A 72,089-nucleotide genomic window follows, 5' to 3' on the forward strand; every position below is an offset into this window, starting at 1 on the left:
GTATTTCGTGTTTAAGAGCACAGCTTTTGGGACCAATAAAGGTGGTTTATAGCTGTGTGATGTTAGTTAAGCAACTTAACCTCTCCAAGCTTCAATTACTCAACCTTAAAATAGAGGTAGTAATTTTGCCATCAAGTAGTTCTTGTCAACACTAATCAAGTAAATGTATAGAAAACACTTATCACAAGATCCGGAACATAAGATTCTGTGTGATCTGTTGCCCTTTTGTATATGTTATAACTGTAAATTGGAGTTGTTTTCACTTTCAAAAATACCAAAAGTTATTCACATAAAAGGCAGGCTAATTATACCATCTTAGAATTCAGTTCTGATCAACAAACATTTATTGGACATCTAGTCTATGGTAGACCCTGAATTAGGTGTTAATGGTACACAGATGAGTAACATGACTTTTATCCGCAAAAAGATTGTGGTCTCAAAGGAGAGATAACCTCACACCCAAATACTTCTAATCTAATAAGGAGATTGTTAAGAGTGGTGGCACAAAGTTTCCCATCCCTGTTTCTTATCAGAGGTCTCAAGCTGTGTTTCAGAATCATCTAAGGACTTTGTTAAAAATGGAGCAGAATTTTACCTGCATTTTAGCCACTGATGCAGGAGTCTCCATCTTTAACAGGTGATTCTTGTTTACACTAAAGCTTGGCACCCACCATTTTACGGGACTACCGAGGAAAACATTCTTAGCTCAACCCTGTGACACCTCAGCTGAGTCTTAAGGATGGATTATACAGTTGCTAGATGAAAAGAGGTGGAGAAAGCTTTCAGGGCCCAGGTCTCAGAATGAGCAAAGGTGTGGCTGCAGACAGAAATGGTGTGGTGTGTACGCAAGGTGGGGCATTCAGGACCACTAGAGCTCCCAGTGCCGTGGGGCTGTGTGGGAGAGTGTTGTCGTCAAAGACGAGTGAAGTGAAAGATTCTTGGCAAATTACCTCTTTATATTCTTCACCTTTTCCTCATGGTTTTGCCTTGTCTCACCATCTATTGATACCATCTATCAAATCATGCCTAGATCAGAGCTTCTCCTGAATCACTGAGGAGCAGTAGAATAATAGAGTTGAAGAGATGCAAGAGATTTGAAAATATCCTGAATTTACCCTTTTGCTTCCAGATGGACTGAATTTGAGAGGTGAAAGAGAATAGCATTTGATGCTCATTCTTTATCTCTTGGTTCATAATAACCTAGCATGCCTGTCAAAGCCTAGTAGCAGGTGCTAGCAGACCAAGAATTCCACTGGTGATACTATCAGGTGAGTTAGCATTCTGTAGGTTCTTACAGCTTAGCCCATGAGGTGTGGCAGGCCTGCACCTTTTCACTCCTACTGAGATTTCTCATAAACTGGATGCCTCAGAGATAGAGTATGTTATGCCTTCTCTTGTTTGGATTGCTTCATTCTCCCATGCTCCACCTTCTCTAGTCTACAGAATTCTCTTCTCGGTGACAACCTGGTTTCTTCCTAAGAACTAAAATCTATGAGCAGAGGGGCTGTTAGAAGTTGTAGTTTTATCATGAGCAATGGAGCCCAACCCAAAAGCAACGGCCAGACTTAATTCTGTCTTGTCTCTTCTAACGATACCACTCCCATTTGTCTTTGATCCTCAGGGAAGCATGTTTGCCTTGGGCACAGCACTTGACTAGTAACCTGTGGAGGCATTAATTGAAGTGATTCCTATCTCAAGTTTTGATGAAGAGACTAATAATCTCCCAGCTTGGTGAGAAATGCTGTGCTTCACGTAGTGAGGTCAACAATCATTGAATTCCACTGGACGTTTCTGAATAGGAAGAACAGCAGTTAAAGATCTTTACCTTCTTTGCTTAGCTACCCCATCTAAACTGGACTCTCATGCTTAGAATACCAGCACCAAGTGCTGAGCCATCAATTAACTCTTGCTAACGTCTTTCAAATTCTCTGGGGATATCTTATTTGCTTCTGTTAAAAATTTAAAAATGAACAAGATCGGCAGAAGTCAAAGAAATATAAAGTTTACCCTTACTGATAACTCTCAAATTATGCTACTTTTATTTTTTGTAGTAATATTATATTGTAATTGAGTGATTCCAGCAGATGCATGAGTCACGAGTTTTGCTCCGTTTTTATCATATATAATTTTGATTGACAACAAATTTGTTCTTTCCAAGCCCCTATAACAAGTTATTTCTATAAAGGCTTTTTACATTAATTAGAACTCATGTTACAAATAACAGAAATCTAATCCAAAATACCTTAAACATAAAAAAAGTGTTCATTAGATTACGTAACTAAAAAGTCTAGTGGCAAATTGAGGTATCGTTTAGTTTAGGGGTTCAATGGGTTTCATCCAGAATTTCTTTCTCTGCCTTGCTTCCCAGCTTTGTGAGGTGTGAGTGCGTGTGTGTGTGAGCTGGGGGTATATGGGTCTAGGGTAGACGTATGTTTGTCAAACTCTCAGCTGTCTTTTCATTACTAACGGCTTCAGCACGTTGAATGAGAATAAATTTCCTGTACGACTTGGCTTAAGAGGGAGAATACAATTTCTGGCAAAGAGAAGAAGGGCATAGAAATTTGAAACAGAATGTGTTTAGGAAGCTTCAAATAGCTTGGTGTGGCTGGAATGCAGGGTTTCTGTGGGGGAGTAACAAGACGGCTGGGCAGATGCCGTGTAAGGCTGGGCTCTGCAAATCTTGATAAAGGTCTAGAGATATTTTTATGTCAGCAACAGAGAGTCATAAAGGGTCTCTAAGCAGTGAAATATCATAAAGTTTGAACTTTAGTAAGATTATTCTGGTATTAATATGGAAAGTGGATTTGACAAAGTTAAAACAGGAAGCCAGGATTGCTTGTGGTGAAATAATGACAGACGATGAGGATCTGAACTAAGAGAGATATAATGAAAGTATAGAGAAGAGGAAAAATGTTAAATATCTTTGACAAGTTGAACATTTAAGGTTTAGTTATCAATTAGAAGTTAAAGGTGAAGGAGTAGAAGAAGTTAAGGGAGAGAGAACAGGAATAAAATGACTTGTAGGCTTCCAACTTGGATGAATGGTAGTACATACAGAGACAGGAAAAATAGAATGAGGAGCGGATTTTTCTGGAGTTGAGGTGGGTTAAGGGACACGTAGCCCGACAGACCAGCAAGCACTCTCATGCAGAACCAGGTCCCTGGGCGCTTTCTCTCAGCATCCTGCAGAGAGACAGGCTTGGGGCCTGGGAACGGTTGAATACTCTACGGGACTGGGCTCCAGTGGAGGGATCCTGCCCTCACGAGGCCTTCCTTTTTTATTTGTGCAAACCTGAGAGCAACTTTATGGGAAGAATAAGCATTTTGGGGGCAGAGGTGAAGCGGTCAGAGCCTACGTGCTAGCTGTTAAGAGAGCTGGAAAATATCAGGTTCGCAGGGCCTAGACTTTAAAGGCCTGAGTCTCATGGGAATTTCAGGTCAAATGAAGGCCCTGGGGGTAGAGGAAGCCCACAGTTCCAGATGGCTTTTTGTTAGGTTACCCAAGATGCACTCCTGAGATCCTCCTTTAGATAGTTCTTCTTGTCTCCACAGATGTTTTCAGTAGTCACTTGTAAATATGGTCCTGCAGTACTGAAGCAAGTATATTTTTGAAAGTTATCAGCATATATGTTGATAGTTAAAGTTTTGGATGAGGATGGTATTGCTCAAGGAGAATAGATCATGTTGGCAAAGAAGAGAGACAAGGAAAGAAATGCGGGAAAGCCCAACATTTGAGGGGGAGGGGGGGAAGAAGAGAGCTCATGAGAGGGATGAAGAGGGACTGGGGAGGAGCAGGCACGGGATAGACAAAAACTAGAAGAGAGGGATATCCTGAATGTTAAATAAGACTTAGTGTGAAGATGCTGCTGAGACATCAATGAGTTAAGGAGTAGAGATTTTTCGGTGACCCATATATGCCCCATTTTAAAAGAAGTTCACGTTATCATGTTTCTAATTTTGAATGAGTCCATATGTACATTTTTTTTTTTTCTGGTGCTGTTTCTTTTTCTTGACAGCGTATTATTAAATGGATGATGTCTGTTGTATCTATGGCATCTTAGAATTGAGGAAATTCATTAATTAGGAAGTTCTTAGAGATCTTAGCAAGGATAGCTTTGAAACACCAGCAAGTATTGTAGTAGGTACCCAGAGACACCTGGGAAGTGTTCCATAACCCTACCTCCTCCTACCAAGAGCTTGAAAAGGCAGGATATAAGATGAAGAAAATTACCTTTAAGAGTTAAATTAATGACTCAACAGGTTAAAATAGGTAAATACCAAGTCATGTGATTCAAGACAATCAGAAGGTAGCTTGTTCATCAAAGGAAGTAGATAAAGCAGAGTGGCAGAGATAAATACTGGTCGTACCCATTTAAACACCTCCCTCCCGAGGGATCTGGGAATCTTGACCCACAAGCTTGGAGTAGTACAGCCTCACTGACATGGCCATTCTTGTTTGTGAAGATTAATTCACTAGGCCATTTTGGTGGGATGAACTTAAAATAGCCAAGCTTACGAAGCTTCAAATTATAATTTGGCTAGATTATCAAGCTTCAAATTATAATATGGCTTTCCTAGGTACATATTCCATATGTTGAGTAGAGTGATACAGTGAAAGATATATTTCTTATGTAGATTAATGCTATCATATTCTTTCTTGCTTTTGATTTGCTAGTAAAATTAGGTCTCTGAGTCTGAGAGGATGGAGATCAGAAGAAAGTCATCATGCCCAGACTGGGAGCTCCCATGGGAGACAGATAATTGGCCTCCTGTAGAACTTCTCTATCTTGCTGCTTATCTTGGAAACTCTGCCACTATAACTTAAAGGAAAAAGGTGATAGGTTTTAATATAGGGACCAAACATCAAAAAACAACAAAACAAAACAACACCCAAAATTTCGCTATGAAAGCCCAACATGATGAGTGATTAATTCCAGTTTAAGGACTTTTATTTGCTAAAGGAGGTGGTCTTTCTATGAGCTGGACTTTAAATAATAGAAAATATTATTTCAAACAAAGATAGGATACAAAGTACACTTCAGGCAGAAGAAATTGTGCACATAAAGGATGGAAATCAGGAAAGAATAATCAATGTCATTACAAAGCGAGTCACTAAGCAAATCATTACCCAAATCTAAGAAAAAATGAGTAATTCAAAGTTTACCCTAAAAAATGTCAGGACTGGATCCCCTTAAGATGCAAATTTTCCTCATAGAAAATGCTGATCCATTTTTGAGCAGGACACAGTACTCTAAGGTCAAACTAAAATCTGCAAACACAAGTTACCTCCATCCATTTAAGATATTTCATAACATCAGCTCTGTTTTGATTTAAATTTAAATTGTAGGTCGATAGTTAATGGCCAATATAGTAAATCAGATATTTCAGTTTCACAAAGAGGTTCTTGGAAAGATGAATGTTGAATTTCACATAGAAAGCGTGCAGCATACTTAGAGTTGGATAATTAGAAAAGTCTAGGGCCCCCATACAATTTCTGTAACTAAGACTTCATTTACTAAGTAATATTTTATAATTCTTAGAGAAAATAACTAGTGTTAAATCAAGCTCAACCACGTTCTGGGGGGTGAAGAATGACAAAAGAGGGATAGGAAAACATTTTACCAGTTTCCTGTTACAGAACTATACAGTATAAAACCTAATTTTATTTAGCACTCCTCAAAGTGGCAATCAATGGTTTCCTCACTACTAGAAGGTAAAATAAATAAGCCACACCTGTGTGAAAAACCGCAATCTGATTATGTTACTACTTTCAAGTTCATGGAAAAAGAAAGGTTTTTAAAAATACTTTTTTAGTTTTATTAACTTTGCTTTAAATTACCAGTTACTAAAACACACTTAGCCAATCATTGCTGAGGAACTCTAAACAATAGTCAGGCATTTTGCAGTACATATTAATGTAAATCTCTGCCCACTTGGGTATATATTAGAGCATTGATCTCAATAACTCTTTAGAATTTGTTTTGTTTTGTGGCTGTGTTGGCAGTAGATCTTGGCTCTCAAAGATGCAATATGGAGTGATTTTGATTCTGTGTGCTGACACGAAGGAAATGACAGGTTAATATTCTTCATTCTTTTTCACCTGGTAAATGAATACTATCTTTTCTTTGTGATATGCCAATGTCTTTCGGTGAGAGTCTAAGCAGTATCCCCAGACCAGGACGTAAGAGAGACCTGATAAATGTGAGAGAAAGAGAGAGAGAAAGGCGGGTGGGGGGAGAGAGAGAGAGGGAGAGAGAGGGAGAGAGACAGAGAGAGAGATTAAGATTTGCTGAGGTGTGTATCCAAGGAAGATTTTTTAAGCTTTATCTCAATGATAAAACTTGAATTGTTTGGACTCCTTACTGATGGCAAAGATGGCTTTCTTTTAAATCATAGGCGTAAAATAAACCTGACGGTTTGAAATGTGAGTCTCACCTACTACTGCATAGTGCATTTGGGGCGATTTTTCATTAGCATAAAAAGAGACAAGGCATCTTCCCAGCCAAGAGGCATGCATAATTATACATTGGCAGGGCTAATATAACAGGAAAGGTCCTGGAAAAGCAATACTCCACAAGTCAGTGACAGGTTTACTGAGCCACAGAAATTACCTGTGTTTTCATTTCTCCTTATGGGTGATTAATTTGGATGCCCTGTTTGAAGTGTCATAATCCTGCTTAAGCATATTTGAAACATGACTGGCTGCTACACTCATCTCTTTGTAACGGAGGCAAATTCTCTTTTTTCAAACCAAGCCCCTACTACCAGCAGATGTTGTTTGTAGGATGGGTTACTAGGGAGAGAGTATTTTCTTACCATGGGGCTAATAAAATTAAGTTTAGTATAAGCCCTCAGAAAGGTTCCATGAAAAGTTGTTTTATTGTTAATTTTTGGAGAGTGGAACTTCCTTATGTAGAGCTTATGGAGTTATTCAGAGAGCCAGAAAATTGATGGTGATTCCTGTGTGTCAAACATCGTGCCAGCAGATGGCATATGAAATGGGACTGACGTTCAATAGGAACATATGGAGATGAAAAAATAAATGGGTATAAACCAGAGATTGGAATTTTTTAAAGAATGTTCGATTCACTTCACTTATATATTTTTGTCTCTTCTTTTTCAGTTGATATCCCCTGTGTTCTAGAAAGTAGTAATGATATAGAAAGTATTCCCAATTCCTGAAATGTGAGCAAAAGTCAGAAGACAAAGGGAGAGAGAGAGAGAATGCTGTAACCATTAACTTCCAAACCTTCACTCAGAGTGTAAATGGAGAAACGAAAGCTCAGTCTAGTTCTATTGGATGCTGTATGGCATTCAACAGGGTAAGTAGCTAAGTCAACAGTGTGGGTAATTATCACATCTTGTTTGTCATCTCTGAGTGTCCACAGCTCAGCCTCTTAAGTGTCCTGGAAGTGTCCAATCTCCAAATGACTGTTTATGACAATGAGATACATTTTAAGAATAATGTCCCCCATTAAGAGGAATTATTTTAAAGGTGACTCACTTTTGTTGACCCTTCCTTTCAAGTTGCCTCCTTTCCACATAACACCAGGAAGAGGACGCTCCACCATCCTGGTGGCTGGTCTACAAGGATCTAAATGTTTTGTTTTCTTTAAGGCAATGTGTGTCTTAGACCAAATTGTAAAGTAGGTAAATTTGTGGAAGTTTTGGAAATTGTAGAAGGCCAGGAAAGGAGAAATTTCTAAGCCCTTCAAATCATAACAAATTGCATATATATTAAAGCTACAAAAACAAGAGAACTTTATTTGAATATTTGAACTGCAGGCTTTTGAAAAGTCTCAATTTTGTTAATCTTCCAAGTTGCATGAAAGGCTATTATAAGGATTTTTATTTAACATAGTACTGTGATTCTCTAGCTGAAGGACAGAATCAAAACATAATTACCCAAATGTGTTTTATAGTCATCGTTGAATCTCATCTAATTTCCACAATTATTAGTCTTAAATTCTAATACCAGTTGATACGGTCTTAGGGAATCCAAGCTGGTTTTAATGTTCATTCAAGCAAGATAGAATTATGCAAACATTCTATTGGGAAAAAAATGCCCATAATGCGTTATAAAACCAAATTGTGAGTTCTGATTGTCATGATTTTGGGTTTAATGTGCGATGCTCCTCCTCGGTGTTAGCAGATATTTTAAAATTTCATAGAAAATGAAATGTGCATGTGTAGTTCACATGAAAATGAAAGCAATGTGTGAGCTTCTGAAATTATAGTGAAGATGATTAACAACAAATTCAAGATTAGAGAGCTTCCACAAAAAATACCACTGCAAGGGCTTATCTGTCTTATAAAGATCCCTCATGTAGAGAATAAAGCCAATTAAGCATGTGCTACAGGTTGGATTGTGCCCCTCCATCATTTCATATGTTGAAATCCTAACCCCTACTTCTTCAGAAGGTGATTTATTTGGAAATAGGGTCATTCTAGGTAGAATTAGTTAAGGTAGGATGAAGTCATACCACAGTAGTGTGAGCCCCTAATCCAATTGACTTGTGTCCTTATAACAAGAGGAAATTTGGAGCCAGACATGCTCACAGGAAGAGCAGCATGTGAGGTGAAGGCAGAGATGGGGGTGATGAAGCAGAAGCTAAGCAATGTCAAAAGTTTCCAGCAAACCACCAGAAGCTGAGAGAAAGGCATGGAACAGATTATCCCTCACAGCTCTCAGAGAAACCAGCCCTGCCAGCATCGTGATTTTGGATTTCTAGCCTCCAGAACTGTGAGACAATAAATTTCTGTTGTTTAAAACACCCAGTTGGTAGTACTTTATTATAGAAGCCCTAGCAAATTAATATAGCATGCCTTTGAAATTAAAGACTAACACCTACATTTTCTAAGAAGAGTGAGACAGTTTTCCTCGTCTTCTCTGTGTCAGTTTGGCTATCCCTTTATCAGGAGTCCCCAAGTGTGCCATGAAGAGTCACATGGCTTCTCCAAAAAATTCCATGAAATCCAGCTGCTTTCAAAGATATGAGTGTCTTGTCAATTGGCACTAACTAGAAAATGCAGTTAGAGAAAGAGTTTTGCCAACAGCTTCCAGTTTCCTAGAACTAGTGGCTTCTGGCCACAACACTGAACTTGAACTTGGATGATTTTTTATAGCACCACCTTTCTCTCTCAGATATTTGAATTCAGAATCTTAAACATGACAATAATTCTGTAAGTATGGGACATGAAGAAGAGGTAATGTAATAAGAAATAAATATCAGGCTGGCCTAAAGTATCTTCTTTCTAACTCTGAATTCCAGAAGGCAGTGAGGCAATTTTTTGCATTATTTTAATGGAAAAGGATGTGATCTTCACATTTTATATATAGCAAATTACTCATACAACTAAAATACAGAAGTATAATGCCAATGAAAAGAAAAAAGTCTCGAAAAATTATTAATGCTTGTGACAGATTGTATTTTCCAACAACACCTGCCGCAATATGGCCCCTTGAGTATAGATGAGTTTTTGACTTGCTCATAACTATTGAAATGCAGTGAAAATGATGCTGTGTGAATTCTGAGGCTAGGTCATGAAAGGTGATGCAGCTTCTGCTGGGTTAAGTGGGAGGTTGGCCCTGGAACTCTGAGACACTCTGTAACAAGTTTGACTTATCTGAGGCATCAGTGCTGTGAGGAAGCCCAAGCCACATGGAAAGGCAACATGGAGGAGTTCCAGCTCAGAGTGTGAGCTGAGAGTTCCAGACTGGGCTGACAGTCAGCATGAACTGCCAGGCATGCCTTTAGATGATTTCAGCCCTCAGTCTTTGAGTTGTCCCAGCTGAGATCCAGAAATTTTGGAACAGAGAGAAGTCATCTGTACTACGACATTTTAAATCTTGACCCATAAAATTAGCGAGCAAAATAAAATGGTTATTTTATGACACTAAGCTTTGTGGTAGTTTGTTAGGTAGCAACAGCAAGCGGAAGAGTAGCTTGGTGAACGTTTCCTCTTGTGCAGAAGACCCAAACCTCTGAAACGCTTCTTCCTCTTCAAGCCACAGTTTTGCTGGTAAGTGACATATTATTAAAGAACTATTTATTAACTTTAGAAAAAAAGCCACATTTCTGATCTTTTTCTTCCTTCAGCTAAGAGGGGTTTCTACAATTCATCCCTGTTTAGATCTCTCTCAAATACCGAACTTTTATGACCCAAATCTTCATAAATATAATGATGTCCTTCTCTTAAGCATTACTTCTTACATTTTTATAAACATTTTATGTATTACTTATTTACTATTTTGGCATAAATATTTTTATTTTCTAAATAATATAGCAAAGTTAGACAACCTGCAAGACAACTATTATTAATATTATTAAGATATCTTGTGAAATTCTCTTAAAGTTTTCCTAATATATTAGTACTTTAGGATTTTAGGTCTCTGTCTTCACATTGATGTAAGTTGGTTTAACGAATTGGCTTTGTCATCATTAATGTCTAGGAATGTCAGATCATTTTTACTAAAAATGAGTTTGGTTGGTATTTCACGTAGATCGTGAAATGTGGTGTTCACTGTTGGCTCGTGAGTTTTTTCCCGTATTACTTCAGATGTAAGGCCCCAATATTACGTAGATTCCTTCCTTAGTGCTTGAGGCACAAGAGCGCATACCCAACATTTAGGGGGCATTAAGAAGAAATTAGAAGAAGATGTTTGTTTTAAAGACCTGAATTTTCTCAGTGTATACAAATATAGTAATTAAATAAAATTCGTTTTATTTGCTGCAACCAATTTTCCTGTCTATAGGGGCGTACCTCTTTTATCTTAGAAGTCATTCTCACCGTCCAGACTTACATTCTGGGAAGGCCGCTGCAGGCAATGGTGACTCTTAGGGTAATACTTTATTGCTTTTTTACAGATGACTTCAGACTTTTATTTCAGTCTCTTTACAGAGTACAGGATGCTAGAACAATTACAGTGTTTTTACAGCAGTAGGACTTCTTGAGGAAAAGTCTTATCTGTCTTGTGTCAACAGATATTTTTTTCCCATAATAGGAAAAGTGATTAGATCAGGAAGAAATCTCACTTTCTAGGGGCCAACACCTGAGTTTGATTAAAGTTGTCTGTGAAGACGTTTGGTTTATCAGTAATCTGAGGACTAGTAGAGATGGTCCCATTAAGTAGATAAATCAGCAGAAAGTGTTTGCACAGTGGTGAGTTGTTTCCTCCGTGCCTTAAAGCCATTCTGACCTTGCATGTAGGGCAGAGCTGGCTAAAAGTTAGCTAGATTTTAATCTCCAGGATGTAGATTATGGTGCATTTCATTTGGGTCAGTTGGCAGGGTCTCTCACACTTAACTACTGTTTGTAATAATCTGGTTTACTGTCATCTAAGGCTTTGTGACTCATGGTGTGGTTCACAGACTAGCAGCTTCAGTGTCACATGAGAGCTTGTTGTAAATGCAGAATCAGGCCTGTCCCAAGCCTACTGAATCAGAGCCTGCATTTGGGAAGGATCCTATGTGCACACTAAAGTTTGAGATACTCTGCTCTCAGATAAGACGTCCTTGGAACTGGGCGGACGCAGTGTTGTACATTGAAAGTCCATGTGTCCACTCCTATGTATGGATGGATGGAGAGGGAATCTCATTACGGCTTTTTCTGTTCTGGGTAGTACCATATAACCATGAATGGGTGCTCAATCTGTAAAAGCATCAGAATGATAGTCTTACATGTCTAAATATTTAGCAACCATGCCCTTTGTTCCATTTGTTTGAAAAAGTTTAGTGCTTGAAGAGACATACCCCAGCAAAGAAATGAGTGTGAAGATATCAACCTTGAGAAAGGTGAAATTATGTCATGGAAGGACTGAGTGACTCGCAGGCCAGCTCTTGGAAGAACAACATTTTGCGCCCAGTGTGGGCTGTGAAGCCAGACCGGACTGCAGTCCCTTTTTTAGCTGCTCCCTGTGTCTTTTCACACAGCTGGCTCCATTTTACTCTTTAGGCTTCAGATTGACTTCAGATTGACTTCAGATTGACTTCAGATTGTTTCCATTCTGAAACATAACCTTCGTGTGGAGCAGGAAATTATCTTTTGTTTTCCATTGTTGTAAGCCCTGAGTCCAGTGTCTGACGAATAGTCTATCAAGATGCACTTGTCGAAGAAACAAACTGCATCTGGCTTCCTCGCTTACTTGCTATATAATCTTGGGTAGTTCATGTAACCACTCTGAGCATCAGTTTCCCATCAGTAAGTTAGGTGCATACCCACTTCACTAGGTTATTGGGAGGACTAAAGGAGATACTATATGTAAGCCCTTAGCATGCTCCCTGGGATATCATAAACACTCAATTAATTTTAGTTTAAATCTAAGTACTCAATGTGGTTATGGAACCAAGTGAAAAATAATTCTTGACTTAGGAATGTATAACATAAAAATAAAACAGTTTAGTTTATATACTTAGCACTATCTTGCTAAGTATATACAGGTGTTGGTGTAGGAACAAAATGAAAAATTGCAAATAATCAGAAGTGCAGAAGCTCTATCAGATTGCAGTTTCTCCGTTGTATACTCTTGTTCTCTGGGGTTTTATGAACTTGTTTTTTGTTTGTTTGCTTTGTTTTGTAACGTAGGAGAGGGAACTGCCCAAGGACAGCCTTGTTGGTATAAAAATGGAAACTGGCAGGCTTGCTTTGCTAGGGCTGCTGGATGCTCCTCTCCGCAAATCCTGAAAATTGCTTTATTCCGTTTGGAGCCAGGGTGGGTGTGCTGAACATGCACCCTAGCCTGAGGCCCAGTGCCTGAAGGCCCCCTAGCATCTCACTGGTCCACTTACCAGCTGTTTCTTCTCCTGATAGGATTACATTATCCTATATAATATCTGCTTACTGATGCTTTCACTGAATATTAGATATCTCCTAAAATTCCTGATTTTCGAATTTTTTTCTCAGTTTGTCTTTAAGTAGAGAGCAAATAAAAAATTCAGATGTAATTTGATCTATATAATTTTTTTGTTTATTTTCTTTGCTTGAGGAAGATTAGCCCTAAGCTAACTTCTGTTGTCAATCTTCCTCTTTTTGCTGAGGAAAATTGTTGCTGAGCTAACATTTGTGCTCATCTTCCTCGATTTTATATGTGAGATGAGGCCATAGCATGGCTTGATGAGCAGTGTGTGGGTCCGTGCCTGGGATCCAAACCCTTGAACCTCCAGCCACTGAAGCAGAGCACATGACCTTAACCATTACACCACCGGGCTGGCCCCTATTCTGGTTTTTAAACCCATCTAAACCACTAAATTCCATTAAAAAGCTAATATATTTAAGACACATCTCCCGAGTGACTATTTTCCTTCAGAAGAAATTAGTCACCAGACTGATTCTATGCTTTCTACTACACAAGAGATGCAGGACTGTATGCCCACCAGTACGTTCTTCTCTCTTCCATTACAATCAGTAAGAAAAAATGTCTTCCTTATGCCTTTTAATCAGGGTTAAGGATGGAGATAATGGTAGGAGAACCAATGGGGGTGGAAAATGTATGTGGATAGATTTCTTGGGACTTAGAAAACTTAAAGAAACTTTAAATGAAAACTACTGACCATACTATTTTATACTTAAGCATCAGACTTTACTTTGGTTTAGCATAAGTTTCTTGCCATCTTTCAATGGTAAAACATAAAGCAAGAATTATATTTGTTGAACTTTATCAGCGTTTCATTTGAATAATCCATTTGAATAACTATCTTTAGGCAAAAGTGTGAAACTCCAAGTGGATCAGGAATAGCTGATTTTCTTTATCTCCATGAAAAATTTGCATATTAAAATGGCATATGTAAGATAGAGATACTAAGAGAGAACATTTTCCAGCTCAAAAGTCATTTTACCTCTAAAGTCTTAATATTTTTTTCTACTTAGAATAGAGTCCACTTAGTTTACCAAAAATGAGAACAAAGTAGTAGATATTCCTAAAATATGTCAATACTTTTGGTAAAGTCATAATTGAGATAGTGTAATTTTAGTGTGTTATTTGTTAGGGATGGACCCATAGATATATGAAAAAGATGACATTTTAAATCAGTAGGAAAAAAGATAATGTTATCAACATGGAAAACCTAAAATTATAATTTGACCTCACTCCATATGCAAAAATAATTTCCATGCAAACTAAGGAACCTATGTGAAATGCAAAACCTTTTACATTTTTGCAAAAATACAGGAGAAGGGTAGGAGACAATTTCATGAAAAAAATATAGAAAAATGCTGTTAGATTTGAGTGCATTAAGGTTTAAAATTTTCTTGCCTCAAAAAAGATAAGAGATAGGGTGGAAGAAAATAGTTGCAATTTGTGTAGCCAACATGTAACATCTAGAATGTACTGAGAACATGAAATTAGAAAACAAGTAAAATCATCAGTTAACCTAAGAGAAATATGAATGGACAATAAACTTATAAAGAGCTGCTTAGGGGCCAGCCTCGTGGCCGAGTGGTTAAGTTCACGAGCTCTGCTTTGGCAGCCCGGGGTTCGCCGGTTCAGATCCTGAGGTGCAGACCTATGCACCGTTTATCAAGCCATGCTGTGGCAGCATCCCACATGGAAGAACTAGAATGATGTACAACTAGGATATACAGCTATGTACTGGGGCTTTGGGGATTAAAAAAGAAAAAAAGAAAAGAGAGGAAGATTGGCAACAGATGTTAGCTCAGGGCCAACCTTCCTCACCAAAAAAAGCATACTTTAGGAAAAATAAAAAAAGAGCTGCTTAACCTAACTAGTAATTAGAGAAATGTTAATTTAAAAAAAATGGGATCACATTTTATACCTGTCAGATGGGCAAAAATAAAGCTACAATGCCAAGTATTGGTAACAGGGTAGAGAAATGCAAATTCACACGATTCTGGTGAGAAGAATTAGTCCAACCCAGTTTAGAAGGCAATCTAGCATTATGTAGAGAAGCTGAGGATTTATGATGAATTTTGTCTCAGCAATTCTTTTTGTAAGCTCATCCTCTGCAGAAATTCTTGCACACACGTGGGAAAACATCCACGAATGCTTTTTGCAGCATTGCTTTTAAGAAAGAAAAACTGGGTACACCTCTGTCTCTATAAATGGGAAATGGATAAACAAAGGGTGACAGAGGTATACAATGGAATATTATACAGCAATTAAAATGAATGCACTAAAATGAAGTATATCAACATAAATACATATCAAATACATGTCATTAAGTATTCACATATTCTTTAAAAACACACAAAAAAGTCTTAAGTTCCCTGTCTATGTACCCAACATGCCTTGGACTGGACGTCATCTTTGTGAGTATTTATCATTCACTTACAAGAAGGGTAGCAAAGTTGAGAATTCAGGTCTGAGCATTTGTGTCTTCCTCTTACTCTGTCCCACCTACGAGCCTGACATTCTGCGTTGAGACTGTGGGTTTCTTCCTGCTCCCTTTGAGAAAGGAAGCCATGTTCTTTTGGAGGCTAGCCTCCCCTCGGCAAAGAGCGGAGCCTGGTCTTTCACTGTATACTCCCTGTAAAAATCTGACACGATCATTGACAGGAAAAGCTATTCAGCACATTGTGAAGCTGTGGAAGTAGAACAAGCTCAAAATCGTGTAGTAATCAATTAAAATGTGAGCCAACTGAAGAGTTTCAGAAGGTCCAAAGAAATGATAAATTCCCCACTGCTTTCCACACAGAGTATTCAGTTAATTGATTGGACATTTCTTCAAAAATTATATATTGAAACCAATATGTGGTTTTTCCTACATGTTGGAACTGTGAATGAGGACTTTCACTTTTCCTTAAATGTGGAAAAATAATACCTGTGTAGTATTTATGTTCATTTCCCTGGTGTAAAGTTAAATTTTGCAATTGATATTTTTAATATCTTTATGACAGCTTAGAGTATACAATTATTTGTAAATTGTTTTCTATGAAAATATATTTTACAAATAACAAAGTATATATATATTATGAATGTATAGAAACAAATTAAAAGCACTCAGTTTCATTAAATCAGGGAAATGAATGTTAAAATCACAATATGATACCTCTACAAACCCCCCCAAAGGAATAAAAAGCAAAGTACTGACAATACCAAGGACTGATGGAGGTGTGAAGCAGCTGATGCTCTCATCCATTTATCTGGTAAGAGTCTAAAGATAGCTCAACCACTTTGGAAAACTGTTGGACAGTATCTAAATTTTCAACACAGGCATACCCTGTGACTCAGTAATTAAACTCTTAGGATTGCACAGTTAGAGAAATGTGTGTGCATCAAAGTGGCGTCATTCCTAATAGCCCCAAAGTACAAATGACCCATATGTCTTTCGCCAGCCACTAGATAAGTTGGGTGTAGTCACACGGTGAAGCGCTATCCAGCAATGACAAGGAGCAGGTTCCTACTACATAAAACGTCATGGAAAAGTCTCACAACATAGTGTTGAACAAAAGAAACCAATGCAAAAGAATAGATACTGTGTAATTCCCTTTATATGGAATTTACCAGGCAAACCTAATTTACGGTTTTAAAAATTTACTTTAAAAATTTTCCATGGTATTAGTTCTGTAATCTGCAAAAATAATTCTAAAGTTTATCTGGATGAATAAACAAGCAAGGAAGCTAAGAAAAATTTTAATATTAATACTGACAAGCATTATCTTGCTCTATCTGGTTGTAAAATATGTTAGAAATTACAATAATTGAAACAACTTTGAACTGGTTCAAAGGGGAGTTCAAGGGAAAGGGAAAATTTCCTGCAAAAGATGCTAACCACCATAAAATTTATGAGAAATAATTTAATAATTATCAAGTACTCTCTTCAAATGAAATATGAATGACTATATGAATTATTGTTATTAAAACATTACTGAAGTGTATATATTTACTAAGGAACACTTGAGGAATTATTGTGAATTAAAACACATCCATGTAGGTCAAGAAATGGCACTGCAGAAGCTCTCCTCATACTCCTCCCAATCTTCACCCCCTCCCTTCTTCCCCAAACTATTATCCTGCCTTCTGACATCCTGGATTAGTTCTGTCTGCTTTTGAATTGTGTATAATTGGATTAATGCTGCATGTATTCTTTTATATCTGCCTCTTTTGCTCAATATACAAAGTATTTTTTAAATAATATCAAGAAAAATGATAAATCATTTGCAAATTAATTGAGTTTTTTACCTTATAATGGACACTAACATTAAAAGCCAGAAGAAAACATAACTGGAACTTTAAGTGAGGGAAGGTATTTATAACATAAAATCAATGGAGGAAACCACAAAGGAACACGTTGCTAGATCTGAGTTAAACAAAATTAAATCTATATCAAAAGTGCTATAAAAATTAAAAGGTAGGGGCCGGCCCTGTGGCCGAGTGGTTAAGTTCGAGGGCTCCACTTTGGTGGCCCAAAGTTTCGCTGGTTCAGATCTTGGGCACGGACACGGCACCGCTCATCAAGCCATGCTGAGGCGGCATCCCACATGCCACAACTAGAAGGACCCACCACTAAAAATACACAACTATGTACTTTGGGGAGTTTTTGGGAGAAAAAGGAAAAATAAAATCTTAAAAAAAATTAAAAGGTAAATTAAGTGGGAAAAATATGTGCAACAATATGACAGAAAAGCATTAACATGTACTTTAGATAAGAGAAACTCTTATGGATCAATAAGAAAAATATTACCCCAACAGAAAATTGAACCAAGATACAAATAGACAAATCACAGATATAGATTAGCATAAACAGATAATTTTATGTATCTAATCAGCAAAAATATATCAATTTATAGAAATCTATTTTAAGATAATGATCTGAATTTTACCAAATATTTATATATAAAGATATTTTATAAAGTTTAAAACAATCTAAATGTTTAATGGTAAGGTGAATTATCTTGTAGATAATAAAACATTCTCACTTTGGAATATTATATAGTCTTTAAAATTATGCTTTTAATGAATATTTGATGATAAAGAAAAAGTCTTGAGTGTATAATGTTAATTATAAAACGTTTTTAAATATGCCTTGTGAATGTGTTCATGTGTCTATATGTTTACATGAAGAAATTTGGGGGGCTGGCCCGGTGGCACAGTGGTTAAGTGTTCACATTCTGCTTCAGTGGCTCAGGGTCCGCCGGTTTGGATCCCGGGTGTGGACACGGCACTGCTTGACAAGCCATGCTGTGGTAGGCATCCTATATGTAAAATAGAGGAAGATGGGCACGGATGTTAGCTCAGGGCCGGTCTTCCTCAGCAAAAGGAGGAGAATTGGCAGAAGATGTTAGGTCAGGGCTAATCTTCCTTAAAAAATAAAAATAAATAAAAAAATTAAAAAACAAAGAAATTTGGACAAAATTTCTTCAGCCTCATGGCTCTGATGGCCTCAGGGTGGTTGGTGAGATTACGGTGACTTTCAGTTTCTTCTATTAATTTTCCAGATTTTCCAAATTTTCTACCTTGGACTCTTTTAATCCTTTCATTCAAGCAGCGAATATTTATGCACCAGGAACTGTATGGTTAGAAGAAAAAGGGTAGAGAAAAGGATCCTATCTAGGAATCACAGAGTGGCAAAGGAAGGGAAAAGATCAAGTGGCGATCCTCCAGGTGTCCTGGCCAGTGGAGGACTTCCTGCTGTGGCTTCGTCTCGCCGTTGCGTCTCCTGTGTTCCCCTGCACAAGCTCAGCTTTGCCTGAGCTCTCTTTGTTCTGGATGTTATGCCCACATGTGTCACAGAATCTAATTTTTGTCACAAAAGTTGTGACACAAACACAAAATTAATCGACATATTTTGTGCAAATACAAAAATGAGTGCTCCCTGAAGAGGGAATAATTCTCACCTATTTCATAGTAGAATCAATTTTGATCCCTGTAGTGTTTTCATTGTCTGATAGAACTAGACTATTTTTAGGAAACATTAAAATAAAATTTTATCTTAAAGCAAAAAGCCCTGCTTGCTGTCTAAAGGAGGAGCTAACTGTTGCATGTGTTCAGCTTCCACCGGTACACACTTCCACCCATCGAGTTTGGGTAACCGTGCGGCAGGCTTCCTCCGAAAGCAGTCGTTAGCCTACTGTCAAGCTGTCACGCACTTTTTGGTACCATCTGTCTCCTCTGGCACATATGACTGCTGTGCAGTCTGGGGCAGAGCAATTTACTCCTTTACCGAAAGGTCCAAAGCGCATTTAAAATGTAATTTACTCTATCATTATTTTTTCAAGGTGTTCCTGAGAACACTGGGCCTGGTGTAGATTTGGGCATGAGTTTGACCAGAATCCAGCTCATTTGTTCTTCAAACAGAAAGTACAAGTACCTTCTACAATGTAATCTAGAAACAATAAAATGATAGCTGAGCCACCTAGGCATAAACATCACTGGTTCATTCTCACATATTCTTAGTCAGGCATTTATTGTTTTTTTAAGTCAATAGCATAACCATTAGTAAACAAATACACCCCTTATTATATGCACACCTTCTTTTAAAGCAAATTCTCCATGCTTTCCAACTCTTCTAATGCCTGCTCCTTAGGCATTTGCCTCCAGGACCTGATATTAGAATACTGAAACATTTTCACGGACTACTAAATAGTTTTAGAATAAACTAGGCCGTGGCCCCAGGGAGGAAATGGCTCAGCTTCAGGGATGCATAACCACCCATATATTTGGTAAGCGCCGATTATTCTGCTGCAGAGACTCAACAGGCTGGTCCCTATAGCCACTCGCTTTCCCCTTTCAGTCCTTTCCTACCTAGAACCTTGAGGCTGTGTGTCCTTTGGCTCATGCTGCTGGCCAGCTCTTCCTGTTCTCAGCTGTGTTATCTAAGTTTTCTCTGATACTCACTTTGCCACTAAAATGCTTCATAAAAATTTGTAGTGAAATAGCCTGCCAGGCCCCATTCTTGTCTATGTACCAATCTAGCAAATATTAAAATCTTGCAAAAATCTTCATGCTAAATTAAATAAGCAAAGACAGAGCTCAAGATGAGAAATATAATAATTACTTTACTAGACTTGGGCTTCTCCTTGGTATTACCTGAATAAAAAAATACTGAAATTTTCTCAATTTTCCTCGTTTACATTTTTTCTGCACCATTTTAAATAAGGTATGGCTTAAAAATTATTCTTGTAACTACTTATGGTGACAGATGTTAACTGGACTTATTGTGGTGATCATTTCACAATATGTACAAATATTGAATCATGATGTTGTAGACTGTAAACTAATATAATGTTATATGTCAATTATACTTCAATAAAAAAAATAAGGTATGTCTAATCTCTGGGAACAAACCCTTTGCATAAATGATCAAATTTCATGCACTTCTTCTGTTACCAAAAGTGCATGTGTGGCAAGTCAAATATTACATAATATGCTACCCTCTCCTGGCCTTAGGTATATAGCGAGGAGTCAGACTTCATGAACAGAAAAATTCCTTCTAAGTCTGGACTATCTAGATCTCTGCCATTGATAAGTGGTACATGGGGCCAGCCATAAAAGGCAGATAATATATCCCCTACTCCTCTAAGTTAGCCACACTCCCTTCTATGCTAGCATTGGGATATACACATGCTTCACAACATTTAACACATTTTGTTATAACTATCTATTTTCACATTATTCTTCCCTTCTAGTCTGTGCATTCTTTGACAGAATACTTAACATTACTCGTCTCTATATACCCCACACCATGACAATTTCTGCACCTCACTAGGTACTAGTGGTTTTTAGATGAACATATAATCCACCACAATCTAGAACAAAAGTCCATAAATTATGGCCTGTTGGCCAAATCCTGCTCACTGCCTGCTTTTGTAAATAAAGTTTTATTGGAACACGGCGCACTCACTCATTTATATACCGTCTGAGGCTGCTTTCCTGCTACAACAACATGGAATAGATGTGACAGAGATCTTATGCTTCATAAAGCTTAAAATATTTACCATCCGTCTCTTTTCAGAAAAGTTGGCTGGTGCCTGGTCTAGAGCATGAGAAATGAATTATTTTCTAAGAAACAGCCCAGAAGCCCCAGCACCCCAAAGTTAACCCAGGTCCTTCTACTTTGTTCTTCCTCAGTCTCCTGAATATACTTTTCTTCTAAAATGTGTGACCATGTATTTGTAACCTATCTTTCCCACTAGACTCTGGGGATATAGTAAGCTTTCCAGGGGCCCTTCCTGATGTAGGTCAGTGGTCTCTCAAACTTTTTACCCACTTACCCCTTAGGAGAATTTTGGAAATCCTAGCATATATTTAAGTTGAGATCTAAAATGTTTCATTAGAAATTTAGATTGTTGCAAAGGATATAATTTTCTGCGGATGTAATTATTCACACTTTAAAATAAAACTGTTACATCTGAGAGAATGTATACAGCAAAGTGTTTGACACCCACTACCATCTAAAGAGATTTTGGCTTCCAGTTAGGATGGAGAAAGGCACGAGAGAACATCACTTCTACTCAAGCAATGAGAACAAGCCAGAGAGTCTACAAAATCATGGTTTCTGGAGTCCATTAGAGAGCTGAGGTTGCAAGGCCACTCGGTGAGCTGAGATCCAAAAGTGACAAGGCCCCTCTGAGGAGAGGCAGGACAGAAACGAGCTGGTTGACATTTGTCACAGCAGTGAGAAGAACAGGTGGCTGCCACAGAAATGAGTAAGAGTGGAGCTTAGTGAAGACTTTTAGTGGCGAGCGTGAGTTTGGTATGCTTCCACAGGTGGAGTCTGCACCCATCTGCCACCTGTCCTCGGACGTCTACCTAGAGTTTACAAGAAACGTGAAGACATGAGTTAGGATCAACTGCAAAGGGGCACAAGGAAACTTTGGAGCGAAGGGCTTATTCTATATCTCCTATAGCTGGTTACACAATTGGTAAAATTACCAAAATTCATCAAAATGAACCACTTAGAAGAAGTGGATTCAATGTGTAAATTATGCCTCAATAAAGCTGAAAGAACATAATTTGGGGCACAACAAGTGGCAGAATTGTATTAGCAATATGATACTCTTTGTGTAACTTTTAAAACAAGAAAAAATACTAAATATTATGGACAATTACTTGCATAGAAATGATAAGCACCAAATTCAGGATGGGGTCACTTTGGTGGAGACAAGGGCGAGACTGAGATAAGAAGACAGACACAGGCTTTACCTGAATGTATTATGTCTCGTTTCTTTTTCAAAAATCTGAAGCAAATGTGGCTAAAGGTTAAGATTTTTACATAGCTGGGTGATGACCATACAGGTGTTTGTAATATTACTTTCTGTAATTAATGAAAGTAATCTGGAGTTAAATTCACAGAGAACAAAAAATTTAAATAATAGTATTGAAATTGTTTAAGGCACAAAGAGGGAAGTGATAGATGAAGGTGGAGGAGGGGCAGGCAGAAGAGGATGTTCAAAGTGTTGATTTTTTTTCGTCTTTGCAGCTCAAATAAAGTTCTCCCAACAGCACAATTATGTCTCCTCATTCCCTTCTGAGCCAGTGCACTTTGTCCTTCTTTTGTTAGGAAAAACAGATCCCTACCCATCAGTGAAGCTTTCCTTTGTGAATCTGAAGGGTTTCCAGTGGCCAGATCTACCAGCTTGATTCTATCTTTGAGGACAGGCATTTGCTAATACTTCAGCAATAAAAATGTATAACCTCGACGAGCAACCAAAGGAGAGAGTGATTACATTTGGACACTTGTTCCCCAGGTTCCCAAAATCTGTGTTCTTCACCATCATGTGGGTAGTACAGATAGTTACTCAGCAAGCTTCTTCCTAAAGTCCCCACTCTATTAAATAAAATTTCCTTCCTGGGCACCATCGCCTCCTACACTTTTGGTCGTTTCCACTCCCTTTGTAGTGTGTAGATTGATCTGGAGGAAGATGGCAGTCAGTATGCAGAGAAACTTCTGGTACTTCCTCCTCCTCCTCCCTTCTTCCTCCCTTTTTCTTGCTCCTCTTCCTTTTCCCTGTTCTTCTTAACAAGGATGGCAGTTAAAATCTTGGCAATGTCTGATGTCCATGATCTTTTCTTATTTTTTAGTACATTTTTCCTGACAATGTTACTGCTAAGAACTCAGAAATACAAGAATTTGCATTTTTAAATTTTCTGTAAATAAATTTAAATCTATCTTTGAGCCCATGTCTCACTTTTCCAGTAGAAATTAAATTTCACCCTTTATTAGGGTGCCTTCTCCTCCCATGGGCATGAACCACAGGACTGGGATGTCCCTATGGGCATTGCTCATCGGTTCACACTTGCTGAGACCACCTTTGTTCCAGCATGAATGGTCCTTTCAGCATCAGAAGCTCTGTTGCAATAATGCTTAAAGCATGGGAACCTGGGGGCTGAGTTTCCATCCCCCTAGGGGCACCAAGCAGTCATCCCCTTGAGATTTTGAAATCTTGTTGCCTCCTCTAGATACTGCCTCTGATAGCAATTAATTCTTCCGTCTTCCACTACATTGAGACATCTTAATAATTGTAAGCCATCTCTCCCTTTCCTTCATTTTGTCCACAACGGTTGCCCTCAAAGGCCCTCCTCTCTCTCCCTCCCTCCCTCTCTCTCTCCCTCTCTCTCTCCCTCTCTCTCTCCCTCTCTCTCTCTCTTTCTCTGTCTCTCTCTCTCTGTCTCTGTCTCTGTCTCTCTCTCTCTCTCGGTGGGGGGTGGCAGGGCATCATCTATTCAGTGAGCTTTATCACTTAGAAAGACCAGAAAGAGCTCTTCACTTCAAGCATCAACTATTTTCTACCTTGTAAAAACCTCAAGGTAAGTAAGTATACTGACCTCGCCACCTGCTTGAAATGGGGAAAGAAAAAGAAAAGTACATAGGGGAACAAATAGAGTGAATTGATATTCTAATACATTATCCTGAAACACAAACTATAGAAATGATTTCTGAAGGTAGCCACTGTGCATTTTTTAATAACTCGCCCCCGGGTTGCATTTATAAAATTTGTTAGCCTGCCTTAGACAAGTACTTTTAGAATCAGACTCTCCTATGTTAAACTTCTCAGCTCTGTCACATTCTAGTTCTGGATCCCTGAGGCGGGCACTGTGATGTGCCTTCTAGATCCCCCTTCAGTGAAGGACATGTTGCCTCAAATTGGGAGTGCTTTTTGCGGACAACCTTCGGCTGTCAGGCCCTCAGGGATTGCCTCAGCTGCAAAAGACTGCCTCACCCAAGGTCATGCCTTTTCCCAGGGTGGTCCACATTCAGTGACTGACGGATGTGGGATGTAAGTGCCTGGCCATATTCGCCCAACTGGGGATGACTGAAAGGCGTTCTAGCTTCAGTTTCCCCTGGTTGGTTGAGGCTGTCCTTGAGACTGGTCACAGATCTACTTCTTCCTCTCTCTCTGCCCACTACTGCTCCCCTCCTCTCCCTTTGACCAGTTTTGATCGCAAGGGCATTCCTCAATAAGCATCCTGCTTGTAAAACTCCATCTCAAGTCTGCTTCTCGACCTGAAACATTTTTGAAACTCAACTTCTTCATTTGTATCACAGTATTATTGTAAAGATTAAATGAAATAGTGCAAGTCTTACTATACTGCCCGACATATTATAAGTTCAATAATTGGTGGAACCTAGTATTATTGTTGCTCAAAAATCACTTCGCTAAAGGCTGTTCTCAACCATTCATCTTCCTATGTTTCTAGTGAAATCTAGTTAAATCAGAGTCTACAAATGGAGGGCATCTTTGCACTCAAAGGTGAAAAGAAAGTCTACAAAACCAGCTCAGCAATGTCTCTCTTTCCCTGCTATGGCGGTTGAATTTCTTTGTTGACCGTATGTTGCAATATTTCTGCAAACAATGACTAGAATTGTGTTTTTTTTTAAACTAAAGTAGGGAATTCTGAGTGTGACTCGACATGAAAATGTTTTCATTTTGGTACCAAGATATCTTTAGAAAAAATACTATGCATTCCTTAATTTTATCAAAATAGAGATATATACAGATATTTATGGAAAGATGGATGACTGAGAGTAGAAATTCCAATATCTGAATGTGGTTTTTGTTTAGCCACCCTCCCTGAAAGATCCTTGGCCCATTGTAATGCCCTGTATTTGACCGTTTTAGATTAGCTCCCTTCCTTCTCCATGACAAGATGAGAATATAGCTATAGCTTATTGTTCTCAAATTTAGTGTGCATGACAATCCACTTGAAAACTTATTGAAAATGTCAGTTCTAAGGTGCCTCTCGTAGTTTCTGACTCAGCACATCTGAGTGGGAGCTCAGGAATGAGCGTTTTTTAACAAGTGCCCAGGTCATTTTGATGCTAGCTGTGAGAAACACTTGCATGGCAAATGGCTAGGTTAATCTCCATTCAATCCGGAGAATAAAGAAAAGGGAATAGGATATAAAATGTACTAAGTCTAATTTGCCACACCTAGGATTTCCATTAGCATCCTGTAGAACCCACAAGAGACACTTTGAAAGGGCTCAAACAAGCATCTCTCTTACAGACTAAACTTATCATGACACTCTTATTATTAGGTGATCATTTATGTTGTGAAGTATGGCTTGATCTAGAACACAACACTTACTTGCTGGTTTTTTTCTTTCTTACCTCAGTGTCCACTCTTTCTCAGTCTTGGTTGGGTTTTCCCAGCCTCTGTTGGAGTGTCCCAGACTCAAACCTTGGTCTCCTCATTCCCTAGGTCATTCATTCTCATGACTTTAAACACCATCTATTGAATAATAATTTCTAAATTTGCATTTCCAATTTCATTCCCCTGAGCTTCAGATTCACGTAACTGTCTACTGGGTATCTCCACTTGAATGCAGAATAGGCATTTCAAATTTAATTTGCCCAAAATTGAAAACTTAATTTATAGTCTCCCCAACTCCTCATCCCCTTGACTCAGTATCTTAGCAAATGGTAACTCAATTCATCTATTGTCTCAGGACTTTGAAGTCATTTTTAACTTGCATTTTTATCTCCCTCAGAGTCCATATTAAATGGATCAGCAAATCTGTTAGCTCTACGTTCAAAATATATTTGAAATTCAAGACTGGATTTCAGTAGACTGTCCTATCCCCAATGCCTAATTTTCGTCACTTTCATTACTATTACCCTGAGCAAAGGCACCGCAATTAACTCTTTGGATTCCTTATTGGGACTTCCCTGCAATATATTCTCAACAGAGCGCCAGGATGATCCCATTAGAACATGTCAGGTTATATTAAGCCCCTCCAAATGTTTCCAGCTCACTTGAAATGGAGTAAAATCCGTGTACTTTTCATGTGTCTTGGTCTGCTTGGGCTGCCATAACAAAATATCATAGACTTGGTGACTGAATCAACAGAAACATATTTTCTCATAGTTCTCGAAACTGGAAGTCTGAATTCAGGGTACCAGAATTGTTGGTTTCTGATGAGAGTTCTCTTCCTGGCTTGCAGATGGCCACCCATCTCATTGTGTGCTCACATGGCAGAGAGAAAGAGCAAGCTCTCTGGTGTCTCTTCTTAGAAGGGCACTAATCTTATCAGACTCGGGCCCTGCTCTCATGACCCTAATTTCCTCCCAAATGCCTCACTCCTAGTACCCTCACACTGGGGGAGAAACAAGCATTCCATCCATAACTCCATGACACACAAGACCCTCCACAGTCTGGACCTTGACCTTATTTCCTACCTCTCTTTTCTCATTTATTCAGATCTAACTGTCTCTGTATCTTTGCTCTTCATTGAACCCACCCAGGTGTGATCCTGCCTTGGGGTCTTTGCACTGGCTGTTCCCTTTCTCCTCACATAGTCAAATGGTTCATTCCCTTAGTTATTCAAGTATTTGCTTGACTGTCAGTTTATCAGATAACTTCTCTTGGCCAAAGTGTACCAGGAACACACCTCTAGTCAATATTGGTTTTCTTGGCTCATTGCAAGGAGAGAGGCAGGACACCATGGGAAGCCATGTGGTGTACCAGTAAGGGGATATCAGAAGGAGCTTGTCATAGTGCTCAAGTTTGTTCTAGGTAACTTTGGGGAGGGTTCAGTGAAGCATGGATTTGCTTTGAGGCTGTCAAAAAGTGGGACAATTCCATAGCTGAGTATCTTAATTTTTAACTCGGAGGAATGGAGTGAGACTAAAGCTATAATCGGTTAAGAGTCAGCAAGAATCAGCTATTACTCATGTTAGCTGGATAAGGGGATGTCTGGTTATTTTTGTGACTCGCACAGTGTTCTTGTTTTTGTCTGTTCTCAGACATGATTACTATTTGGACTCGTTTTGGTTTTGCTCTAATATAGTTACAAGAATGGTCTTGTCTGATTTTAGTTTTCTGCAAAATTGTTTGTGTTCGACAGGAAGACATCTTGGCCTCTTCCGAGCTGACAGCAGACAGGCGCTTCTTTTTTTCGTACTCAATCTAAAATACAGCCTCTCCTTGTTTCTCTCCTCTTATACTGCTCTATTTTTATTGGTTATTTTTCCTCCTAGTATATGTCACTCACCACCTTCATACAACAAAGACGTTGTTTATTTGTCCGTTCTCTATACTCTCCCACACATAACTTCACGAGAGTCGGTGTTTGGATTCACTTGTTTCATCCTCAGTACCTTTGTATTCTCCTGGAATATAAGAGATGCTCAGTACTTGCTGAACAAATTTGTTCAATAGATGCTGGTTTTCCCAAACACACTTAAAAACAAATCAAGTTATAAAAGAGCCAAAAGATGAACAAATATCTTCTTCATAGTGTATGAAGTTAAGTACAATTAAGATGTAAAGACACAACTAGCAGATGGCTACCAGGTGACATAGAGTAATGATTGTTATATTACTATAAATCACGATGTGACTTTTATAACAATCTTCAAGTATGTGACTAATCTTTTACACAAAGTATAACTGGCTTTTCTGTTTCTCCAAGAAAAATTGAGATTGTCAGATATACAAGAAATTCCTCAATTGGGCAGGCTGCTAACGGTGGACTAGGTACATACATGTGAATACTAATTTGATAATATACCTTCGTATATTTTTGGCGCATCTGTACAGTGAAGTTTTCTTTGAATAATTTTCATAAGTAGGTGAAAGGAGAGAAACTTACTTTTATGAATTACACACATAACCTCTTTAAGGCCACTGCTCACAGTACTTTGCTAATATGTTGCTTATCCCTGAAATTACGTGTGTGTGTGTGTGTGTGTGTGCACGTGCATGTGTCTGTGCGAATATTCACCCACCACGTGTGTGTATGTGTTCCTCACTCAGCACTCAAAGAGCTGATTACCAGCGCAGCAAACAGAACTGAAAACCGTCCTGCAAACGCTCCCAGCCAGTGAGTGCCCAAGGCACTGTCTGGAAAGCGTCTGGGTCAGGGTGCCCTCAGTTATGAAATTAGCATCCGTTAAAACTCCTGCAGCCAGAGCTTCCTAAAATATTTCCTCTTTATTTCTCTCTATTTTTTGAGGTCTCATTATTATTTCCCTGTTAGGGAAACAGATCATTCTGACCTATTGTAGAAATTGAAAACACAAGATGTTGGCATTTGAGGAAATGAAAAATTAAAGCTTCTGTATTTCTAAGGTCTATGTCTCTATGATTAGAGTCATTAGAAGAAGCAATCTATCAGGTTAGCCAAGTCCAAGAATAATTATAATATGTATGAGCCATCATTTATTGATACTGTGTGCCAGCTAATGCACTAAATCCTTTACATTTATTGTCTCCTTTAATTCTTACAACACTAAGATCTATAGTTCCTGTTCTAGAGACAAAATACCGGAGGGTCAGAGATATCAAATTTCACCTTATAACTGGCAAAGTAGGCATATAAACTGTGGCAGACAGAGCAAGAACTCCACAGAGAAGTCCATGTGCTAACCCCTGGAACCTATGCATATGTTTCTTCACATGGCAAAGGGGATTTAGCAGGTAAGAGTAAAGTGTTTGAGAGGGAAGGTTATCTTGAGTCCCAATGTAATCACAAAGGTTCTTATAAAAGGGAGGCAGGAGTATGAGAGTCAGAGAACAGATGTGACTACAGAAACAGAGGTTAGAGTGATGAGCTTTGAAAACGAAGGAAGGATCCATGAGCCAAAGAACACGAGTAGCCTCTAGAAGCTGGAGAAGACAAGGAACAGATTTTCCTCTAGAGCCTCCAGCAAGAATGCAGCCCTACTGACCCCTGGATTTCAGTTTCATAGACTCCTTTCAGACTTTTGACATCTAGAACTATAATAGAATAAGTTTGTGTTGTCTCAAGCCACTAAGTTTGTGGTAATTTGTTATAGCAGCAATGGGAAACTAGTACATAAACCAAGGTCCGTTTAACCCCTCTTCTATATTGCCGTGTGATAAGACTTATATTTTAACTGACTCACCAACTGGCTGGTAATATCAAGCAAATTAGGCTTAGGGAAAGCAATAATCTCCTAATTAATGTAAGTCATATTGTCTTTGCATATTTGGAAATTACTTCATGAAACACGATCTCTGTTCCACCACACATGTTAAGGAAGTGTGTTCTTTCAATGAGTTGCTCCAGATGAAGTGATTTGTAAGCTGTGTTCAAAATAGACCATTAATTTACTTAAGGATGAATAGTAAGCAACTGTAATACTGTATTCACTCAACTGTTTGTACTTATTGTATAACTGCGTAATCTGCTAGTTTTAACATGCATATTGATTTGGCCACTCAAGTTAATCCCTTTGTGTGTATGTTTTGAAAAGTATGAAGGTGAAAACCCAGCTATGGTTAATGCATCATCAAAATAGGGTTACAAACCAGGGTGATCATTATAACTGTCTTTATCAGCAATCCTCCTTTAGCAGTTATCTCATTATGGGATTAACGTCTTCTGCCAAATGCCAGTCCCTCTGGTCAGGTTATCTGAGGTACATCTTCCACCTTAAAGGAAAGAATCACAGTGTGGTAGTTTCTCTTCCAGTTCAAAAGGTGAAGTTAGAGAGAGATGGAAACTTTCTGAGGAAAGGTAATAAATGCCCCCATGCTGGCAATGTATCCTTTCATTTATCAAATATCTACTGAGTATCTACCAAGTGGCGTAGGAGCGGAGATTACACTGCGGTGAGGGCTACACAAAGAGGGGTTTACTTTCAAGTGTGCGAGATAAAAAAATAGCACAAACATTTCAAAACCTAAGGATCAGAAGAAGTTCTATGAAGAAATGGTAGTAGAACTGAAAGTGAATGTGTTCATGAGTCCACCATCTGTTTTCAACACCCAGAACAGAAGAAAAAGCGGTGAAATAACTATCGCAGTTAACCCATTTTGTTATGAATAGATAATTATGGGAAATTTAGATTTTATGTAGAGCAAAAGGAGAAAGACCATTAACTACAGATCTTGCACATTGGGTCGTCTGTTTACTTGACATAAGCATTCACTAATATTCTTTTCATCACAAGCCCTCTGTCCCAATGACTGGATCTCACAGGGAAAATGGCAGGAGGCAAACACTTGAAAATAATGTGCCAGATTTGCGCAGCACCAGAGAAGGGGTGTTTGTCCTTCTGTCTCTTTTAGTCTATACCATACAAGTTGCTGTTGAATCTGTACACTGAATGTAACCCATGTCCAAGAAAAATACCATCAATTCAGAAGCTGGCTCTTGTTTGATCATCAATACTCTTTCCCTTGGCACCATTGAGACCAGTCACTATCTTTCAAAGACATGCTCATTTGAGGCATTGGAAAATACATTCTCAACTTCCAAGTGGAGTTTTATGTCCCCTTCAGCTGTGAAGTGTTACACTGACTATCTGGAGAAGAAGGCTTGCCCCGTTTAACCTTTGACCCGTTCTCTAGAGGTAAAATCATCGATTGTTTATGCACCTCTAAACATCTGAATAAATAACAACTAGAGTTGATATGCTTTCTATCCACACTCTTTAAAAACATAATCTGCAGCATTTTGGAGGGTTGCCTGACATTTCATCATTAAGCAACCTACTAATAAGAATTCCATATATAAGGATACTTGTAAGTGGTCTTCTTACTGTAGCTCCCTGGAAATAGCTGAATATGAAAGATAAGCCTCATCTTGCAGAAAGATATTAAGAAAATACTTTTTTCTTCTTGGCTTTTTTTTGGGTATTTTGTGGTCTTTTAAAATTGACTCTGTCTTCCCTTTTTGGGAGAAACAATACTTGGTTTTCTTTCATCATAAGGAGGTAGGAATCATCCTAGCACTTCTGTCTGAAGTCAAGATTCAACAACCCCTTGAGGGTTTATCAGACCCACTGGCAGTCATGATCCCTCAGGGTCTTCTGGTGGGGTTAGGGGCACAGAGGAGAGGGATTTCTGCTTTTTTATTGTTTTGCTTGGACAGAACTTACGGCCCATGGTGACCACCCAAACACAACCCTTTTTTTTTATTATTGAAAACAATAATGGGCAACTTTTCCTTAATCTTTCACATGTTAAAAGTTTATTCATGCATGCATACTTATTCCATACGTGCTCTTCTAAGCAGTAGGGATATAGCAGTGAATAAAATTTGAGGAATCCTCGACCTCATGGAGATTACATCCTGATGAAGGTGCTCTTTTCCCAGGGAACTTGCTGATTTTACATAGTCACCTACTCTTCTTCCTTATTGCAGATATGAACTGTCATTTGGAAAGGGCCCAAACACCTGTGAGAATCTTACTTAATCCTATCTTGTTTTCTGGGAAAGGGAAAAAATTGTTACATGGAGTTCTCAGAAAGATCTCAGGCCCTCGATAGAGGATATTCTTAAGGATTTTTCTATAATAGACAGTTTTTCTTTTACTACTTGTCATTACTCACGGTTCTGGTTGCAGGAGATAGAAATCAAAATCAAATTAGCTAAGCAAAAGGGGGAATTTAGCTCTTGGAAGAACTGGGGAGGGAATTCTAGACGTGGAATATTTGGGGACAGAGGAGATGCAAATGACGCTGAAATCTCCCTCTGTCTATTTCTCTCCCTCTCTCTTTGTCCCCAGACTCTGAGTCTCTCTGCACAGTAGTCTCATTTTATCCTTATGTAGACAGGCTTTCTTCAGATGTCTGGGATTTGCTGTAATGCCTTACACGGGGTGAGTACGCTTTACCTCTAGAGAGTAGGGCAAGGTTTGAGTAAGACAAATCTCTATGCTCTGGAGCAAGGAAGTCATGGCTACAAGAGCTGCTGGATTATATCACTTCTGTTTAGTAATCTCAGACTGCATAAAATGCCTGTGTACCAAAGCTCAGCTTTTGTTATGCACCTATCTCTGGACAGATCACATGACCGTGACCATGACCACATGAATTTGGGAAGGCAGGCACCATTTCCAAAGGAAAGGATGCTGTTACAAGAAGAGATGGGAATGGGATACTGGAAAAGGAGCTGCTAACTGGTTCCTACAGTCTCACTGCTCAGTAGGGCTCATGGGCAAGGATTATCTCTGCTGCTAGTGTATGGAAGGAGGTTGGTCCTTCTTCGTCTTGGTGCTTTTCAGACCACAATTCCATGAAGATGGTTCCCACTCTACCCTCAAAACCTAGGACAATGCATAGCACTTGGTAGTTAGTAAAAGTTGGTTGACTGAATGAGAAGGAAACTACTGGAAGATATTGTCCATGAAAACAAGAAAGGAAACCAAGAAAGAAGAAGACACAAAATCTGAGAAAGAAGGGATCCGGTAGAGGATGAAGAGAACAGACATTTCCAATATCATGGGAAAGCAGCAAGCCTTGAGATTAGTCAGTTTAGACTGGGGCAGATCAGAAGACCTGGAGAGAGACTATAAAAAGAAGATGAAATTTATACACTGCTTAATGTACTTAATGTTTGACTATATAGAAGGCAGATTTGCATAGTCAGAGAAGCGTTTTGATAAATTAGTGATAAATACACAGAAAAACTGACAAAGAAAATTAGCCAGATATATCCTTGGGATCCCAAAGAACTTGAAAACAAAAAGGATATGAAAGAAAGAAAAGGTACTACAGATATATGAAATGTCTCCGCTGTCAATAGCATCTGTATCATCATAACAATGTAAACAATGAATATCCATTTACTGCAACTTTTAAATAATTGGGTTAGGAGGACAGGGCATGAGTATATCCATATGGAAGGTGGGACCACAGGTAGGGTGTAAGAAAGACCTAAATCATTATCATCCACAGCTAGAGGCTGATATGTAGGGCTTAACTCTGAAAAATCAAGAAGTAGCAATATAAGCACGTTATCTAATGATATTGAAATAAATGCAAAAATAGTCAATTAAACAAGATGAAAAGGGTTGCCTCTGAGCAGCAAGAAAAATGGTTGAGGGAGCAAGAAGCAAGCTTTATATAACTATGTGACCCTCTAAGCTGCGTCCATGAACAACTTTAATAGAAACAATGTTAAAAAATATCTATAATGCCTCTTCCCATGTGTTGGCAGCCTTTGATACCAAAATATTAACTATAATTTTCAAGCCATCTATTTCTACTCTTCTTCTTGTCCTCCCTCCTTTCTACCACACAAAATAAAAGCCATTTTTCTACTTTGTAAGGATCCTAGAAACCTCTCAAGCCTTCCTTCCCCAAAAGAATGACCATCTAATGATGACTTTCAGATTGTAAGGCAGCCAGTGAAGAGATAGTTGGAGGCCCCTCCCAGGCCTCCTCCAATCACTCAACCTGCCTAATCTACTGCCAGGGCAGACTTCCCCAGAGAGTTGTGGGAAAGTGGACAATTTTAAGGAGAACTTTGCCCTCTGGATAATCTATTTCCAAAGCCTTGTGTAGCCCAGAGGTCTTGGGATGTTAAAGTGGCTACTTCTAGTCTAAGCGTCTTGTTACTCATCTTCAGTCCTGCTTGATGTGCTCCCTATAGTGAGGAAGTGTTTTCAGCACCCTCTAGTAACAGATGTGCTTAGAACAATGGGTACCCCAACTTCTTATTCGTGAAGAAAGGGGAAAGGATAAGGTAGAAAAGCCACTTGAAATATGCCAGATGTACACGGAGCTGTCTTTGCTGTTTCTGAGAGCACAGAGTTCCTTGTTTACATATCTTAATGTATTAGTTTTTGATTGCTTCAGGAACAAATCACCACAAACTTAGTGTTTTAAACAATATAAATTTGTTATCTTACAGTTCTGGAGGGCATATGTCTGACATGCTGGCTAAATCAAGGTACCAAGAAATTCTACAGTCATCTCTTGGTGTCCATAGGGGATGGGTTCCAGGATACTCTGTGGACACCAAAATTGGTGGATGCTCAAATCCCTTATATAAAATGATGTAGTATTTGCATATAACCTATGAACATCCACCTGTATACTCTAAGTCATCTCTAGATTACTTAAAAAATCTAATACAATGTAAATGCTCTGTAAATAGTCGTTATACTGTATTATTTAGAGAAAAAAAGTCTGTATGTGTTCATTAGAGATGCAACTATCATAGACCTTTTGATCTGTGGTTTACTGAATCCATGGATGCAGACCTTTTGGTTGCAGTGGGCTGACCGTATTCATTTCTAGAGGCTCAAGGGTGTGTCTGTTTCCTTGCTCATTCAGGTTGTCAGAAAAACTCAGTTCCTTGTGACTTTAGGACTGAGATTTCCATTTGCTTGCTAGCTGTCAATTGAGGGCCATCCCTAGCTTCTAGAAGATTCCTACATTCCTTGGCTCATGGCCACATTCTTCCACCTTCAAATCAAGCAATGACAGGTCAAGTACCTTTCACTTTGTATCTCTCCTTGTCTCTCCTTCTCTTAGCCTTCTTTCTTTGTCATATCTCTCTCTGACCACAGACAGGAAATATTCTCTGCTTTTAAGGACTCCTATAATTTCATTGGGCTCATCCAGATAACCCAGGAAAATCTCCCCATCTCAAGGCCATAAATGCTAATCACATCTCAGTCTCTTTTCTCATATAAGATATCATATCCACAGCTTCTGTGCATTAGGATGTGGACATATTTGCAGGGCAATTTAGTCTCCCTACCACGCTCAGTTCTGGGGCAGAGTTAAGATGGTAAGAAGAACGAAGGAGGGGAGAGAATACAGCTGCTGCTGCAGCTGTGTGTGTTTGTGTGTGTGTATGAATGTAACACATGCATGTGTGTATGTACAGGTTGTCATTATGAATAGACAGCTGCCCTTCTAAAGCTTTCAGTTGTATAAACAAAAACTTTAACAACAAAAGATTATAAACATTGTGTTGATGTTGCAAGGATAGCCTCCTTTCCCTGATTCTTTCTTCTTCAAATTCACCAATCCAATCCACCATGTTTGCATGGAGATATTAATTACATGCCATTCTGGCTGTGTCCGAGTGCTTTACTTAGTTTAGATGCAAGATTTCTAAATTGAGACTATTAGATGGACCACTTTCTCTAAGTTGAATTTTCCGTGGTGGAAAAAGTTTCAATGAATTTAATTGGTTGTTTAGTGGCGTAAGGGATGATAAACTGCTAATTCCATGAAGAAATAAACTTTCTGTACAATTTTGGAAAGTGTCTTGAATATAAAATAAAACTTTATTATACTATATTGCTACTGATTCAAAGCCTACGATTATTTGAATAGGTACTAAGTAAAAGTGTACCCCGGTAGTATCAGTTCTAGTTGGATTTTGTTAAACAATTTAATATTGTAAACAAGATTTCAAGAAAATATGTGATTGACTTGTAGAAAAAAGTGCCTTATCTTTTATTCAAGTAAGTAGCTTAAAAATATAGCTGGCACTTGGGGCCAGCCTGGTGGCATGGTGGTTAAGTTCACGTGCTTGGCTTCAGTGGCCTGGGGTTTGCCGATCAGGATCTGGATGCTGACCTATGTACCGCTTATCAAGCCGTGCTATGGTAAGCGTCCCACATATAAAATAGAGGAGCATGGGTACAGATGTTAGCTCAGGGCCAGTCTTCCTAAAAAAAGATAAAATAGTTGGCACAAACAAACAGCACTCACTCCTCTAGCTCCTACCTATAAAATTAACTAAAGTGCATGTATGTAAAATATATCCATGGCAGTGATGCTCTTTATTTTTAAATCTCACCTTACTAGTTTCCAAAAGCTTTAACAAGGTCAACTTTATGAACATTATCTCAAAGAGGTAGCAATTTGACCTGGCTGCCACCCTTTTCTTCCCTTGGTTGCAATTACTGAGCCTTTCCTAAATATGAATCCATAGGAGAAATGTTTTCAATGTTGATTGTATTCATGAATAAGACTCTAGAAATTATTTAACATGTTTACTGAAGTTTTACTGACAGACTGCTGTTTATGAAACTGGGAATTGTGTAAAAAGTAGACTAAGTCTCCACTAATGCTTTTTAGAGGTTCATCATCTATGGAAGAATTCTAAGTCCTTATGACAATCTTAATATAAAAATTACGGCAGTTTGCTTTTTTTAATGTTTTCTTTTGCTGATTAAAAAAATGAGTCATCTTAGAAAGCATTTTACATGGACAGAGCTGTCTCTACGGGATCAAAATTGTGACGATCACTCAAGGTCTTTCACTCTTTATAATTAACCTCTGCCTTCCACTACAAGTAATAGAAAAGTGGTTTTCGGCAGCCATTAACGTCAAAAAATAAAAATTGTCATGTTCAGCATCCCAAGAAATCAGATAAAATGATCTTGCCTTATTTCAGAGTTTCCAACAAATAGGTTACCGAAGTTCTGAGAGTCGTTGACCCCCTCAAGGCTTGCATGTGTGATGTGTTGAATGTATGCGCCAGCTGCGCTAATTCTGGCCAACACAAGAGCACGCCATTTTGTCGCTGCAGGACAACATTTATGTGCATAGGGTATTGCTTTCTCCTCACCTGCTGTACTCTCAAAGGAGTTGGCTCCAGCATCCTCTGCTTCCTCTTTTTACTAATATCGAGCCTTGAGATTCTAAGGAACTTGAGTCCAGACAGTGCAAAAGATCCATTAGGTCTCTTCACCTTTCTTATCTGAGGAGAGGAAGAAAATCCAAGATGTTATGAACAGTTTGTCTCTAGAATAATGGAAGAGAGTCTTCTGTGCCTTTTATCACTATGGCTTGTGAGATCCCAATAGCTTGACCCATATGGATGCTGGAAGAACTCACACCCATAATGGACACAATTTCCAGCCCCTGTAAGGAGACAGGAACTTGAGAAAGGGGGACGAAGATAAAGGACTGATGGAGTTAGTTCCACCTATTGAGGCGGAACCAACAGAAATCACAGAGACTTTTTAAAGTGTAGAAAAACTGAAATGAGGTAAATTTCTTTTTTCCAATATGTAAAAAAGAATAGGAGGTACATGGGAACTCTTTGTACTTTCCAGTGAATTTTGCTGTGAACCTAAAACTGCTCTAAAAAAATTGTTTATTAACTTTAAAAAATATGTATTTTTGAAGGAATGGACTAGTTGATTTTAAATTTCATATGGAAAAGCAGACTAAGTTTCCACTGATACTTTTTAGAAGTTCATGTTATGAAATAATTCTAAGTTCTTATACAATTTTTATATAAAGAACATGGCATTTTACTTTTTTAAATGTTTTCTTTTGCTGATAAAAAAATGAGCCCTCTTTCAACAATTTTGAAAAAGAAAAACGAAATCTCAAAAACATTATACTAAATGAAAGAAGCAAAAAAAAAGACAATATGCAGTATGATTGCATTTATTTGAAATTCTAGAAAAGGCAAACTACATAATCATATTAGCAGTTGCCTGAGGCTAGAGGGAAGGGGGAGAAGCAACTGCAAAAGGGCATGAAGAAACTTTTAGGGAGTTGAAACTATTTTATATCTTGATTATATCTTCAGAAGCACTAAAATTCAGTAAACTGTACCTAAAATGATTAAGTTTTATTAGATGTAAATTATACCTCAATAAAGCCATGAAAAATGTGTGTAGGCTTTCCAAGAAATGAACCTGAAATATATTGACACCCATATCAGATAACAAGTTTACTTGAATCTCTGAAGGAAAAAATATCAAAGCTGTATCTTTAATTTGATTGTTGTACTATTAAAATCTACCTTTGGGATGAAAGTGCAATTTTTATTACACAGACTCTCTCTATTAATCTTTCCCATGTTTTCCCCAACAGTTGTAGTTATGGCCAAATAAAGAGTTATTAGCAGATTTAAAATGAATACAAAGTGAAGCCTGGTTTCTTCAACACTAGTTACTAAAATTCTCTGAGTTAGGGGCAGGCTCCGTGGCACAGCAGTTAAGTTCACACGTTCCGCTTCGGCAGCCTGGGGTTTGTCGGTTCAGATCCCTGGGTGAGGACTTGGCACCGCTTGGCAAGCCATGCTGTGGTAGGCGTCCCACGTATAAAGTAGAGGAAGATGGGCATGGATGTGAGCTCAGGGCCAGTCTTCCTCAGCAAAAAGAGGAGGATTGGCAGCAGATGTTAGCTCAGGGCTAATCTTTCTCAAAAGCAAAACAAACAAAATTCTCTGAGTTACTACTAGCACCGATAAACATAGGAAGGATCATAACCTCATATCATAAGCTTTTGAAAAGTTACCATGACACATAGAAACCCCGAAGACCTCAGTGCAGTGCAGTGAGAGAAGGCCCCCAACTTTACCTCCAACCTCCATCAGTTGATGAAATCATGAGAATTCTCATGAATGCTTTCTACTTGTGAAGAAGTGAACTGAGATACGCAGGAAGACCTGGAAAAACTGAAGGGAAAATGCTTGGAGGGAAGAATAGCTGCCAAACTTATCATCATACAGGTCAGCTGGATTGGGGTAGATGAGAATAAATCTACAGGAGAGAGTTGTACTTTTTCTAGAGTGGGCCCTGGTGCTTGATCTTCCCCTGGTTCTCAGAGAGAAAACTATGGCCAAGTCCTCTAGCGAGGATTACACCAAGGCACAGTGCGTTCTTAAGCCTTTCCTACTCCTATTCTCTGTCTCAGAACATTGGCTAGAAATCAACTTACAGTCCTTATTTTGAAGTTCATTTGAGTAAAGATAAATTGTTTGAGGATATGGTGTGTAGAATGTCAAGGAGAAGTGATTCAAACGATATGGGAGACAGGAGGTGCTGTGCACAGCACTGCCTCATTTAAGCACTAGGAAGATACAAGGAGAAGGCGTGGAAACTAAGCATGTTAAAGGAAGGACCATTGGGTATAGAAATGTAAGGACTCTGTCAGCAAGAAATAAACCGACAGAAGAGATTATCCTTGAGTAGTTTATGCTGAGAAGAACATAACAGGAATATAATTGAATAAAACAAATTTAAAATTTTGAAACAACAGAAGAATGAGATAGAAAAATCAATTTCAAACTATGGAAAAAATGTCCAAATATGACATAAAGAGCAAGGAATACATTAGACATGGTTGAAAGACAAATAAATAGTTTGATGCATAATCTTGAGATAATCATAGCTGATATAGAAGAAAATACTGATACTAAAGAGACCATTTTATTTCTTCCTTTACAATATATATATATACACCTTCTTTCTCTCTTTCTTCTTTCTTTTTTTTTTTTTTGCCTTGAATTACTGTCGAGAACTTCCAGAAAAGTATTGAATAGGAGTTGTGACAGGACATCTTTGCTTATTCCTGAACTTAAGGGGAAAGTATTAAGGCTTTCACCATTTCTCAATTTCTTCTGTGACGAGGTTCTCAGACCTTAAAGTCCAGCTGTATTTGGCAGATATAAAGCTATGTGGTGTTCAAAGATATTCAAAATAAAACTTTTTTTCAAGATCCCTTTCTGATTATCCTATATATTTCAGATGTAATAGGCCTTCTTTTGTAAACGGGAGATATGACATAGATCAAAGCCAGTGATGTTCAGAAAAACCCAAATAATTTCTTGGGATTTTTGCAGGTTTATCTAAGATGAATATATTGGCAGATGCATTATCTGATTCTTATTTTATTCATTGGAAATCATATGTAAATCATTCTATTTTCCCCCTCACCTCAAGAACGCTGAGATCCTAATAAATACTCAAATAGCCAGACTTTTGATATGTTCCCATAAAGATTTTTTTATTCTATCCCTTTTCACTTTCTGATCATTAAGGGGTACGCAAGTATGGGACTGAAACATTTTGTAAGTAGGATTTGTGCCCAGTGGCAGGTTGCTCCAAGAGGTAGTTGAGACGGCACCATCTGTGGTTGCTGAGGACCCTTTGCGACTATCTAGTGGTGAAGAAGACTGGAGTCATGTTTAGGAGTATATTCGTGTTGCTGACCTGCACAAGGAGTTCTAAGTCAGTTTTCTTGTGTTTTGGTGATTTTGCTGTTCATATCTCTGTGCTAGGTCCTGAAGAGTGGATGTGGTTGTTCTTCTATTGCTGTAGGATGAGACAGGCCACACGTGTTCTACAGTTACCTATTGTCTGAAGAAGCAGTATTCAACTGTTGCCTTACCTTCCAAGGCTAAAGCTAACAAACCTTCTTTTCTTTTTCTCCCCTGATTCCCAGTTTCTCTGAAAATAGAAGTATAGTCCCCCTTAGTCTCCACAGCTTCTGCATCCGTGGATTCAACCAACCATGCATCAAAAGGCCTATGATGGTTGGGTCTGTACTGAATAGTACAGACTTTTTTTCTTGTCATTATTCTGTAAACAATACAGTATAATGGCTATTTACATAGCATTTTCATTGTATTAGGTTTTGTAAGTAACCTAGAGATGATTTAAAGTATATAGGAGGATGTGCATAGGCTATATGAAAAAACTACCCCATTTTATATAAGGGACTTGAGCTTCTGTGGATTTTGGTATTGGGAGGGTGTCCTAGAACCAATCCCCTGGGGATATGGAGGGACGACTATAACTGTTAGATACTTATTTTAAATTATTTCATATATCATCTCTTTTATCCAGCTACCACAACTGATATAACGATGGCTATCCATTCTCTTCTCTCTTAATCAGACTCACTCCATTTAAAAATGCAGAATAAGGTGTATAATAATGTAGTCTTTATCCTTTCCTACTCAGAAAGTTGATTATATCAATAATTATTGAAATCAAAGCCCCTAGCCCAAACCATATATATATCCATAATCACTCATGCATTTATTAATTTCTTCTTTGCTTCATTCAATCTATATATATGGAGAACCTATTACATGTTAGACACTGTTCTTCAGTGTTGGAGACATAATAATAATAATAATGATAATATTAACTTTTCAAAAACAAGAGAAGTGGAAACATAAAAAAATAAAAAGAAACGTTATAAGTACTGTGGTACCATTAGGAACAATGTGCTATGGATGCAAAGTGGAGAAAGATTCTCTTTAACGTAAAATCTAACAAAATACCTATTTAACAAATGAAAGAGGGTTGTGTTCTAGATCTTAATATTTGTAAGTTTCTAAAATGTGTTAGATCACATACCCAAGGCTAGGATTCAGAAACAAAGCCATACTGTCAACTGCATCTGACTTAAAATTGAATGGAATATTCCACATCCTGATACTTGTCTTTTCCACAAAAACACAGGAAAGTAAGTATTTCAGAGATAAGAGAACACAGTTTAAATATAAGGATCAGTGCAACCTGAGACCTGAGGATCCTGGAGCTCAGTTCCAAGAAGCTGTCAAATTTCCCAGGAAATAATAGACTTCTGTTATGGACTTCATCATCATCATCATCATTAAGCAAAGTCAATATGCCTTCATCATCATAGCACATTGCACAAATAGATAGTATTCAGAAGTATTACTCTAAAAAAACCCAACATTCACATGAATATTGCAGAAGTGACCAAACATCATATAGACACAAATTTAGACCTAAGATTATATGTAAAGCAAAGGGGAATTTCAGTTTGTTTGCTCAGTTAAGTGAATGGGAGATGTCTGAAAATTTCAAAAGACAGAAAAACAGGCACACAGATCAATGGACCAGAATTGAAAGCCCAGGAATAAAACCACACATTTATGGACAGCTAATCTTCGACAAAGGAACCAAGAACATACAATGGAGAAAGAAAAGTCTCTTCAATAAATGGTGTTAGGAAAACTGGATAGCCACATGCGAAAGAACAAAAGTAGATCATTATGTTACAGTACACGCAAAAATGAACTCAAAATGGATTAAAGACTTAAAGGTAAGAGGTGAAACCATAGAATTCCTAGAAGAAAATATAGGCAGTACACTCTTTGATGTAGGTCTTAGCAGTATCTTTTTGAATACCGTGTCTACTTAGGCGAGGGAAACAAAAGAAAAAAATAAACAAATGAGACTATATCAGACTAAAAAGCTTCTGCAAGGCAATGGAAATCATGAACAAAATGAAAAAACAACCTAACAACTGGGAGAAGATATTTGCAAATCATATACCTGACAAGTAGTTAATCTCCAAAATATATAAAGAAGTCATACAACTCAAGACAAAAATACCAAAAAAAAAAAAAAAAAAAAAATGGGCAGAGGATATGAACATTTTTCCAAAGAAAGTATTCAGATGGCCAAGAGACACACTGAAAAGACGTTCAATATCAAATCAAAATCAAATGCAAATCAAAACTACGGTGAGATATCACCTTACACCCATCAGAATGGCTGTAATTAACAAGACAAAAAAATAACGAATGTTGGAGAGGATGTGGAGAAAAGGGAACCCTCACAAACTGCTGGTGGGAATGCAAATTGGTGCAGCCATTATGGAAAAAAGTATGGAGATTTCTCAAAAAACTAAAAATAGAAATACCATATGATCCAGCTATCCCACTACTGGATACTTATCCAAAGAGCATGAAATCAACAACTTAAAGAGATTTATGTATCTCTATGTTCAGTGCAACATTATTCACAATAGCCAAGGTGTGGAAGCAACCCAAATGCCCAACAATGGATGAATGGATAAAAAGCTGTGGTGTATGTATACAGTGGAATATTATTCACCCATTAAAAAGACAAAATCGTGCCATTTCTGACAACATGGATGGACTTGATGGTATTATACTAAGTGAAATAAGATAGACAAAGACAAACACCATATGATTTCACTAACGTGGAAGATAAACAAACACATGCATAAGGGGGACAGATTAGTGGTTACCAGACAGGAAGGGGGTTGGGGGAGTGCAAAGAGGTAAAGGGACACATATATATGGTGACGGATAAAAACTAGACTATTGGTGGTGAGCACGATGCAGTCTATACAAAAGCTGATACAAAACAATGTACACCTGAAATTACACAATGTTATAGGGCAATATGATCTCAACAAAATAATTACATAAACAAAAGAAAAGAAAGAATTGAATTCTTTGATTGATTGATTAAATCAATTGAAAGAATGTCTTGGAAACTAGGACTTGTATAGAATTGGACTAAAACCCAGTCCAACCACACAGCAATTTTACTTGAACGTTGTTAACATTGGGTTGCACTCCCTGGAAAATGTCTTGACGCTGAGTTGCACTGTCTGTTGTGATAGCATTGGGTTCTCTTCAAAGGATTACTACTCATTACCAGGAAAGAACAGGATTACAGTCATCGTCAGAGTGTACAGTACCTTGGTAATATGAACGTCCCTAATTTCTTGTTCAAACAAACATCCTATGTGGTTTGTTTGAAGCCTTTTCTCATGACTATCTGTTCTCACGGGAGAAGTGGAGGTTGATATCAGTGATTCCTTGCTTACAGTTCTCTTCAGCTCCAAAAGCATTGTACGTTTCTTAGCAAGGAGGAATTTGGGGGCTGCTGATAGTTACTTTTTGATATTTATTGTTAAAAAAATACACTCATGAAAAAAAATAATAATTCAGAATGAAAAGTAAAATCCCTTGTCCTCCCTCTCCTTCATCCCAACAAACTCTCAGAGGTAACAGCTTAACAGTTTTGCATGTTTCCATTCAGTTATTTTCTACCCATATAAATGCATATGTCCAAATCCTCATTTTTTAACACAGAGAGATCATACTTTACTGCTCTGAGAATAGAAACTTTAACCTGATGAGGAGAAAGCAATAGCAAGTTCAACATTTCAGTGTCATTTAATCATTTTAGAATAAACTCAGAACTTTGAAGTTCTTTAGGCTCAATTAAATTTTTACAAAAATAACTATCAAATCTAGTATTGTCAGTCCCCTGATTAACAGAGTAAGGACTCTGGAGCAAGTCTGCCTGGTTGTAGGCCTGTTTGCTTCATTTTCTTGATATATGACTTTAGGCAAGTTGAACGTTTTGTGCCTCAGTCTCCTAATCTGAAAAAAGGGGATAGTAGAGGAAGATGGGCACAGTTGTTAGCTCAGGGCTAATCTTCCTCAAGAAAAAAAAGAGGAAGATTGGCCATGGATGTTGGCTCAGGGCAAATCTTCCTCACACAAAAATAATAATAATAATAATAATAAATTTAAAAATATAAAATAAAAGAAAAATGGGGATGTAATACCACCTGCTTCAAATTCTGGTAGTGCATCTAAGCAAGTTAATATCTCTCACATGTATGGAACAGACATTGGCACATGGCACATCCTAAACAATACATTTTAGTGCTGATTATTAACATTATTGTGATTCAAAGGCTTCTTATTGCTCTAGGTCTTAAACTTATGAAATTACCTATAAGGCTCTGCACGCTCTGCCACTGCCGATCTTACCAAACCCCTCCCTGTTCACAAGTTCTTGAAATGGACTGGGCTTCTTCCCCCCTTAGATTTTTGCATGTGCAATTTCCTCTGTCCTCCCTTCATTTTATAGCATCCGACTTCCCTCTCTGGGTAGCTCTCACATTCTTATGTCTCAGCTGAAAAGTCAGTTTCTGAAAAAAGTCTATAATGGCTCTCAGACTAAATCAGATCGCCTCTTATTAAAGTGAACAGTAATCACGTATTTATCACCCAAACGGGGCACCTATGAGAGTGAAAGGGAGCAGCACTGACAATTATCCTAGGACAGTAGGTATAAATTGGAATTATCCCAGACAAACCAGGACATGTACACTTTCTACCTATAATACATTGCTATAGTATTTTTTCATTTTTTATATATCAATTTACAATTGTATTTAATTCATTGTGCAAGTATTTGTTAATGTTTTATTTTTCTGCTAGTCTGTAAGCTCAGTGTGTCTTATTTACCACTGTATTGCCAGCTCCTAGCATAGTGATTAGCATATTGCCCGAAAAGTCTCGAATGGATGAGTGATGTGTAGTCTTTGTTGTATCAAAATCAAGGCAGGTCCCGCACTACGCTATTTCAAAATGGTCAGTCATGAGTGCCGAAGCCTGACCTTTCTCTCATTCAGAGCAATCATTAATCTAGCTTCCCTCCTCCTGGCCTTACTTAGGCCTTTGTTGGAGGCCTACTTTGAAGGGTAGCATATCCATTTATTGTGTGATTCCAGTGTAGGTCCTGAACTCTTACCATTGTATCCTTTCCCTTGACAGCTTTCCTACACTTTTGATTTTCAAAGATATATTAGTGGGCCTGTATCTGAGGCAGCAAGTTTAAGTGGCCACTGTTATTCGTGTAAGTGTAAGGATCTGGGCAAAGGGAAGTAGAGTCTGAGGCCATACACACGTCAGTGAGTGGCTCAGGCAACATGCCTATTTATATGCAAATAACTGTAACATGGAAATTGCAATTGTTGAAATGGAGCCGATATTTACATTATCTTGACTTTTCCATCTATATAGTGGAAGTAATATTTAAATGGTCTTTTAGAATGTCTAAAATGTTCATGAATATTTAGAATCATAGATAAAAAGTACAATAGAAAATCTTCCAAAATTTATAGAATGTACACATTTATTGACTTGGTTCTTCTGCGTTGCCACAGGCAAGACATCCAAGTAGGTCATATTTCAATGATGGTAGTTGCCATCTTTGGGTTCTTTGTAGATTACTGTGGATGCTATGTCTGACTCACTATTTTAGGAGGATTAGGTGTGCAGACTCTTCCTGGATCACATTCCATGGGTTATAGCAAGGTACACAGGCCACTGAACAGGAAATTGGATCAGTAAATGGAAACAGTTAGAGAATGGAACATAAGCATACATGCCTTTAGCAACACTATCTTTTTTTTGCCTTTGAACCTCACTGACTCAACCCCATTGCATTACCTACTTTGGAATGAATTCAGATTATAATTTTATTTATGTTTTAGTACAAGAATTTAATTTTGTTAACTAGTTTTATTCCAGAACCACCTCTTTCACCACCATAGCACGCTAAAGTACCCCTTAAAAACGCTTTGAAAAGTCTTAATGATTCTAGAGACATTTATATATGCATTCCATTCATGCCATTCATTCCTTTATTCAATCAGCAAGACATTTGCTAAGAATTTCCTCCTGGGTGTAATGAGTCAGTAAAATTTAAAAATGAGAAACAGCAATTTCAGTCTGTTTGAATTTCACCCTTACTATAAAGGCTTAAATTGATGTCCATTTACTATCATCCCCTGTCTATGGTTTTTCATTGTCGCTCCAATGCCAAGTTTCCTAGGAAAAAAAATAAATTTCCTGATCTCATTTCCTCTCTCTTCAAGAAGTTTCAGAGTTCAAAGTCACTTTCTGGTTTCCCATGACTTTTCATAGTTCCAAGCTGTCACTTCTATTTTACGTAAGGGTGTAAAACAGTATTGTTAGGATTCTCTACAACCAATGAAATCTCAACCAGTTACAGTTTTTTATCATTTTTCTTTTTGTGATCTAAATATGTAATTATTTACAGTAATTGTTAAAATTTCTCCTTTCAAACCGTAATACAAAGTGATGTGCATTTTATAATAATGCAAGTAATTTTTTCTTCTTTATGTTCAAAATGATCTTGATGACAATAAATCGCTTAATTGGAAAACAGATTTTTTTTCACTAAATACGGTTGAAATCTTTTTGCAGAATTCATGTTGTCTCTTCGTGAAAACAAAACACCCAATGAATTTGTTAGAAAAAAATCAAATTGGTTGATTCACTGACACCCTTATTATAGATATAAGTGGTGTTAAAAGTCATCTCTAATTTCATCATCTTTTTTTCTAGACATGCTTATCTGGCTTAAAAATGTCTCCATTTGAAGAACATAAGTATAACTGTTTAGTTTTTGCCTCCAAAGTCACAATTAAATATAAGAAAGGATGAGGTTGGAAAAAGAAACAAAAGTTAGGGTAACTAAAACTAAAACTGTCTTTCCTTCTTACTAATTCCTAAAGCACATTAAATTTTAAAATTCTTTGGGTGAGGCTCTTCAGCCTCTTTATTTTGGTATATTTTTATAGACTACTGCCAAGAGTCGAATTCAGATCCAATTTTCAGCTGTTCATTTCCACTGAAGTTTCTATAATAAATTTTTTTTTTCATTTAGGTAGAATCAGTCATCTAAGAATTTAATGTATTTATACATCTCTGCCTTTAACCATTTTCATTTAGTTAAAGAATTTTGGGAAAGTCATTACCATTCCCTTCATTTTTAAAATAATTAAACAATTACAAGAAAAACAAATATAGAATCAATGTGTATCTTCTTTTTTCTCCCCCAAACAATTACTTGTCTATAAACCCTGGAAGAAATAATTTCTTTCATCCAACTTCAATCCATATGTGCTTATAAAAACTAGCAGCAGAAAATCCAGAAGTAATCTTTGTAACAAACTTAGTAGTTTAGAAATAGCTAGTTATCCTGGGTTAGTATGACACAAGGTTATCTTAGGAGAGTATTATGGCTAAAGATACATCACATTTAGCAATTATTGCACAGTTCATTATATTATCAAACTGTAAATATTTAAATAGGAACAATCCTGCTCAATGCCTCTGAATCCTAGTGGCTGGATTGCTCTCAGAGGTTTGGGAACTTCTTTCCACGACCACAGGCATCCCATTAGGCTAAAATTTCCCAGTAGCTTTTAACTAGAGTGTCAAGCTTGATATTAGACTGGGGAGAGTATATCTGCCAAACAAAATGCTGTCTATCTACTAGTACAGTTCACGTAGGCATGAAGAAATCATTTTGGGTTTCTTCATGAAGCTTATGATGGTGATACAATGGTGCTTTATTTTTTAAATTATTGTTGCAAAAATTGGGAATGTTTTTGGATGTATACACAAAGGTAGTGTGTTGAAAGGCACAGTGATTGAAAGCATGACCTTTAGAGTTCCACACACTGGTGTTGATGCTATCCTGGTGTCATCATGTACCCGCTGTGTGTCCTGGAGCAAGTCACAGGGCTTGCTGAGCTTCTGTGTTCTCATTTACTAGATGATACAGTGACGTCTGTGGTAGACGTACTTGGATGTCTATGCAAAATCCACCCCCCTACCCCCTGCTTCCTTGTTTATACAACCGATTTTGGGCATCTTTGCATACAGAGAAGTCTGGACCTCTTCTCAGCTTCAGGAGGCAAATATTGATTATTTTAAGCCAGTCAAAGGGATTCTATTCACTGTGAATTTGATTGACATAGAATTGGAAATGTCATGAAATTATAGTCAATAAGAAAATGAGGCAAGTCTGTGGAGCAGCTTCTAGAAACTTGCCCTCATTCTTAAAATGGGTCATGTTCTCTGTTGTGTCCTTTGGATGTTGTGTGACGCTATGATGCTTGGAGCAGTTACGGCCATCTTGTAACCATAAGCTGAGAAGACTTACATGATGCCAGGAGGGTGAAGCAGAAGGTGTAAAGGAACCTGTGTCCTTGATGTCATCACTGAGCTGCTGACTTACCCGATTCTAAAACTACCCAACCCTACATTTCTTGTTATTTAAAATAATAGGTTTCTTTCATTATTTACAGCATTTTGAATCAGGTCTAACTCTAGCTCTTGCAGCTGAAAGCATTTGAATGGATATGAATAGTTGCCTCCATACAGCTGTTTTGAGAATTAAATGAGATAACACATAAAATGTGTTTGGTGTAGTGCCATACGCAGCTCTCAAAAATATTTATTATTATTATTGATGTTGTTGATGTTAAAAATGTTATTTCCGTAATGGTCCTCATGTCAGATTTCAGCATAGTTTCAGGCAAAATTATGAGGCCTGAACAGGAAAAATGGGGAAAAATTTACTTTCTACAGCCTATTTTCCTCTTTCAGCATGTCCTTCACTTGCTTTCGTAACCTTCTAAGTCCACCCAACCATGCAGAAAAAGGATCTGTTAGTTGATTGTAACAAATGAAGAAAGAATATTTAATCAGGCAATTTTTAACCCAAAAGAATGATACCCTAGTGTTAGAATTCCAAATACCATATCAAATTGGTAGGTAAGAATTCAGGGTGAGACTTTATCACCAAAATGTTATCATACAAGGTTCCACCTACATCTAAAGCAAAACCTTCCACTGTACAATTGGGCACTAAATCCCACATAGTTTTTTGTCTACTCACAAAGAATTCCCCTCTCTGGTGTAATTGTTAACGTTGGATAATTATCAGGTGGTGCCCTGGGCATTCCAGATCATTATCTGTTGACAGTGAGAGTACTGTTCATTTTCAAACCAGTAAGAGAAGCTGTTTTTTTCTTTGCATATCTCTGGGATTTCTAAGAGATTTAAAACTGAGAAAATGTGGATCTCCCTTGCATTTCCAGCGGACTTGGCCTTTACAATTATTTGCTGTTCTAGAGTTGAGAAGAGTTGCTAATTCCTTCAGAGCGTGAAGAGAGATGAGTGTGCACTGTACACTGACACCAAAAAAGAAGCAACCCCAAGAGTGCAACATCATTTCTTCTATTAGAGCACTTATTTGATATGAGATATTGCCACAAACTTCAAAATGTAAAGCAAATTATTAGAGGGAACAGGTAATTATGGGGGAAAAATTTGACAAACACTGCCTCTCACTTCTATCTCCCATTAAGAAAAATGACAGAAATCCGAGCTTTTCCTCAAATGCCTAGAACGCCTTGAGATCACTTTTATGACTGATCTGCTAGGCAACTATACAGAAGGCAGCCCTCTTCATTTCAGTGTCCCCAAAGGGGGCCTTAACGGGACTGTTCCTCTGCTATGTGATGTCCTTACAGGTAGGATAAAGATAGATAATTTGCAAAAGTCAGGGTAAAATGAAATGTGATGCTCCTTGTTCAAAAATGGTTAAAAGCTTCAAGACAATAATGGCAGAACATTCAACCAAGCATGGGGCCCTTCTGAGCTGGGGCTTATGCCACTGCCAGGATGAGCACCTGTGAAGCTGGGCCCGCTGGCAGGGGCTGACTGTACTCATCTCTCTGCTTCACTTCTTTAGTGTTGGGTCTGTGGAGCAGAGGAAAGAGCATGGAGGGAGACAGACCTAGGTGAAAGCCTGGCTCTCTTCCTTCTAAATGTGTGGGTGTGAGTGATTTACAGTTTCAGCATCCTGCACGGCACTGCTTGGAGGGTTAAGTGCTCAGAACATCCAGGGAAGCACCTTGCATGAAAGGGACTCAATGAATGGTTTCGGGAAGTCTGGGTTTAAATTCTGGAAAGATCTAGTCTTTTGTGCATGTGACTAGGGCCCCTTGAGTGAGTGTTAAGTCATGGCCTTACTGGCCTTACTCTGTTCTGTAGAGTGTCGGCTGACAAATGTCTTGTGATCGTGGTCACGGGGAAAGTTGAGGGAGAGGTCTCAGAGGGGTCAGCACAACCCATCCTCATATCACAAAAAATAATTTAAAAGGCTCGCCAGTATAATATTTGTAAACAGCAGATGTCATGCTGTTGGCTATCACTAATAATGGAAGATTTTCTTCCTTTCCTTTCTTTTGTTTTAATTTGTTAACATACTCAAATTGGAAATGACATTTTAATTTTTTTACTTTGAATTGACAATTGTAATATGTCTCTAATTAAAAAGCTAATATCTATATTCAAATTAACAGAGAAAAAGGATGCTCCTTTGGAAATCTCCAGCTAAAATAAAATAAATGAACCTTTGTTTGAGCTTCATATCTGGTGTTGGAAAAGTGGTTACCTCACCTATCTGCTGCCTGTGTTCACATTTCCAAGAATGAACATGATGAAAATCAAACAGATGAGCCAGAGGGAAACGCATCAGGTGCAGTATTGTTTCTTGTATAACTGAATTAAATGTCAAGAAAGCTTTAGATCCATTGTTAAATATTCTGCCATTGTTAAATACCCAAGGGCTGGCCCAGTGGCCAAGTAGTTAAGTTTGCACGCTTGGCTTTCGTGGCCCCGGGTTTCGCCAGTTCGGATCCTGGGCATGGACATGGCACCACTTGGCAGGCCATGCTGAGGCGGCGTCCCACATAGCACAGCCAGAGGGACTTATAGCTAGAATATACAACTATGCACTGGGGGGGAGTTGAGGAGAAGGAAAAAAAAAAAGAAGATTGTCAACAGATGTTAGCTCAGTAAAAAAAAAAAAAAAAAAACGTAATTATGTTTTAAAAAAAAATTCACCTTTCTTGTTACTCTTTGTTTAGGATTTCCACCCATCCTTGAAAAAGTTGCAACAGGAGAGAAGAGAGTTTCCCTTTGAACTGGGATTTCGTCCTCAAATATTCTTCCAATGTGATGGACACCTGCAAACACGCATGACTTTTTGGAAAATCTTGTTTTAAAAAGTGAAGATATTGAAGCCTGGAGACGTGAAATAAACACGCTGCCTGGGGTGACGCAGTTTATGGGAAATGACGATGTTTCCATGTTCTCAGGAACTGGGAAGTTTGTCTCACCAAGCAAATGTTTGTTCTTCTTGGTGAATAAGGATCTGCCTAGTGTATTTATTACTTGATTGTGTTTATGTTCCTTTGTGTTTGTCTCTGTCTACATGGGTGGGAGATTGCGTTTTTAACTCCCAAATGGCAGGCGTGGTGCTTGGTGTCATCTAATAATTCCTTCAAATCCCTGCGTCAATCGGTAAGCCAGGGCAGGCTTGGCTTTCTCTCATTATTAGGGATCTATTTTGAGATTCAGGCTTCACATGATACACATAAAACATGAAGCCAGCCAGAAGCCATAATTTTTAATGGCTGATTTTTGACAGATCTTGCCCCAGTTGGTGGCACCAATTCGCAATTAGCAAATGTGGGGGCAAGAGAAGATGAAGGGAGTTAGTTACATAGACTAGAATGGAGGATATTCTCACACATGCCTTTTATAAGAAGCATCAGCTGTAGGCAGCCACCCCTCTAGATGAAGGAAAGGGGGTGGCCACCCTGGTAAGCCTCTGAAAACAGTAATAAATATGTAACCTGTGAGGAATAATTAATAAAACCAAAGAAACTTAAGAAGCTTGTTTTTCTCCTCCTCACTCCGAATTTCTATCAAAGCTCTCTCATGGGTCCTTCAGAGAACTACAACTCTACTAAGTTTAAACTAAGTTTAAAATATATAAGTATCTGACTCACGAGAGATTATAATGGATGAGGTCTGACATGTTGCAGGTTCTTTGTGCAGCTGCTTTTGGCTTGAAAATGGGAGTCTTTTGTCTGCACCCATCAGTGCCTTCATTCCATAGTGACAAAGTGGTGGTTTCAGATGAATGGCTATGGGGATGGAGAGGGACCAGAAGTTAGGGTGAAAGGGTGATGTATAGATGGGATTCACACTATAACACAGAAGGCAGCAGTGATGCCACATAACAGCCCAGGTTTTAGAATCAGTCAAACTCAGATCTAATCCAGGCTCTGTCCTATGTTCTTTTGAGCAAGCTATTCACAAGATCTGAACTTTGACTTCGGCATCTCTTAAACGAGGTTAAACAATCACACCTACTACAATGAATGGAAGTATAATGTAATCGTTAAAAGCCTCAGATATGGGCTCATAACAGCTTCACAACCTTGGTCAAGTTACTGAACCTCTGCAGGCCTCAGTTTCCTCACTTGTCCATGCACTTAGTGGCACCTGATCCACACAGTGGTTTTGAGAACTAAAGCTCCTGGCACATAATAATTACTCAATCAATGTCAGTTATTATTCATGATCAACAAATATATATTAAGTGCCTTTTATTTGTGGGGCACTGCCCAAACCACTGACGAAAGCAACTAATGTACACGAAGTGCTTTGGTCATAGAAGGCACGCAAGAAATATTTGATGAATGAAAGGGAAGGCAAGCCTCTTGGTGTGTCCCTAAGATTTGGTTAGGCTTTGACTAGCCAATCCAGCATTCTTTATGTGTTACTGGACAACTGGCTGGATGGCTTTTTTTTTTAGCTGGTGTTGCTAATTCCCAGTGAGTGGAGTCCAAAGTATCCCCTTACCCAACAATCAGTAGGAGGAGAGAAGGGATTCATTATCCTCTTCTTTCTCTGAGGTCTCTTCTATTGTCCTGAGAGGTGATAGGGAACAGGACAGCCAAAGGAGAAGACACACGAAGTGGTCACATGTATCTTTTATGAAAACGTACCTGAAATGGAAAATAAACTACATATTTTTTTAGGTCTGAAGATCAAAAGCAGGTGTCCTTAACCTAGAACGCTTGAATGGGATCAGTGAGTGTGAGAATCTTCTATAATTGCAGCCGTATTTGATGTGTTCATACATTTTTCTGGGGAGAGAGGCCATAGTTTTCAAAAGGTTTTAGAGTTTTAGGTTTTACTATCTAGTAAAAGATTAACATTTAGCGGACAATGAGTGTTGAAGACTGAAATAAGAAAACTAAAGTGATTTTGAGGTCAAAGCTTGGATTTACGTAGTGTAAATGTAAATATGAAGAAATACCTGAGTCAGAAACAGGTGAGCAAGCTCATCAGATTCCAAAAGGGATGAAAAATCCACCTCACGGAAAGCATTCACTGCATAATTGCTGTCAAGATGCACTAAAGCCTGCCAGATCCACGTACCTCGATTAATTAAGGCCTTGGAAGGTTTTTTGAGAGATCATAATTACACATTATGAAAACACATTCTCAACTACAGTTTCAACCCATTGATATTTTTAATAGGTTAATTTGCTTGACATTTGAAACTCTAAAACAGCAGACTTTGAAAGTAACAACAACAAAAAGCCAAAAATGATATGTCATCTGAATTGAGTATTTAGTGCTACTTAAATGCTATTGATTGTACTTAAAAACAAAGTATGCCAACGTCTCTAGTGCATGAACAAAATACCATGACGCAAGTGCATTAGTGTCTGGTAAGAACACATGCCAGTAACCACCCCTGAAATTTTAGAGGCATTTTGCAAGAACAGGCATTAGGGAGGATCTGTTGGGTTTAGGATGGATTGGCACCTCAGAACATTCTCCCTATTGTTCATGAATGAATGAATCAGCCACTTAATTTCTATTCTATCTGAAACATGGGGAATTCCCAAGGAAAGATTTCTTAATACTCTGTCCTGAGCAACAGAGAGCATCTCTTGCTTTGCTCCATTTCCCAGCTTACTTTTTTTTGGTTGTAGTAGTATAAGGTAATAGTCAGGGTTGGGGGGAGGAGAACGGGCACTAAAAAAAGATTTGTCGGTAAGTGTTTCAAAGCCTGGCTTGACAGACCATTTAAAAAACTGATGCAAAGTAAGACAAATATCTGAAAACACAAAAATTTATTTTCATGATAATCATTTGTGCTTATATTTAAGGACATCTGGGTGTGTATAAACCTTGACCTATCTCTCATTTCTGATTATTTATTTATATCATCATGGTTTCTGACTCCTAGCATCCATTTCTCCTTCCAAGAGTACCTCTCTGATCTTTCTTTGCAGAATTACTTCTATATAATTCATCATCTATTAGGTTAAGGTGGCACTAATCTCTCATTCCCAGTCTAACTCAACCCCAGGGGCTCACGACCCAGATCAGGTATTGAGAGAATTCTGTCATTTTGACCTCAGTGATTGGCTCAGGGACAGACTTGTCCCAAGTCAAGCCAATGGGGCTCAACCCTAGGAGTATGTATTCGCCCATTTTATACAGGGCTGCTGAGTTGGCAGAATACAGATCTGGAGCTTCTAGACTCTACTGTAGAGGAGAACCTACTGAAGAATGAAGTCAACACAGAGAAACACAATGATGTTTAGGTATTTACTTTCAGCCATATCTGAAGCTGGAGCTAGACTTTTCAATACCTAAGTCAATAAATTCCTAATTCTTTCTTTGAGGGGTCGAGCAGGGTAGGAGACAGAAGAAGTTGTTTCTAAATCCAGTTTGAAATAGGTTTCTCTAAAGAACCCATACCAGAACACAGTCTATCCCCTTTGCTTGGAAAAGCTTCCTACCTTCTCTTTGCCTCCCAAACTTGTGCTCATTTTTCAAGGTCCAACTCAAACCTCACCCATTCCAGGAAGTCTTCCTTGAATATCCCAACCTAATGAGCTCATCCTCCCTTGACCTCTTACAGCGCTCAATGTTCTTAGTTCTTATTCCTTGTCTGCCAGAGATTGTTGACCTTGTAGTGCTAGTCATTGTTTTTCAGGTGATAGTCTTATTTCCTAAAGGGTAAAGCAGTTGTTAAATGTTCTATGCCCCTCTATGTCCCTTAGCCTTTGTCATAGAAGGTTATACATAGTAGGTGAGCAATGCATACCTGTGGCTTTAGTTAATGTAATGAAAATAGATAGTACATTTCTTATCCACTTGTTAGTCCAGAATAAAACCTTGCATGAAATACATGATTGCACAGTCATAAGGAAGATAAACAATTACCAGGGATTGCAGCTATCAGAGAGATGTTATCTGGTGTAAAGGGAAGAGCAAATAGAGAGAATCTGAATTTTCAAGTCTCATCTATAATATGGTGAACGTTTTTCATTGTTAGCAGAGAAGGGACCCAGGACTAGTATCTTCACTGTTTATCATTTTTCACTGACAGTATTCCCAACATCAACATTATAGGAGTCTCGGTCACAAATAATAAGATATATTATAACTGAGTGTTGAACTGAAACCTATGAATATGAAGTAAACTTCAGTTATTTAAACATCTAAATTCTTAGGAATCAATTCCACCACATGGAAGATCACTTCAACAAAATCACCAAGCTTCAGGTATAGACCTACACCCTTGCTTCACCAGAGAGGATGGCTGCCTCACTCCCCTGAGAACTGAACTACTACCATCTCTTTTCCTTGTTCAGTCCTGGATATTTCACTAGCCTCATTCTATAATCTGCTTGCCATCAGTTTGTAAAACTTACTCAAATCAGTAGAAAAGTTATATTAGGCTCAAATCATCTAGATTTTCCTGGCAACACTGACTTACATAATCATGTTGTACACATACTATGTGCAAGGACTGGAGGAAGTCCAGAAGGTTGTAAATGAAGTTTCCAGCAAAGAACTTACAGTCTAACAAGAAAGGAAACTTGAACATCAGTCTTTGTAATGCAAGAGTAGACAAGATGAGGATCCACAGGACGACAGATGGACCTCTTCACATCCCCTCCCTGCCCATCCCCCACACTTCTTACCATTCTCAACCCTACACCTCCTTCCACCCTAGTGGACTGAGTCTACCATGCAGCTGAATGCCTCTAAAAACGAGGAACCTGGAGTAGTCAAACACAATACAGTTTTCCTAGTCACACAGTAAATGAGAAGCTTTCAAATCATAGCTCTGAGTTTCTGCTTTCAGATTCAGTCACTCTCCAGTCTTACCACCAATTATATTTTTTCATTAAATATGGGTAAATGTTTTCTGACATGCTCTTTTTAATAACGTTTCCTCAGTTAAAAAAAAAAAAGCCTTTTTGTCTCAAATTCACGTTTTATCAGTTTTGCCTCCTAGGAGGTATCATATAGCATAAATCCTCTGTTTAACCATTTTCCCACACTGATCACTGCAAGGTTGCTTTGCGAATGTTTATTTTCTTGTTCTCATTGGTAACTGGTGGCACTTCAAGGTAAAGAAGGTGTTTTTCTTAGTCATTACATATTTGACTCATGCCAGAAATTACTTCCAGTTCTAATCTCATGTTGCTTGCCCTGTTGCCTGAGAGATTTAAGTTTGCTGCATGAAAATAGCAATTTGAAGAGATGAAAGTTTAACAGATGCTATAAATAGCAACCAACGCTCTTGTCGTTATAGTTAATGACTCCACACCCAATTCCTTTTCTATTGTCTGTTGTTAACTATTATATCTTAAGTGAAACTTGTGTCTAGTACAATCAGTAGAATGAACAACGAAACCATAAAGAGATCAAAGGATTAGTGAAAGAATATGTTCTCTTTCACACACCGAGAATGAACCTAACTTTCAGCGATTCATACTGACCAAAGATCCTTTGGAGTTCTCAAGCTTGATGCCTATATCACCTTCCACTTTCTTCTAAAGAATATCTCAAGTGCTCAATTTACGAAATCTTGTAAACAAAAGAATATTCATGGAAAGGCATTACTTCTTCAGGTGTCTGAATGGGTAATTTATTCTATACCTATGCTATAAATCCTAAGACTAAACTTACTAAATATCTACAGAGTACACGTTATCCATTTCTAAAGCAGCTCCTTTCCACTAATCTTGGAAATGTAAGTGCCAGATCTGCAGGTGCTATTAGGTAGGATATTTATAGAGGCAAAATTTGCCAAGCTACTAATTATTTGGTTCCTCTCAAAAGCTTAAAAGCATCATTAGAAAATCTTTGGCAACGGTACATAGAGATTATGGCTTATCATATTTTCTGAAATGTGTGGCTGTTTCTTTTGGTTTCTCTACTCCTTCTTTTCCTCTTTCCACAAATAGAGCTGACATCCTGGTCATTACCAGCCTCCAGTGAAATGTCCTTGGGTTTTGGCCTCTGTTCCTGCTGCTTTTGGTGCCCATGTTCCTAATCCCTCCTGACCTTTAGAAGTATAGGGCATCCTCTGCTGGAGTCTATGATTGCTGTGCCAGCTTCTTGTGTTGAGGGGACACATATAGGCTTTGGGGACCAAGAAGGTGCTACCTAAGATGCTCTCTGATGGAACATGCCACAGTGCCATTTTCTCTCTGCTGCTAACCACATTGGAGTAGGGCACCTTGTGAAGTGGTCTCTCCTCGAAGTCCCAATGTGAAGTGGAGCATAAGCCCCTGCTTTTTTCAAACTACCTCTTCTTATAGCTGAAGTTTCTATCATCTCCCTCCTCCCTCTCATCTCGGGGTGAAGGCTAGGGCAATGTGGGACTGCTTCCTGGAAGCGAGCAGCACCTCCTTCCCCGTCTTGTACTCTGTTTTATAAAAAGTGGAATACAGAGGTTAAACGATCACTCTCCGGAGCTAATCTGACTGAGTTTAATGCCTGACTCGTCCACTTACCAGCTGTGTGACCTTAGGCAAAGCTATTTGCTCTTCTTTAGTTTATACATCATAAACCATTATATCAGTATCAACCTCACAGAGTTGCAGTGAAGTTTAATTTAATTACATATGTAAAACATCTAGGACAGTACCTGAGAAATAGAAGGAGTGAATGCATAGTGTTATTATAGACTTCTGAATCCTACTGATGGTGACAGGAGAGTTGTTTTCTCTGAACTACCTCACAAATAGGGGTGTTCATACGGCAGTAAAGTTAGTCACAAGCAGTACTTTGAGTCTTATGACAACGTTCTGTATACATTGAAGATGTCTGCAAACTAGGAGAATTAAACTCAATAACATTAGCTATGATGAAACTGCAGCTGTCACATGAAGAAATGACCAAAAGGAATACAGCCAAAAATGGTTGGAAAAGAGTATTAAAGATTCGTCAGCTAGTTAATTAATAGGAATATTATGTTCTAATTCTAAATAATAGTCACTTTCATAAATAATTTTACATTTATAATTTTGTATTCTTTTCTTAAAGAGGGCCCGCAAAGTTTCATCCCCCCCCCAAAATCTGAATTTGTCACTGAAATGTGCTTAATCTTTTTCTTTTAAATAATGAACCCCTTTAAGAATTTTGTGCACCCCATGAATGCTCTTCAGAAAAATGCATGCAGTCTATCCTACAAGTTCAGGGAGTTCACCTATCTCCTTAAAGCTCATCTATCAACCCCTGGGTAAGAACCCCTGGTTTTAAGGAAAAATCAGCTGAGTTTAGCATTGTGCATAAAACATCAGTTGAGAAGGAATACAACAGCGGGCCTGAATTTCCTCACAGGTGGCTCAGCTTCACTGCCTTTCTTTCTGCCTTATTCCCCTCAGCTTCTCATACACCTATAGCTTTTCTATAGCCCTGGTAGTTAGAGCTTTGGAGGGCTGATGCCCTGGTAAGGGTGAAGAGGCTGAAGTGCTCTTACCTGTGGGCTTTCTCTAGAACAAACATTCCTCAGGAGAAAAGTCACACTCATGAAGGGTAAAGACAGAGACGGATTTTTTTTTTTATTGCCAACTATTTCAAATAAGACAATGGCTTCCCATATCCTCCCTTAGCAACCTCTGTTTATACCTAACTAACCACACCATGCTAATGTGGTCTGATTATTTGTCTCTCTCCCAAACTATGAGGTTTTGGCACACAGAGATTATGTTATTCATCATAGTGATTCGAGTTCTGGAACATAGTGAGGCATTAATAAGTGATTACTGAATGAATGAATGAAGAGAATGAAAATAACTAGGTTTTCTTAGCTACTTTTTACACGTATTGAATAGAATCCATGGAACCAAAATGTCTTTTCCCAACATAATCACAAAGCATCCTGCAGTTCATGTTACTAAGAACTTTCATTCCCTTTTTAGCCTAATACACATAGAACTAACCAATGTAAACTGGTAACAAAATCTGAGATGGTATCTATGAATAGGAAAAATCTTTGAGGTGCAACTGAAAGATTTATGATATTTGTGCTTCTTTTTTTTTTTTTTGCATTCATTCCAATATTGCCGGTTCGTGGCCTCTGGGTGCATCGATATTTTTAATAATTAAAACATGTCTGGAACCACCGGGAGATGGCGCACTGAATGGCATACACCAGAATGCACATGGCGTTCCTGTAATGAAAAATGGCAGACTGCAATTAAAAGACTGCTTCTAAAGCAAGAACATCTGGGGCTTCCACTCAGTGGAATCTCACAGCCAGATTAAAGATCGCTATTATGACTCAGTGTATGTGTTTATCCTTACCATGTCACCTTAACACTTAGCAATTTCCTATGGTGAGTTTAGGAGATGAGATGAGTTTCTGTAAGGAGCCCTAGATGTGGAGCTGACCAGAGTCTAGGTCTTTATCAGCTAGTATATTTTCACACTTTGTCCTCATAGATACTTTAGGAGCCAGTTACTGCCAATTCAGAGTGATTTAAAAGCCCTTGCTCTTTGGTTCATTGGTTCTCTTTTACAAGATTGCTTTGAATTTACGTAAGGAGTGTGAGCGTATTGCCTGAAGAACCTGGACTCTGGAGCTAGACTTGCGTAAGTTATTTAACCTCTTTGGGCCTCAATGTCCTCAAGTATAAAATGAACATAATAATAAAACCTCACTACCTCATAGATTTGTTGTGAGGATCAAATGAGTTAATGTATACAAAACAATTGCAATATGTCTGGCACGTAAGTGCTATAGACGTGTTAGCTATTTCCACTATGTTGCATCAATACAGAATTCCATTCTTATGTGTAATATTGGGTTGTTAGATAGAGCAATGAAGGGAAAAGTGTCTGAGTGGGAAAGGGTACTGTCTGACCTTTCTTGAAATATTTTAAGTTTTGTCCTTAAGTGGAGGAAAGTCTCTAAGCAGAGACTCCTCTGTGGAGATTCAGGGACTGTAGAGCACATGTGCCAACTCTTTGCTAATGATTGACCTCATCATCTGGCTGTAGACTGAAAGTGACTGAACAAACTAGAGGATATTAGGGGAAGTACATGGACTCCAGTATAACTGACAAAAGGTGAATTCTTCTAAGTGTTCAATGGTCCCAGGGATTCACCAGTGAGAAAAGTACTCCAGCCTTTAACTGGGGACCTAAAGGCACAATGTCATGGTTCTAGCCAATGGAATGAGTGATATAATTTAAATAATCACCTTGTGAAACAGCTCACACCAAGCTCATGGAATCCAGTTACCTTTCCCTGAGTTCATCTTACTGGACTCATCTACAATACTTGACTTGAAATACTCTCCTCTCTTGACTTCCACAACACCATGCTCTCCTGGTTTTCTTTTTACTCTCTGGTCCACTCATTCTCAGGACCCTTTGCCAGTCACCCTCCTCCTCATCTCTAGATGTCCTAATTCCTCAGGGCTTTGTCCTATGTTCTGTTCTCTCTCACTATACTTTGCCCTAGTGATTTCATCTATTCTTATGGTTGGAAATACAATCTGGAGAATAATAAATTTCACATTTACATGTTGAGCCTTGACTTCTATTCTGACCACAAGAATCATTATATTCTACTTCCTAATTGACATCTCTATTTAGATGTTTCTAACCTAATGTGTCCAGAAGTGACCTTTTGATCCCTTCCCAATTTATTCCTTCTCTTGTCATTCTCATCGTAATAAAGGGCAACAGATATCTGGAAATTCACCTGGATTATTTCTTCTCTGTTAAGTTCTATTTTCAAAATCTATCTAGAATACACACTTCTCTCCACTGCTGCCATCAGAACTCAAGCCACTCTATCTGTTATCTAGAAGACTGATAGCTTCGTAAATTGCCTCCCCACCTTTTCTCTTTCCTTTGTGTAATATATTCTCCACATAGGAACTTGAAAAATCTTTCTAAACATGCATCAGAACACAAGTGAAGAAACCAAATGTAGCGACATTAAGTGAATAACACAAAGTGACTTTTCACACACGGCTCTCTCCCCTTTCTGCTATCAACAGGGCTGCTGCCTCTTTAATATATAATTTAGTGCAAAATGGCGACCATGCTCATAAGTATGTTTTATTGACTTTCAGAGTTTTTCATCTTTCTCAGTGATGCTAGCACTGCTTCTGTGTTTCATTCCACTCCAATCCCACTCAACATGCTTGGAAAGATTGCTCTCAGCATTAGTTACCTTTCTAATCCTCAGATTCTTAGTTCCCCAACATTTGCCACTCCGAAATCTCAATATTCACTTCACGTCAGTCACCCACTCACGTTACCATAATGTTGACTTCAACATCATTCAACACTGCTCCACCCATATGTTTCAACATGAAATTCCTCTCTGCTTGCAATCTCCTCTTCTCCTACCTCTTCCACTTCCTAATACCTAGGATACCCACTCTTGAGCTGCATCAAAGCCTCTAAGTCATTAGCCTCCTCCTCATCTGTGATTCCATTACTCCTTTCCTGGAAGAAAAGATTTCTTTGCAAAGAGGAAGCCACTCTTTCTTGTTCTTGACATAGCCAAACATGCCTGAAAACTCGCAAAGCAGCTTGGTGGGGTCCAAAACAAAATCATGCCGTCACTTCAGTTTCCCGTGTGGAGTTGAGCATTACTTTGGTTTATCTATTTTCCATGTTCTATTGAATTAATTATAACAAGTGTTTTACAACGTTTTAATTACTTAAAATTTTGTCTCATCATACTTATTCTGAATAGAGTGACTTCTCAACCCTTTTGCTGAATAAGTCAAAATAAGTCATACTAGAAAAATTCACTTTCCCTTTACACACATTCAAATTCTCTCTCTCTCTGTCTCTGTCTCAGTCTCTCACACACACACACACACACACACACACACACACAAACCAGGATAAAAAGCAAATAAACTATATACAATTCAGGGTTCTTTAGAAGAGACAATACATGCAATACAAACTTTTGTTTTCTTTTAGATTCCCATCTGCAAAGACATGCTTTTTCAGTTCTCATACTACAGGTAATCACATTTGATATTATCTGAACTTTCCATCTTTAAAAATAAAATGTTGATGTATTCAATTAACATATTACTAAAGCCAGACAACAAGAAAATTTTGTAAAGGCAAAAATTGCTTTTGTGATGAGATTTATGCCTAGTAGACACAAAATCCAGTAACATCACCACCCTTTTAAGTTATATTCATTTTGTAGGAGCTAATTTCTACAGAAATTTATGCACAGCTTTAAATAATTTGTATAAATTTCATACCAATTATAATATTAGAACAATTTTTCAAAAAAAGCATTTAAATTCTATGTACAGTGTCTTCATCACCAAGACAATAATATAATTAAACATTGAAACAATAAATTTATAAAAAGACCATAGCTCAAATTTAGTTCATATTTACCATATGCTAAATCTAAGTATCTTACATCTTATCAATTCCTTTAGTCTTACGACAAGCCACTTAGAAGTGTACCATTATTATCTCTACTCTTTGGCTAAAAATTGAGCATTAGGTTACTTGACTAAGTTTACACAGCTTGAGCACACACTTTTTACTGTGAAATTTTATATCTAATCTTGTTCTGCATCATATTGTTGCATGTCTTATGGGATCCTACACATAAATCAGCATAAAAGCCTAATATTGAAAAGTGAACATATAGTAACAGCATCAAATTACTACCCGTTGGTCAAAAAAAGGAACTCGTATATAGAATTTAAGTTTCTGTACTCACAAAGCCAATATAAATAATTGAACACGTACATAGGTTAACAATTATGTCAGTGCAGACAACAATTATTGAACTTTTTATCTGCTCAGTTTATCAGAAGTTTTTGATATTTAGCTGGGGATGAGCTGTAGGCTATAAATATTTTTTCCTGGTAATTAAAACTCTCACGTATATATGTGTATATATATGTATTCTAACATGAGAATTTATACCTAGGATCTCGTCCATGGGACTAGTAATTTTAGTTTATAATTTTGAATTCATTTAGTGTAAGTGGATTTATTTACCAAAGTTCTAGTAAGATTTCCATTGCAATTCATCTCTCTTTGCTGCTCAGTAATTTGATGTGCTGGGCTTGATGTCTGAAGACTTCAGTTCAACGCTTGACTTTACCAGTGACGGCTGTTTGACCTTAGGGAAGTCACTCAAGTTCATGAGTTTCACTTTTCTCATCTGCAAAGTGCAGATAATAATACCTTCCCTGCCAACTCCACAGGGCAGGGAGAAGGGTCAGGCGAGATAACGTATGAAAGTGTTTCTGAAACTACAAAGCACAGTATAATGCAAGGTGTTAGTCACCTACCATCTGATCGTTCACATGAGACAATAAACATGTTCCTTGCTCCCCAAGGAGCAAGGCTATAAAATTCAGAACTGGGTCGACATCTCTTCAATAATGCAAAAGTAAAACAAAAAACTTCTTCATATTAAAAAATAATTTAACAATGTTTCTAGTTCTTATTTTAATTGTACCAATTTGGAGGCACGAATTTGCTTTTTCCAGTTGTTTTGGCAGGACAAAATCAGCTCCATACTAAAAGAAGGTTCAGGATGCATGATTGAAATTTCCTTTCAGAGATTCTTTTATCTATAACATGGTCATAAGAGAGGCATAAAGACAATATATTTCTTTATCCATAAAAGAATAAGTTCTTTTGTCGTTGCTAAAGCTACATAACTTTAAGGCAGTATTTAGATGTCTCCTTGACAAGTTTTTGTTTTTGAAAGGAAGTCTTTTACTGGAATTTCCATATTCTTGTTAAGCCATGTGAGTTGTTTCACCTCCTGAGAGTTCAGCCACTGCCAGTGACGGAAGATGCCCCATTGCCTCACTGCCAGGAGATGGGGATGCAGTATTCACATTGTTTTGAAACTCATCCCAGAGAAGAGAAAGTCAGTCACAGTAAATGAAAAACACGAGTAAAGTAGCATTGAATGGCAGACATAAAGATCTATCTTCTGTATCTCTTGCTCTCTACCGAAGAACTTAGTATTCTCCTTGTCACAGTCACCTTCCCAGCAATCAAAGTGGGAATTACAGCCAAAAACCGGACCAGTATTATTCCACAATCTTGTAGCAATAAAAGTGAATTCAAACTTAAGAAATCAGATAGTTTGACAAATGTCAACATGATATCTGATTTGGCAGCTTTTGCAATAGTGGTAACGGGAGAAGAAATGGTTCTCTTTTGAGTGAGGATTACCACATGATTTTGATTAAGAGTTAAAGTAGAAAGAGGCTTCCTTAGGAGCTGGAAGGGTTACCGGCAGTGAGAGCCAAGAGTTAATCTCTCTACGCTATGGTGTTGCCTTCTCTAACGCAATGACAATCATGCCTGCTACGCTTCTGAGGATCAAATGAAATGTCATTCATTCATTCATTCATTGAATATCGGGCACCTATTGTATTCACAAAAGTGGGCTAAGCACTGTGGCAGATTCATTGGTGCTTAAAATTGCCTCAGCTTTTATGAACTTAAAATCTGCGTAGATCAATGACATCAACACCAAGAACAGTAAGAACAAGGCAAAGTGTTAAGAGCCGTTAGAGGCTAAAATAATGTGATATTGGAATTTACGTCTTGAGAAAGTGCTTTGAAACTGTAAAATGCTGCCTAGGTGCACACTGTCAGAAAGGCTCAGGATATGGAGGAATTGAGGAGAGGTTTTTGATGACTTGCTCCTGCATGTGTTCCCCTCCTCTCTTCTCTACCTTGCTTAATAAAATAGGATAGGAATCACTTACCTAACACAGCGTCATACAAACTCTATATGCTCTGTAAATATTTGCTGAATAAATGAATTCTTAACAGTCTTCTTCTCAATGTTATTTGAGGGAATAACCTAGTAAAAATTATTCTAGGTGGAAACACAAAAGCACTACTTAAATTATTCTTAATTAATAATTAGAATAGTAATGCTATTCTGGAGTATGTTTTAAGTATGTGTATTTTATGGCATTTGTTTCAGATGAAAGAGCCTGTAGACTCTTAGACTAGCCATAGACTACCTGTGTGAAATGTGAGTGCAGTATAAAAAAGTAGAAAATGCATTGATTTGGGAACCAGAAACTTTCCTTGAGAAAGGTTCTACCCACTGGCTTTAGGAAAACTACTACTTTGAACCTTAGTTTCCTGATTTGTAGGATAATAGATTAGAATAGATGATATTAAGATCCCTTCCAGCTTTAACATTTTCATGCCTCAACATAAGAGTATTATTTAATGACAGACATTTAAATTTTATAAAATGGACTTAAGTTATAATGGGTTATCACCATGTTTTGAGTCAATAAATTGCGCTTCACTCTATAAGAATAGCAAAAGTTTAAAAACACATCAAAGGGCTGGCCCCATGGCCAATCAGTTAAGTTCATGTGTTCTGCTTCAGCGGCCCAGGGTTCGCTGGTTCAGATCCTGGGCACGGACCTACGCACGACTCGTTCAGCCATGCTGTGGCAGCATCCCACATAGAAGAACTAGAATGACTCGCAGCTAGGATATATAACTATGTGCTGGGGCTTTGGGGAGAAAAAAAAAAAAAGCAAAAGATTGGCAACAGATGTTAGCTCAGGGCCAGTCTTCCTCGCCAAAAAGCACACTTTAAAAAAAAAGATACTCTAATGTATGTAAAAGTACAAGCTCTGCACCCTGCCCGTGTCCCCACCACACACACACTTGGGACTATCTGGGGAGTAATCCATGATCAGTTCTACATGGTATAGGTTAACTGAGTGGCATAGTTATTAAGTAAATTGGAGTCGTGCTGGATAATCAAAGAGGAATTTATTTATTATTTAAGGATACACCCATTTTTCCATTCTGCTTAGACTTTGTTCCAAGAGTGACAAAAACAGCCTGGCCAACCACTTCCTGAAGCTTATTCAAGCAATTTTATTAATAATAAATTTCAAGGAATTAATGACATATCGAAGGTGTTACACACTAATCACGAGACTGTAACCAAAACGGTCTTTTAAGAAATACATTCGTGACAGTGATTGAATGAGCCTTCCTCAAGGACGGAAGTCTCACCTATCCCAAAGCAGTTAAGGTGGCAAGTTAATGTAATACTTTTTAAGTGTCTGCATTGCGTGTGACTGCGCTGGGCTGTTTAACACATTACTCATTTTAAACCTGGTCAGAAACTAGCAGCCTTGTTCCAATTTTCAAAATAGTCTCAGAAAAGTAAGCTGCTTAAAACTGTAGAGCTAATTGGATTTGAATTCAAGTGTCTAAAACTTCAAAGCCCTATACTTTGCCCCCCACCGTACCTGTTAACTATGCTTAAGTGGGCAATATTATGTTATAGTAGGAGAAAAAATGTAAATTTAAAACATTACTGTGAAGCATCTTATGCTAATCAATAACCCACTTGATAATTCGTGAGGTTCCATACTTGGTGCTGTGTCTACACAGATATATTATTTTTCCTGGAAAGCAGACCCTGTCTACTTTCAATCTTGCTGCTTTTGGCCTCCTTCCGGTCCTCTTTAAATGTCCCTCCCTGAGCAGGGAAGCTGTGATTTCAGATGTATAAAAGTCCCTTCTTACTCCTAGACCATCCTGTGCCTTTCCATTTGAGCCTTTATCCCACATGTTCAACACTCACTCTAGACCATGATATCCACGGGGACAGAAACCATAACTGTCTTGTTCACTGCTGTGTCCCCACTGCCCAGAACATAGCTTGGCATGTAGTAGAGGTGCCCAAAACATCTGTTGCATGAATAACACATGTATCCACTATTGGGGAAAGTACTATAAGATTCTCAAAATATATAGTCCTTAGGTAACCTATGTCGTGTGTTTTTATATTATAGGGTCATATACAAAATGACAGCATTAAAGGTCTTGTAGTAGTTAACAGATTAAAGAATGAGGCCTCCAGTGTGGACTGAAATTGTTTTAGGGTGAATTATTTGTAAGCAAGTTCATGAAACACTGCGCCATTTTGTTTTGTTTTGTTTTGTATTATCAGTCCCGAAGAACTTCTAACAGTGGAGTGGGTGGTTGCGTCGACATTGCTTCCTTTAGTAGACTGGTATAAGCAACAGGTAACAAGACCTCCTTTCTTCTGCTGCCTTTTTTGCTATACTTCTCACTGCCAAAAGATGGCGGTGTGTTAGAGAGTGACAGTCTTCTTTCTAAGTCTGAGCTGGTCTGCTGGCTGAATGGTTGGCTGTTGTCCTAAACAGTTGACCTGACTGCAAAAATCTCAGGTTTCAGAAGGATATCCAAAGTGGAAAAGGAGGGCTCTCCGTGAGAAATGTACCTGCCTGTTGGGTCCATTACCTGCCTTTGTTCAGGAGAGGAGAGCTCCTGCAGGTGCATATTCTATTACACACAAATGAGCCAATAAATTTGAGCCGCAAATGAAAAAAATATTATTTAACGCCAGAAATAAAAATGCTGTTGGCTTCAAATTCCAGATGTCAATGCTGTGATCAATCTATCTGTTGATCCCACATGGAGAACCACTGCCTCTGCTCACTGATAGGCTAAGGCATGTCTCCGAAAAGCTCTTTATTTTCTTTTATGGGAAGGTAGGATAGAAATATTTGTCTTCACAAGCTGTTTTTTTTGAAAATTGTTTATATCAAAGACATCATGAAGCAGGTGGAGGTTTGGCATGGATGCAGACAAGGTGAGATTGTCCTTGGTACCTTCCCCCATCCTTAGAGCTTCCTTCTCCTCTGGGAGCTGCTGTTCTCAGGCGCTGAGGCAGGACCAGGTGCTGGGCTCTTCTCCAATGTGCCCTCCTCTGAAGCCTGCCTCATGCTCGAACTCAGTCTTCTCTGCCCTCCGTTAAGACTTTCTAATGTTGTTCTCCATGGACTGTCTCTTTGTTGAAAAGGGTCCAATCAGCGACTGTCGAATGATTGATAAGGTACACTGTTATCAGTCATTCATCCACTCATTTATTCACTATCCATCACTCACGAACCGAGCTCCTGCTATGCATCAGTCATTGTCATACATTGAGGTTCCCAACATGAAGGCCTTGCCTTCAAGGTCAAAGCTGGAGAGACAGATAATTACTCTTTAACAATATTAATGCTTCTGGTAGATAAACTCTGAGGCAGAGCCAAGCAGTTTGCCATGACAATGCATAGCACTTTTTGTACTTTAAGAGGATTATATCTATCTTTGTATCCCTACTTCATAGCATAATGCATGGCCCATGATAGACATGAAACAGATACGTAGGCTTAAGCTTTTATTAATGAGACACTGAGACAAGCTGATGGGGATGATATTTTTGGATCTCTCTCTGTTCCCATCAGATCATCACATGTAGGAAGAGAAATTTCTGTCTACCACGGACTGCCTCTGCCCATGGCAGTGGAACTGAAACAGAAATTGTGTTTTTACTTTCATTCTTTTTTAATGTTGGTGCTGAAGTGGAGAAGGAAGAAGGACTTGTTAGACAACAAGACAATAAAGTGGAGATTGGAATAAGTTCCCGGAGCTCAGCTCTGCTCTTACGGCAAAAATGCCACTGGGGCGTGGGAGGTGCCATGCGGCCATTGGGCACTTGTCCATAGCGGGGAATAGGCCTCATTTGTTTGGCTTGACTAATAAATATGACTCAGGCATGCACACCAGCAAGGGCTCATTTCCTCAGAAATTTGTTACGCTTTTGTTTGTGTTCCCCACAGAGGTTTTCATTTATCTCCAAAAGCATCCCACAGGCAGCATTTACACTTCTCCTAAGTTCTGCCTTTTTAGATAAATGGATCAATATTTTGAGAATTTACTTTACATATTTTTTACCGGTTTTACATTAAACAGGCCAAAACACTGTCAGTTGCCTGGGTGATTTATCTATAAATGACCTGTGACCCAGTTCACAGCATCTTTCTTGACTTTTCTTAAGAGATTATTTCTCCCAAGGATGAAATGAGTGTATCAGCAAGATTTTCTCTTCTCCTTGTGATTTTGGGCTCAGGCACATCAGGGACATGAGGAAACAGCTCAGGGAAACCCGAGAGGAAAATCACCCAAGGGATGGGGCCTTCGTTGCTGTGACTTCATGCCTGTAAACTGAGGACGAGCCAGTTGATCCGGCACATCTGGGCGTGTGTCGGTTAGAGTTCCCAGGGAACAATGGCCTTCACTGTGTAGGCTGCCACGTGGGAAACAGATTTGTTTATGTTTTACTTTATGTCATTTTGGGGGATAAACTATGGTTGCTCTTTTCTTTATTTGAATGCCACAGAGTCAGCAGGGAACTCCAGCTTCCTGATCCCAAATACAGGCTGGTTATTCCAGAAACTGTGAAATCCAGTGAGCTTTTTGGAGCTGTGTCATTGTGATGGAGGCTGTTTTACCTCCAAGAGCAGGAGGAGCAGGTTTTCTTGTGGAAGAGGAGGCAGATTTCAGGAAGTTCCCAGACAGTCATTTGCTATTTCTCCCTGGAATGGGGAGGAGGAATGAGATAAAGCAAGGGTGGAGGGGATGACATCTTCCCAAGGGCAGGGTGCCCACCTGGGGCATGTGAAAGATCACTCTGAGTTCAAAGGCTTTGCAAACTCGTCTGCACCAATCAGAGACACATACGTAAATAACAGTTTCTGTCTTTAACTTAGCATTATACATAGAATTTTCTCATAACCTGGTCTTTAACAGTATAAAAGTTTTGAGGATAAAAAATGATTCTCATTAAATTTAAGCTGCATCTGCATGCATTGCTAAGGTTAGCCAGACATGGGACAAACAGCTACCTCTTATAAATTCTGGTTTCAAATCTTCTGTTCCATCAATTCAATAAATACACTCATCCTTGTCAGATGATGAGACCCAACTTTTGGTCTGTTTATGAAATTGTGAGAATTTGGTAACAACAATAGAAGATAAATTTGGTTCAGAACATATATTTATAGGAGATATTTGGTCACACAATTAATTTTAAGGGTTTCTAGCCACTACCTTATAAGATTGTCACCATGTATTAGTAGGCATTGTTTTAATGAAAAAAAAAAAGACATTCAGACATAATTGGTAGTAAAATAATTGTTGTATCTCCTGGATTTTATGCAACTGAATATTGCAAAAACATAATATGAAAGGCACATTCTTTTTCAAATTCAAGTCCAATTTATGCTTATAGATATAATGGAGCTTCCCAGCTCCTGAGGATAAATGGGAAAATAATGCTTTATATAGTTCTCATTGCCTAAGCAAATGAAGCTGATCACTTCAACAAGAGAGAAATTGTGTTTGCCTTGGCATTAAAGCTCTAGTGAAGTTTATGTCCCATTTACGGTCTTGGCTCCTCAACCACAAACACACATAGCCCCCAGCTCCTTCCTTTCTTACATGGGAGGTCACAAAAGAAGCGAGAATCCCTGTTAAAATTGCAGTTAGTCAAGGTTAGGAGCACCCAGAAAATTATCAAATTATGGAGGCAAATATAGGCATAATGGCTGATATGGTACAAAATATTAAACACTGTGGCAGTGACAGGGAGGACTCAACAAATATTCCATGTACTCCTCCCACATTTCTCAGTCTCCTTTGAAGTTAATAATATGTGTTGCTATCTCCCATGCTCTTGACTGTCTACATTCTATTTCCCTTCTGTGGCTGCGATAAAGGACTCCAAGGAAGACAAATTGCATGATGGGAGTAGCCTGGACCCCTGAGTCACATTTTGGAGAAAAGCTGTGCAGGAGAGTTGCCTAGCCCCCGTTGGGCTATGACATGAGCGAAAGACAACTATGCTGTGTTAAGCTATTGAGACTAAGGGTTTGAAATTGGAATTGATTTTGCTGCTTGGTTTTAGGAAACCAATGCTAGCACTCCTTTTAAAATAATAAATTTTGGAGCCCAGACTGGTGGTGTAGAGGTTAAGTTTGCTCGTTCCGCTTTGGCAGCCCAGAGTTCACAGGTTTGGGTCCTGGGCACAGACCTAGCACCACTCCTCAAGCCACACTGTGGTAACATCCCACATAAATTAGAGCAAGATTGGCACACATATTAGCTCAGCATCAATCTTCCTCAAGCAAAAAGAGGAAGATTGGCAACATATGTTGTCTCAGGGCCAATCCTCCCTGCCACACACACACAAAATACTAACAATAATAAATTTTTCTTCTAGTGCTAATGATACAACAATTTGATATTTTGGAGACTTTAAATGGTGAACTATATTGCTACATAGTCAATCTGGTCATTATATTAACAATAAAACTTGAAAACACTAGATTTAGACATTTTAGAGGGTTTAACTAATATGTGTAGGCAGTGCACTCTAAGTCTTCTAGGTGGCTTTGACCAATGCTCTTGATTTAACTCAGAGTTAGCCATCATCCCCATTGTGAAATTGCATAGTTTGATTGTAGTTAAAAAGTTTTTAATGAGAATCTTTGGTTCTATTGTAAAAGGAGAAAAGAAAATTGTTTACCCATGGGAAATGTAAGTTCTTAACACACAAATTAGATATGGCAGAGAAGAATAAAGAATAAGTAACTGTGAAGAACACTGGTCAAGAAAACTCCTCCTATACAACAGTATCAAAGTCAAATCAAGGAATATTCCTCACCCTAAAATAGAAAGCCTCACAGTATCTGCCCAGTAGGATTTCAGAATTGTTATGGACCAGTAATTAAAACAGGTC

At 38.3% G+C, this 72,089-nt stretch overlaps 1 long non-coding RNA gene across 2 annotated transcripts; it reads left to right on the forward strand.

The window, feature by feature from the left end:
* The first annotated feature begins 9,765 nt into the window (after positions 1 to 9,765).
* LOC124237357 (uncharacterized) lies at positions 9,766 to 51,519 on the forward strand. Of its 2 annotated transcripts, none has more exons than XR_006887984.1 (3): positions 9,766 to 10,023; positions 50,647 to 50,822; positions 51,214 to 51,519. It is a non-coding gene; the product is annotated as an uncharacterized LOC124237357 (long non-coding RNA). The 2 variants fall into 2 exon arrangements; XR_006887985.1 differs by lacking the exon at positions 9,766 to 10,023 and adding an exon at positions 49,418 to 49,590.
* Positions 51,520 to 72,089: the final 20,570 nt, after the last annotated feature.

This window comes from Equus quagga, chromosome 3 (assembly GCF_021613505.1).
Source record: "Equus quagga isolate Etosha38 chromosome 3, UCLA_HA_Equagga_1.0, whole genome shotgun sequence".
NCBI lineage: Eukaryota > Metazoa > Chordata > Mammalia > Perissodactyla > Equidae > Equus > Equus quagga.